The following is a 62,567-nucleotide window of genomic DNA, read 5'->3' on the forward strand; positions in this document are numbered from 1 at the left end:
GACTCACTTGCCTCAAATCTTCCTTAGGTGTTGAAGTGTTTTTAATCTGATTTATACCCAGTGAGGAATATCAGACCCAGCGTGACTGGTAACGAGAGAGACTTCACTGGTATGCAATGTTCGTATCTTCTAGGTCATAAATGGAATAGTGAGTGCTGCGTTATTCTCTGGAAAGAATATATAGAAAAGTATTATTAAAAAACCAACGCCTACTACCTTTCATGTATTGTTTCTTTTGCTAGAAAGGTACCTCAGGATTAACAGATTATCAGTACATTAGCATTCATGGTTCTGAATAAAGTGTCTCTGGTCATTTTTTTGTGTGTGCATGGGCTGGTAACTTAAAGGCTATGTGAAATTGCTTTGGATGTTAAATAATATGCAGAGGAAATTGCATTAGATGGCAGGGAAGAGAAATGTGACTTTGTCATTAAGTCTCTAAAGTACACTCCTGTTTTATCCCCCTCCTCCCCCTGAGAATAATATGGCATTCAATTTTCCAATTATATAAATACATGAACACTGGATTACTAGAGGCAGATAATTGAATATTTTTGACTATTCTACAAGGGACCCTTCATGTTTGAAGCGGGAGATAAACAGAGCATGCTGCATCAGCTTCTGTATGCACAGGCTATAAAAATCTGAATTAGATCCAGAGAATATAAAGATCTCTAAAACAGAGAGAGATCTTACCAGTGTTCATTATATACAATAGTTAATTTATTCCACTGATAGCTGGGTAACTTATACAATAGCAAAACCTGGATATTTTAGGCCATAGATTGTACCGCTTTAAAGCTGTAAGGAAAAGCATTCGCAGTTGTAGCATTTCAAATCCGACTCTTCTGTAGCTCTGTCTTTACAGGACATCAATCACAAGATGAGAGAAACTGTAAGCTATTTTCTAGTAACACACTGCCAATCGCAAGACAAATGTCAGATGTCACAAAATGAGAAGTAACCATTTTTCAACTTGTGAATGTCTTCAAATATATTACAATGAAACTGTGAAAAAAATGACCCTTTCAGCTTCATTTGTTCTGACAGATGCCAGACCTTGGAGTTTGGCATTTTATCTTCATACTGCAATAATCTTTATGAAACTTAAACAAGGCTGAGGGCAGCGGCATTAGTCTACAATTGTCCTCTTACGTACAATACATAAAATTTCAAACATTCTAACCGTTGAACTAAAAAAGATCATCTACTACTACTCTTATTGGTGTTACAGAACAAGACAAAAAGAAGAAGGGATGCCCACATCCAATATTAACACATGCTAGGTATTAGTTTCTTGTGGGCTCAGCTTGACTTCTGCATTGTATTGCCATGCTGCTGATTGCCACTTAGGAAAAATGCATGCTGCTTAAAACTAACATCAGAAAAGAAACTCTAAACTTTTCCTGAAGTGAGAACTCACTCAATACCATACGTGCATTTTGTCCATGACTTTAAATGAGTGGAGTCCCTCTGCACTGACAATGTGCGTCCAAGGTCACGTTTCTGACACACGAGCCATTGGAACATTTTGACATGGAGCTCAGGTAATTTTCTCCAATCCAAAGCTAAATGCCCAGACCCCGTCCCATCTTACAGCTTTGCGATTTTTGACAGTATGAGGAACACTAGAACATCAGCAGACTCATTAACATTACAGAATAGAACAAAGGAGGAAAAATCAAACTCGGATGTAGACATACATTATTGTAATAAAATATCAGACCAAAAAGAATTTGACTCAACAGCCCTGAAGTTCCAAGTTATTCCTGTCCTTTCAGCCAGTCTCATGTTCTGCTTAGCCACCCCCCAGAAAGAGTGTGATTATGGAAGTCATCGTTCATTTCTTGAAAAATAAAACTACTCTGTACAACTCCAGTGGTATAGCCCAGCATTCTTGACAAAATATCCTGTTAAATAATATAGATCTAATTTGTACAGAGTTATACTGTTATTTAAGGGAAAAAAAACGAAGAATGTGTGCAAAGACAAAAAAAAAAATCTGCTCTAGGTGTTACTGCAGGTCCAAACAGGGTAACAAACATGCAAAAGGCAAAAAATAAGCAAACCTAGAAGTTAGCCTGAAGTCAGTGACAGGATTGGTTTCACTGGAATTTAAATGAATTCTTAGGCCTTTACAGTGTAAAGCTTTTTGCAGAAGCAGTGCTTAGTACCTGAAGACAAAACCACCACTTGATTCACCAAATTTGACTTAATGAAGTAAATTTTTTCTGTGAATAAGTGTGAGCTTATTGGTTCTGTGGAAGCAAAGGGATAAACATTTTTAGTTTTTCTTTAAAAAATTAACAGTACTTGTCATGGCAAAGACGTGTACAAAGCAGTAGAAGCCAAAATGTGATTTCAGTGTTTTAAGACTGACTTAAAAAAAATAAGTACATAGACAATGACCAAATCTGCATTGATTCCAACACATGCAGTCCAAGCCACCGAAAGGAGAGGGTCAAAACCTGAAGTCTGACCACAAACATAATTCCAGGTTTCAGTTTTCCAAAGTCCACAACTGGTATTTGAGACTGCAGCTCCTTACTTGGTTTCCATGATACCTCCAGTGCATACAAAGCAACATAATTCCTTTGATATGAGTGTGCCTCTCGATCAGTGCAACTAATCCCATGATGCTGGTTATCATCCCACTGTATTTTGGTCCCTGCCTTCACACGTGGTTTTCTATGTGCTTGGGATGAAAGCACAGTTTGTCACGCGAGGTGTACTGTAGGTCCAACAGAGAGGTAAAATAAATAGCCATTACCAGGATCATTATTTGAGAATGGGCTCTTACAGTAGACTTTTTGAAGAGTGTAAATAAAAAAAGCTGAAATAAATAATCGCGACTATCAGATGAAGGAATTCAAGAGTCTGTCTCTCCTCCTGTCTCTCCCAGGTACACGCATGTACCTGGGAATTAATTCTCAGTTCTGTCCTGGTGAATTAGCACCATTAACAGCGATGACTTCTATAATCTGCAAATTTACTAGCCGTGGCCGTGCGATTCAGGAGGGGTGTATATGCAGCTGGTGGAAGGTGAAGTCCATCTGCCTGACAAGGAACTACTGCACTTCGGCGGTCCACAATTGCACGGCCACAAACCAAGCGCTTTTCATCCAGGGCAGCCAGATGATACTCACAAAAATGAATTAGCGATGCCACTTGCTCGTGAAGTGGGAGGGACTTGTATTTTTTCTGAGCCAGACAGAAGAAAGCTTCGACAAAGGCTTGCAAACACATTCCTGCAAGGAAAAGGTGTTTATAGGAGATTCATAGCACAGTGTTCTCTAGCAAACTACATTCTTTAAGCATAATACTATCTCTTGCTTCTTTTGGCAGCAAGGCCAAATGTATATGTGCTGGGTATGGACACATACAATCGTGTTAGTTAACATCTTTTAATTTAAACAGCAGCCATCTAGAATCCTCACCAAGAAAAGAAATTGTCTGTCCTTCAAAGACCAAATGACAACGTTTTATTTGTATGTAACACACACGCTCATTTAGTTTTTCAGTACAGGGCATACCCAAGCTGGGTTACAGACGGGCGATACTCTCTGTCACTGAGGCTATTTCTGGTGTTGCAGACATCAGCCCAACCAGCACCCTGGCATCCAGAGGCAAACTGGTACAGCAACAACCAATTTTAAGATATTGTACGATTAAATTGATGTGATATCAGCCTTGATTTCTTCTGCCTCAAATATTAAATTGAAACCAAATCAGACACAAAGTAACATATTGAGCTTCAAGGAAGACAATCTACCTGGAGAAAAGAAGTTTATATCGGCAACTGAATTGGGTCATTGAAACCTTGTATTTTTAGAGATGGATTCAAAAAGTTCAAATGTGCAACTACTGAAACAGTATGTAATTTCAGTCTGCAGCACTATAAAGATAACCCCATTACCAAGTACCACCTTATCACAGAAGTGAGTTTATTCGAAGCATTACTTTCCTTCTGCAAAGACTGTACTAGGTATGAATCCTTAGCCTTCCTTTTGAAGGCAAAGAGGCCATTTTTTTCAGCCACACCCAGTAACTCTACAATAGTAGTTTTGTTTCAATTGAATTAAAAACAGTTGAAGTGTGTGTGAAGGGAAAGTAGTGTAGTGCCAAAAAATTTCTCTGCTATAATAAAACTCTCTGCTCTGCCCCTTCACAAACAAAAGTCCCCTGCAGAAGCCACGTGCTGCAGTACAGACTCTTCAGGTGTTGCTCAATCACATCTTACTAATAACATATTACCACAGCCAATGGAAAGAGGGGCTGCATATTAACACTAATTATTGCATTTATAACCTTGAAGTAATACCTACTTTAATTCTTAATTAAGAAGCCAGACCACAATTGGTTTTGCAGAATGCCAGCAACAAGGAACAGTTATAGCTGCTTTGTGCTTTAACTGGCTTCCCAGTTTGAACATACACTTAAGATTATTTTAGGATGTGATATTGAAAAGTTTGGGTTTTTTAACTTACTGTTGGCTTATTTATGCTGCAGGAAAGGCACCTTTTCAAAATATTACAATTACCTTCTGAAGTATAATTTCTCTCAACTAAGGCTGCAGCTGGGGTCGCTTACGATCTTGCCTGTAAAATAGCTTGCAAAGGAATTGGTGAGTTATCTGAAAGCAGCAGCTGCCAGCTCAGTAAATTATTTTATCAGTCATGGTGAGCTGCAGGCAGGGAAAGCACCTTTGGTAGCATACACACTTTCTCCCCCATAAGTGACACTCATGTGAAGCATTTAATAAAAAAGTTAGAAGCTGCTGTTTTATGACAACAGCAATAGTTACTGTATTGATTACAGCTGGAACTGGGCCAAACGCAAAGCCAACAGAAATGCTTGGGTATTTTGTGTTGTAACACCTAGAAAACATCTGGTTCATTGAGATTGTCAACAAATAAATCTCTTCGTTTCTGAAAGCCTGAATATTCACTTGCATTTCTATTATTTTTGCTAGTGAAATTCTATCAGCTAACCACATAAATGACTTATACCCACACTGAAATGCTAAATGCAAATGCTCAAATTTTACATACCTGTGAAACTAAGGTGACCCTAACCTACCTAAACGAGTACAGGAGTTCACGCATAATAAACCATACTATCTCCTCTGCACTATACTTCCCTTTTCTCCCTTCTAATCTTAGATCTGGATTCATTCTTTTCATCACCCATATGAACAGTCTATTTTACTTATTCTCCTTTTCCCTTATCTGTCTTCATATTATTCTCCTTTTCCCTTATCTGACTTCATATACACAGACTCTACAGGTTATTATAGGATACCTATGTTCAAGCAAGACAAAATAATACTTCTCTATTTCATACAAATATAAGCTTCATTAACATTTCTGAAGCATGTTCAAATACTCAAAAAAAGGTTATATATAAATAATTTTACTGCTGTCATACCTGACCATGGTCTTTTATGTGTGTCACTAATTCTTGATGTTTATGCAGGAGGGAACTACAGACGTATTTTAGGGAGGTGGGATAACAAATACACAAGTCAGTCTCAACTTGGAGACTTTTGTGTCTTCTGCTATTTTAGCATTCAAAAAAAAAAAAGATTCAGGAGTATATGCATTGATGTCCATGTTCAGCTTCTTACATAAAAATATATTTTGAACCGATTTCTGGGAAGATGCCAGCTTGCAGCTCTGTGACCAGCATGCTAGTTTATGCCAGCAGCATCAATGCGGATTTCTTTATCCCACACGGATTCAAATGGAACCTTGACAATCCTCCTTGATGGCCACAAGAAACACTGGCATAAAACCTTCCAGAATGCTCCAACTGCTGTTTCCCTGCTATAAATGGCTCAAAAAATGTCATCAGAAACATTTAATGGTTTTTTGGGGTTTTGGGTTGTTTTTGGTGTTGGGGTTTTTTTTGGGGGTTTTTTTTTTTGAGATAGGAGCATTAACACAATTGAAATTATTCAACACTTTACAAAAGCAATATGGAAAAGTTGACAAATTTATGGACTCAACTTCATATAGAAATGTAATAGCAATTCTAGAAATTAAGCTATATATTAAATGTAACATAACAAGAAAATAATCCCTGAACTCTGCTATTTGATAGATTACTGTTTCAGATCTAAAAATGTGACCAAAGCAGATGGGGAGGTAATTCACTACTGAAGGCTATGTTGGCTGTTTGACCCAGCTCCTGCATGAACAATTTACAGCAAGGGGTGCTTGTAGCAAAAACGCACTGCTACTTGTCCTTAATAGGAGCCTATTTAATAGCTAAGCACTGTGCAAGTTTGTGCAGAAATCTATTGTCCTTCCCTCGCCCATCACAATGACAATGAAAATGAAAAAAGGGAGTGTACTGTTGGGCATGTCACACACACACACTCCCTGGGAAAGGAAAAGCAACACTGGTAGTTTTGTTTGCCCCCAAAGTAACCTTTTTGGGGAACACAAATCAAAAAGAGAAGTTAAGCATATTTATTTCTAGCTCCTGCATAGCTTTTGGGTTGGTTGGGTTTTGCTAGGCCATGTAAGCTACTCTAATATGGACATACCTTCTTACACTGTAATTAAATTGAAGGTTCTACTGGAAATGGTTTTAAATGCTTCTCTGCAAACAGCAACAAGTTTTACAAATGCAAAATTGCAAGCATAAAAAGGGGCTTGCAGAAGAATTTTTCCAATAAATAAATTGAAAACTAAGAGTGATCTGTTCTGTAGATAAAGGGAAACTGCCACAGACCTAAACAGAAGAATTTGCTGTACACGTACATGCCTCATATGCCTTGGTCCCTTTTTTTTTTAATGGAATGTTTGAAGTGTGCTTGAGCTACCAAAATTGCAAAAAAAAAAAAAAAAACAAACCACCCAGCTTCCATAGTCTGCAAACACAAAATAGTGTTACCCGATTCTTTGTGGTCGATTCCCATGCTGTTCCACCTTCTTGTGATATCAATATATAAGATATCTACAGAAGCCATTGAAAAATTGCTGTTACTCAATTTGCAGTTTCTGTTAAAAACAGACAAAATAAAGAAGAAATTCTGATTATGTCCAAACTTCCAAGTTAGGAAAAATTCTGCAAGGGCAACTGAAAGAACACTGGGAGAAAAGTTTACCCATATCATATGTACACACTCACCGTAACACGCTTAGTCTAATAAAACACATACAGCAGACAGCAAACAAACCAGTGTTCATTAGGTTTGCATATCTGAAATGGTACAAGCCCTGAATTTTTCACATGCAGAGCATCTCCTGTATGTACCTAGTCCTGCTGCCAGTTCAGATCACGTAGGCACCACCTCTGCCAGAAATGGCCCTGGGCAGGAGGAGCGGCCCACTTCCAGGTGTGCACCTAAAAAATCCAATTTGCACGTGGTGCAATCTCACATCATTCTCTAGCCAGAAGAAGGCAGCAGGTCATATTACAGATGAACTGGCTTATTTTGATTTTGCAACAAAGTGGGGGGGGGGGGGGGGGGGGGGGGGGGGTTGAAAAACCCTGAGTACTTCAATTAAAAATATGACTTGACTGTTACACACAGCTTTCTCCCAGGCTATTGCCAGTACAATTTCCAAGGCTGTAACAGAATGGAATTAATTGGTACATTGCAAAACCCAACACAAATCTGCACAGACTATCTACATGAGGCAGAGTTTACACAGAGAATACTTTCATTTGACTGACTGATCCTGTTTTAAAAGGGCTGGAGAAAAGCTTTCAGGCACAGAATTACTTCTTCATGCCTGAACACTGAACAGATTTACCCTGTGCGTTACTGAACACCGCATGGAAAACAGCAGCATCTCTGGATACATCTCCAGCATTTGGTGATAAGCACATGCAGGAGATCCGACACTTGTGTGGTCTGAGCCTGCAGTGTAGTGTTGATCAATATATGAGAATTAGCCATCTGTCCAGTATTTCCAGATGTCTGGCAGCCTGGCTGGAACTAGTGGACATGCCAAAGAGCTGGCCAAAATTTTTAGCCAGAAAAAGAAAAAAACAAAAACAACCCAAACCCCAAACACTGGATAATTTAAAAGAATCTTACTCTTTAGTAGCCTAAGCAGAGCTCCCTTAAAACAGAGAGTTAAGGTCTGGCCTAAATAGTCCCCCAAAAATCTTAGGCAGCATCCAAGCAAGGACTAGAGCCACTAGAGCTGGTGTTTCCCTTTTAGTTATTTTTTAGAACAAAGAAATTATTGAAGGGGAACAGATTTCGATTAGCTAAAATTTGAGTCGATAGTCTCTGCAACCACTTGCCCACACATGCATGCACACACATATACACAAAGTCACACTTGTGTACCATTTTATTCTTGAAAAGTGATACAGCACACATCTTAGAAACATGGCCTTATTTCTGAAATGAGTAGTAATGACAGCATTTCAGAAAAGGGCCATGTAGTTGGTATAGATACTCTGGGGAAAAATAAACAAAATATTTGCCAATATTAAAAAGTTTAATTTAACATGCATTAGGAAACTGCAAACACTACTTCACTGAGATATGACAATTTATTTTAATATTCTTAAAAGAATATATTGGCATTTATTCTGTGTTCATCTGAAAAGCGTCGAATTAAGGCTGGACTAAACAATAGAAAATACAGACCTTGAAACAATCCTGTACTGGTCTGTGGATAGAGCAGATGCCTTCAGTCATTTTCTATATATCATAATTTGTATAAATCAAATTGTTTATATTCATTCCTGAATGCTAAATGCATCTGCACAGAAACAGGACCTGTATTTTAAGAGTACATCTGCTGCTGCTGCTGATTTCTTTTGTCATTGTCAATGAAAGAAAATGAGATATTTGTACCATGACTAGAACAGATATATCCGTAAAAAACAATGAAAAAAACCCTCACAAATAAAAAGTACGTGAAAAAATAAATTGAGTTCCTTGCCATTGCAAGTTGCAATTTCACAATGCAAATCCTTGGTGCACAATGCATCAGCAACTGGCATTTGGAAATCCTTTCCTGTGGTCTGGGGCAGATGGCTGTGCCCCCACAGCCAACAGAATCAGATCAAGTGAGCTCATTTCGGTTGTCACTTTCTCACAATGGTATTCTGATGATTTACTAGGAACGTGACATGTTGACTAAGACTGCAAATAGTATCTCCCAAAGTATTGCTGATCTGCTGTAGAATAAAGATGCAGGTTCCTACTAGACACAGTTTCATAGGTCAGGTATTTTGGGAGCTTGGAATGATAAAAATATATCTGTTTTATTAAAAAATATGCAATGGTTCAATAGATCTTATGGGGAGAAGTTTCTTTAGAAGGCATTACTAAACCTACAAGCAAAAAAATGTACCACTGTTAGGGCCCGCTTTTATTCAACAAAACCCAAGATAAGCACTAGGACAACAGTACCACCCCACAGGATCAGGAGTTTCTAAGTTCTCGACTATGGTTTAAGCAATTACTAAAGAAACCTTCACTTTACTAACCTTATAAATGTTCGGAAACCTGTTGGCCCCAACTTTGTTGTCCCTTTTACACCAAGAAATCGGATAAACAGTGCAGCCACTCTGTCCACAAGTCGCAGATAGTTGAACTGCTTCGCGTACTTGGGAAACACTTGCTTGAGACAAAGGGAGGGGAGGCCAGCCTCTGGGCTTTTGGTGGTATCGTATTCCGGTCTGTCTGCCGGTCCCGCGTCCAACAGCTCTTCGTTTGCTTCTGACACATGCTCCAAAGTCTGACACCTGTAGCACATAAAATAATTGTATCTTATGTTAACCTTATTCTTAGAAGATGCTGTCTTTCTGGACGTTTTTAAATTATAAAACATTATTTTCTGAGATTTTTACAATAATGAAGAATCAAGAACAAATACTAAGGTTCTCAAAAACAGACACCATGTTATAGGAATATTTAAATGGATAACGAGCAGACCATTCTCTGATGCCAAAGATAACGCCTATAAATATGACTGACAAACAGATGCTGCACCATTACCAGGTTAATTGTGGGAGCTACCATTAACTCGTAACTCCCCTTGAAATGACTAGGAGCTGGGCACAATCATACCATTTTTCTGTAAATTTTGAAATTTTGTTTTATACTAAACCACTCCTTTATCAAAATCTTGGGTTTACCACCCCAAGAAGGTAAGAGTGGGTGCCTGGTCACCCTAACACCGCACGGTCGCCCGGACCCCGTGCCCTTCCTCTTACATGGCCCTTTGGCTATTGTGTCCTAGGAAGAGGTCAGCAATTTGCTATGCAGGTATTAAATTGCAACGACTTCTAGCTGTGTACCGTCTGGGCACTGCCCAAGCTGCAGAAACAGATGGAAAACATTACCAGTGTTCAGAAGTTCAGGGGGATGGCTATCAATCCAGCTACAAAATTATAAAAATGAGTATTTTTTTAAAAGATGAGTGATTTTAGGACCTCACAATTTTGACAATTTAAGGCATTACATTTTCCATAGGACTTCAGCATTTTCTGAAAATCATTTTCCCTTAAATTTATTTCATATAAAACATGCCAAAATTGAAACACTGACAATAAGTAGTTACGTCTGAAAATCTTGATCAAGGTATGCCTGCACGATTCCCTTACAATGCTTCAAAAATATTAATAGTGCATACATTGATAAAGACATCTTAGTTTAGTAACAGAAAGCCTGGATGGACATCAGATTGCATTGCTCCTTTCTGCATCCCTGATCTGGAACAATATTTTTCTTTCATAACCTTTTTTAAAAAAAAAAAAAAAAAAAAAAAAAAAATTAAAGGTTTTTTTTTTTTCCTTCCCTTCTTGCTTTTCCTTGTCATAACCAGTAATGGTCCTTAGATCACTTAATAAAGCTGAGGTAACAACAGGTTCTCAACAAATTGGGCCCCACTGAGTTCATTTTTTCTAAAATGGCAGGTTTTGGGTTTTTTTTTAATCCACATAGTTAAACGTTAAAAGCCAAACATTTCAACCTTTCCCCCCCCAAAACACACAAATTATTTTTCTCAATGTAGATTCATTGTGAAGCTGCAGACTATCCATATTCCTTTCAAAAGGTCTTTACAACCTCATGAAAGGTAACAGGCTAACTTCTTCCACATAGACAAGGAAACAGCACATAGCAACTGCACGTTGGTGTTATCAGCATCGAACAAATATAGGTATGCAGAAAACAGATGACTTTCATGGAATTTCGTGGACTATTTCATGGAAAATGCTTAGAGATTGCAATAATCTAATTATATTTAAACGTATTTTCCAATAATGATTAGAAGCTTTTACTTTCCCTGGTAAGTAAGGTACAAAAAGTACAGTAAGATACATTCGCAAAGAAGAAATTCTAACAATACATTCAGAAGCAATACGGTTCATGTAAATGCATACTTGCACTACTCTGAAGACAACTTCTGGGCAATCCCATTATTTTTTCTTCAACTCTTCTGTGCCTACTGTAAAAATACATTATTTCATCTTCATTGTCATTGCCAAATTCCCTGAATAAAGCTGATTGAGATAATGATGTTCCAAAATAAATGTTACGCGTTTATTCAGCATGACATATTTTTAATTTTTTTCTGCATTTGACATGTCAAAAGAAAATTAAAGATTGCTATCCTCATAAGGTCAGAAACTCTGATAGCTGTTGGTAATTATTTGACACCCACTAAACATATGCAGGTTTTAATTTTCTTTCCAGCCACTTTTGTAAGTACCTATCATCAAGAGTAAGAGTAATTCACACTAGGTACTAAAAAAATTAGTGCTTTTACTACATTGATCTTTTGTGTTCCTGAGCAGATTTAGTGTCCTTCAGAAACTTCTGTTCCAGCAGAAGATAACAATCAACAGAATTATTATTCACCCACAGCACTGCAAATGTTATTGTCAGATCTACAGTAAATCTGTACCTTCCAACTTCAACTGCAAAAGGCAGCAGATTTCCTTAGCCCTTGTACAACCATCCTGTAGTCAGTCATCCATAACAAATATCCCCATGGGATTTTCAGCCTCTCTCTTCTACTTCTAAATTTCCCTGAAAGACATTAATTCATTGCCATGCTGTGTCCGCTTTCAGTAGAGAATACTTCAAATTAATACTTTTTAACTTCTAGTGAGAGATATGATGAAAATAAATGTATGGCAACTGTAAGACAAAGGGCACTTACAGGGAAAAAAAAAAAAAGAATTGCAAAAAAAAGTTTTAATTAGTATTAACTAAATTGCAATATCTAATTTCTAAAAGACTTGTCTGGGGCCAAGTTTTCAACCCTGCTTGAATGTGGGCTCTGAACTCATTCACACCTCCAGATGTTACCTTCAAACAGCAGCAGCTCACCATCCACTGCAGCATCTGCCCAAACTATAACCACAGATGTGACTGCTCAGTGCAGAACCGAGACTGGAAGCTTCTCCCTGCACCAAATGCCAGCTCCAAGTTCATTTAGATGAACTTTGAACATTAGCAGAGGTTCCAACAGTTCTTTGTAAAAAGCATCCGTGTTCAGCCTCTTTTGGTGTTTAAGTACTCGTAACTGCCAAGGCATTGCTGCTCGGATGGGACTGTCACGCTGCGATTCACAAAGCATCTGTTCTTCTAAGACAACTATTGTTACAAACTTCTAAAATAACAGTACTTCTTTTGTATCCACACTTATATTCCTCGCTTTTGAGTATCTGTAAATGTGATCATTTTTTGAGATAAAAGACTCTAAAAAAAACTTTAAAAAATAAATAAAAATCTTAGGTAGTGCTTGGGTAATGTTCCTGTCTGCCGCAGACAGGAAAGTAGAAAAATAATGTTATTTTTGTCTTTAGTTAAGTAAAGCTTAAAGTAATAAATTATTAGCTTTGTTCTTTCTCATGTAAGATTGGATGGTAGTTCCACCGCCATGGAGTACCCTCTGGATGCCAAAAGAGCGAGAGTATGTACAGCCAAGAAACAATAAGCATGCAGGCTTCTATTTTTAATCTTAAAAGGTCTGTTCATGAATTTAAAAATTCAAATACTCAGCCAGGTGAACTAGACCTTGACCAAATGTGAAACCTTGTACTCAGTGGGAGAGAGGTTGTGTTGTTTGTAACATAACTCTTGTTTTAATGATGCCTGGAAGCCCCGAACCCTTTCTCATTCTAAATTCTTGAGTGTTTTGGATTGTACATTATTCATCCATCATTAATGTTTTCAGTTAGGAAAATACAAAGCTTTACTTTAAAAGATGCAAGCGAAGCTGAGGAAATTTCATTAGGTTTCATTTTTTACAGAAAATCCTGAAGAGACTGTTACAGGGAGCAGCTTCAGAGAGATTAATTACAGCCCCAGCACTCTTTGGTGCCTGTGCTGCCCAGCGTCAGAAGGGAGGCTGGAGGGCTGTCCATCCACTACACTACTGAGACAGAGGTTTGACTTGTAGAACAGTGGCTCTCAGCATAGTCGTCTTCTGCAAATCTGTACTTCCTTCACAAATCTGTACCTCTTTCCTGCTGAAGGAACAGTCCCTGGAACTTCTGAGGAAGTACAGCAGTTTAAAAGAGGGTTTTTTCAGCCTTTTCATTTTTCAACCCCCATCCTCAAAGGAAATGCGAAATGGTCACGAGGAGAATACCCAAACCATAATCGTAAACAGATACTCTGGACACATTACTGCTGGGAGCCACAGAAGACTGTTTCTCTAACTGAGGGGGAAGGGACACAGTCAAATTATTAAATGGGACTATGTTTGGTTTGTATTAGGGTCATAGAAAATTGTGCTTGTAGAAAAAAAACCTCTATTATGGTCAACGAAAAACTATTGTTGAATGTAATAAAGCAGAGGCTCTAAACTACCATCTAGAATTTCCTTCTTCCCCGCCTTTCTTTGGAAAAAAGCCTACAATTGCCTTTGAGGTCATGGATAAAAACTCAAAACCAGCTTTCCATTTCAAACTTTTACTGAAATAGCTCTTAAACCCATATTTCTTATTAGAAAAGTATTTTTTAAATAAAACCAGCTTTTTTTGTATGTTACTGCACGTCTCAGTCCTTTCCTCTTACACATTGGGAAAGTCTATAAAATATTTAAATCAGAACAAGAAAACTTAATTCTAATCTTTATTGCCAAATCTCGTACTTCCATTAAATAAAAAACAGAGAATCTACTTCTTAATTTGCTTTTACAGGTTATTGCTTTTACAAGTTTAATGATTTGGTTTGATTCTTTAGCTTCCTCCTTCCCCCAAGATTTCCTGAAGTTTCCTTTTCTAATGCACTAGAGCTTAATTAATTTGATCATATAATTTGGATTAAAGCTATAGTTTTATTAAAAGTGAAAACTAAGACTTTCCAAAACAAACCTGCACAAGAGCTTGTCTGTATCTGCAAAACTGAGTTGATACATAGACTTGCCTATTCTTCACGCTCACCTTAACTGCAAGCATTTACACAGACTATATTTGGAGTATAATTCTCCACTGCTACCACAGACAACATTTCAATAAAAGTTTATTTTCTGTAGATCTATTCTACACACTTATATGCACCCAATCTCAATGTGGTCTCAACATGACTAATTAAGAAAAAACTGCCTAGCTAGGTCTATTACAGCCAGACTCGGTATCTATAAAAACAGAATTTTACTGTGATCTGCACGTTTTTGCAAGGAAACAGTGCACAACATATTTTTTGCCCTAGCGCTAGATAAATTACACTCACTTGCAATGCACCGTTACATTTTCTTCTGTGTTTCGCTACCATCTGCCATCGCCACACCATAAGGGTGAGCGGATGACATAACTCCCCAAGGGTCGTGCAATCAAAGACTGGTATAAGCACTGGCAGTACAGCTACAAAAAGCAGAAATACAGCTCAAAGGCCAGCAACAATGAAAAAGTACTTTCACCTCCATTTCTACCATTAATTTATCAGTCAATTGGAAAACACAGAAGTACACATTTTTGTAACGTTACCCGTCAGATTCAAAGTGTTACTAAAAACTCCTATGTATATTTATCATCCAGTTCTTTCTTACTCCAGAAAGTGACTTCCAAGAAATACCTTAAATGCTGTCTCATTCAGGACTTCACCTTGGGAGGCTGGGTACAACACACAGCATTCTCACACTTGGCCCTAGTCTCCCTGAAAACCTTGCAAAATGGCTGTGGACAAGTGCTGCAGTGGAGTTGCGGGGAAGGGATCAGAAACTCCAAAATGCTGAGACAAATCTCCAGAAAGAGAATCTTGCACAGGTTCCTTCCATTAGCTCATTTCTCAGGGGACTTCCAACAGGCAAGGGGAGGAGTAGAAAGCTGAGCCCCACACTTTAAAGCTGCTCCTTAGAATTAATTGTTTTGACTGACACAGCTGAGTCAGGCTAAATGAATGAAAGGTCAAATATAAGGTAATGCTTCTGTTGCTATACAGAATAAAAGCAAAGCTTAATTTACATACTAATGTCTGACCTCAATACATTAATTTCTCTAATTCTGCAGCTCATGACAGATCTTTCTTTAGAAATAATCAACTATGGAGAAAATATTAACTGCATCTTTAAAAAAGAATTTTAATAAAGCTTACGGAAACGACATCTAAGACTACTTATCTTTTATACATGATTACTAATTTATTAATGTTTCCTCCATCTACGCTTTATCCCTTTCATTCTGACCAGCCTTAATCTTTATGCAAATATAAGTTGCTAAGGGACAAACAAATTTGCAACTACTAATTAAAGACTTCAAAATTTGCAGCATTTTGTATACTTGTATATGAAATTTAGCTGTCAAGTTCAGAGTAAAATTGGGTAAGCATTGCAATATTAATATTTCTAAGAATGCTGACTTGGTATTTTTAACATTTAGGGCATTGCTAGAAGTATAAATTAAGCAATTTTGGTATCAGCTGACAACTGCTTACCTAATAAAAGAAAATATTATGTTCTGGATTCTGAAGCTATAATTATTCCCTCAGCTGAGCCTCTATTCTCAAAGCAAAGACTATGTTAACATAGTTAAAAGTAGAGAATATTTTGCATGACAAATCTATCTATCCACCCATTTATGACCATAGTATATGGACCTCCCAAGAAACAGATAGATGTTTGTTACTGGAATGTGTAGGTATGAAATACATTTGTGTGCTCATTCACAGAAATAAATCCATTAGGAAACAGTAAGTCAAAGCCAAAGCAGTGTCTCTGCATTATCAACCATTCATGAATTTTCTTTTATGAACTAATCCCATTACTTTTATTAACACACAGAGACTTCCAGCACTCACAGTATGGGATAGCAAGAAATTTCATAGGTTGACTGCACATTGTGTGAATAATCAGCATCTTTTGTTTTGTACCGGCCACTTGTGAGTTTCATTTGAAAAAACTGAATATTCATCTCCCCTTCACCCTCTGGCAAAGCAAAAAATGTCAATAGCACTCGCATTTCCTCCTTTCAAAAATAATAATAAAGTTGCACAAAGATAAAAGTATTAAAAGAATATTAAACCCCACAGAGTAAGAGATTTTTGAAGTTTTGTTAGAAACTTTATAAACTTATAGTTTATTCAACACTTCAAGAATGCTTTGCGGCAGTCAAAGAAACCACAGTAAACAGTCCATATTTCAAAGAGCTGAATCAATCACATTAAAAATCAGGATTGATAATCACCATGTTGTTGGCAGACAACTAACTTCACATCATACAAAATACATTTTGAAAATGCAGCAGCTGTCCTGTCTCCTGGAAGCAGAAAGTGCTGAAAGCAGTTAGAATTTCCAGGTCTAAGAAAAAAGAATCCATATCACAGAGAAATAAAGCAGTTAAATCACCTCACTTACATTTTAACCTTATTGTGAGCATGACCATGCCTAACTTTGCCTGCACCTTCAAGGCCTAACATTGCATTCATGCTGGAAGGATGAAAGAAATGGAGCACCCTAAGTTTGTTTCTGAGAGTTGGCAAACACACTTTAGGTGAATCCAAGGACAAATTAAAAACGTACTCCAAAGCCTTGCCATTTGTTTAACAAAAACAAAATAATTTATCATATTCTTGAAAAAGTTAAATCAAAGCCCCTGCAGTCTGTCATCAACAATCACAGCAACTCTAACGCACAGCATCTGCTAGTTGCAGGCTTTCCATTTTCTGTCCCATGAGTGTTATTTGTTTACCATGTATCATACTCTAAGCTCCACAGACATCAGTCCCCTTTCTGAGACGGATGGTTCACTGCCTCTTCAGATTGGATGGATTTATTATAAAAATAAACGCTTCTCATTAAAGATTAAATAGCTTTTGAAAGAAAACAGAAGACTCTGAAAGTTTGCCGCCTTAACACATTGTTAATGAGTGTTTCCAAGATGTAGAAACAGCGTGGATCCTGACTTGCTCCACACCAAGGACACAAAGTGATGGATGAGAATATATTACTGACATTTTCATATCATATGCAGGGAAGCCTAGAGCCTCCACTTCAAAATCGAAACCCAAGACAAGCTGGTGAGCTGTCCTACGCATTTTGTCTAGGAAGAAATGCAGTTTGTTTTAGGAAACACGTCTGCTAGCCACACAAGAAATTACATACTTACTGGAGTTACCAACAAGTATTATTCAAAGATTAACACTTCCCTTTCAAAGGAGTTGTACAGAGCCTTTCTTGTCTGAATTGTGCATTGATCAGAGGAATTTCTGAAACAGGAGACGGTACAGAGGCACACTGTGCTCAACCTTCCAGTTTTAGCCTACACAAATGTGGTAATTTCTGTTCACTCCTAGATGACACCATTCAAGATGCTGTTGTCTACTTTTATATGGAGAATGCTACAGAAATAATAGCTTCTGATATTCCATAATACAAATAAACTTTCAGATTCCATTAAAAAAACCAAAACATACAAACCACAATATGGGCAACAGCTAACACCACTGCAGTCATCCACAAAATACCAGAGCATAGGGAACAAGAGAGATCTACATCCTTCCCTTGAAAACACAGCCGTGGAAGCATTTCAGAAGATGACCCAGCCAGAGAAACCACTGGTTCAGAGACACCCGAGAAGCCCAAAAGTCAAGTTGCTCAGTTATTTGAAGAAGAATTCTCCATAGTTTGGAATGGATCTTATCTGCCCTGATTCATAAGTGAGGATTTGTCCCACTATGCTTTGAAAATTTTTTTTCTCCTAGACAATTTAGGTGCTTGTGATCTTACCATCTTCCACATCAGAAAGGGCTTAATTTTAGGGTGTTTTAAAAAAAAAAACATGTATGAAAAGAGGTGTTTAGGTTTTCAACAAGCCTATTACACAAATCAGAAGTCAGAAAGGCTATGTTAATTCCCTTGTATTTTAAACTAAAGCTCAATCCAATAAACCATTTCAAACCTGATATCAAACACTGTAAGTGTTCACCAGTGATACTGCGATTAAATCCAGTTTCATTGAACTCCTACCTTACTAGGTGATGACAGGAATAAGTACAGCAGCACACGAGAGAGCGACAAGACATCCTTTAGAGATACAAAGCAGATACTGCACACCTGGGATAAACATCCAACTGGATGTAATAGTTGCACTTGAGCTCTGTTTTTATTTCTATAGCATTCCCTAATACATAGTTTAAATCATTAAAATGAAGAAATGCATTTGAGGAGTCTCAGGTGCAATGTGCTGGAAAACATAGTTATTTCCTAATTATTAATTGAGATTCTTTATTTCCAACTTTCTCTTTTTAAGAATAATGGTAAAATCAGTCTGCGTCAGCTAAAGATTTATTACTTTTAATGTAACAGAAGCAGTGAATGCTTATGCTATTACCTGTCATCTATTTGAGTGCTGCAGAAAATATGGCATTACTATAATGAAATAATGTATAAGCAATGCAAAACCTGCATCGGAAGACTTTGTTCCACTGTAGCAAAAAATTATTATAGAACAAAGATCATTAAATATGGTCCCCCATACTTTATTTTTTTGTGGAGGTAGCTTTTATTATTCCTAGTAGATTTATTTGTTTTCACTATTTGCTTTTAAGGTACTTATGAGCCTCATTATTTCTCCAGAGTTTCCTTTGTTTCCTTTAGAAAAGCGTGCCTTAAAAATAGTAATACAGGATACTGCAAAGGCAAACCAGTTGTAAAGCCTGATAATGTACTGAAACCAACATTAAATTAGACCACCAAGTGTCTTACAGTAGAACAGAAAAAACCTAAGCCCCATGATATTTTTTCCCATGTGGAAATTATTCTTAGAAAGCAGTCGTGATTATGCTAGGGTAGAAAAGGAGCTTTACCCTGTCATCCAATGGAGTAGAAAGCAGCAGTGCAACTGCATTTTACCAGCAGTAATCCTCCTATTAAAGCAGGTGAATTCTACATACACAAATAACACTACTGATGATTACACTGCTGTTAAGTCATGTGGCTTTATACTTTCATTTTGTGGCAACTGGGTGCTAGGCAGTTTTATTGCTTTCTAATTTTTTCAGAGACTAGAGACCAATTATTACTTAAAAATAAGCCAATCATCTCTCCTGCTAAAAGACGACTAGCAGCAGAAGTTAAATTATAGAGAACATCACTGCCCCCAATACATTAATTTCTGTCACTCTGTCACTGTAAAAATTTACAGCAGATATAATCTCTTTGAAGGGGGATCAAGTCATAGAAAATACAAGCCTAGTTTTAAACAGAATTTTAATTTTAATGAAAGCTTCAGGGAATGATGTTTATGCTGCTTATCTTTCATACCTGGTGATTAAGTTAATTTATACTTAATGGAAGAGGATATTTCTAATCCCCAGACAGGCTCAACATCTGTCTGTGACTATGTTTTTGGAAGCCTTAAGCTGCTTGTGATTGATGTAATAAAACCAGGATCCTGCAAAATTGACACCTGAAGGATATCTGTAAGAGGGAAAATGTTATTTTTCTGCTCAATGTCTGTGCTTAAGTCAAGCCAAAATCCCAAGCACTTAATTTTGCTGTCCCTTAAAAACCTGCTTTGCACTCCCTTGCCATTATTATGCGAGTATAAACAGGGGAATAAGAAAACAGTTCTCAGATATGGTTATGATCTAATATTCATACTCATTATGTGCACTATCTGAGAACACGTAACTTTCTGACGGCCTGAAGCTGATGAGAATAATAAAGCTCCTGCAAAAAATAAGAGAAATAATCTTCATTTTTTCTTCACTTCTCATTCCATGTCTATTTAAGACCCCATGCTAGCAAAATAAATGCTTGCATTTTACCCTACAGTTACAACAGAAAAAAAAAATCTTGAAAAGTAAATGTCTTGCCAGGAAAAGATAAAATTTTCAACTTTGTCCCAACAAATCACAGTATTCCTGCAGAAGGAAAGAAAACAAACAAACAAAAAAATAGGTATTTCCAGCTGTCATGTATATCCATGTTATTTTAAAGTAATGCTCTTCTAGAGAGGAAAGCAGCTACCAGATATTATTACAAAGCAGTCCGCTAATACTATCACACACTGGAAAAATCTACAGAAGTTCAAAGCAACACAGAATAGAGGAAGGAAGACCTAGAAGGTGAATGGAAGTCAAATAGCAAAAGAAAAACAAAAAAAACCCCAAAACTGCAGGTTTGAGTGCTTCATCTGAAACTGCTTCTAAAAAGGGATAAGATAGTGCCCACAGTTGCCCAAGTAAGTCTGCCTGGAACAACCAGCATTTACACGTTAACCAATAACGCTGGGAACATGTTAAAGGAGTGCAGCAATATTTGAACTCCAGTACTCTATCAAGTGTCTTCTAAGAATGTCTGACGTGCATTGCTGTAATTTCCTCAGGCCTAAAACCCCCTTGTTATATTAAACATACCCTCAAAAATCTTATTATTTATATATCTTTATATTAAACTGTTAGTATAAATTATAGATTTTTCTCTCCAGTAAAGTAGTGGAACACTTTTAAAATATTAGCAGTACAAGCTGGACCCATTTCGTAGCTCTGTTCTCTGACATACTTGTTCCACAGCCGTTGTCTGGGTCCATCCTGGTACAGATGACTGCCCTGATGGTTGGGGAAAAGGCAGCGCAGAGGGAGTTGCTCACTTAAAGCAAGGCTCGAGATCTAGAACTGTGAACACACATGTAATATAGCACCATACCAACTGACGTACAAAGCACGAACAGTGAATACACTTAAACACGTCCCAAGAAAGCACAGTGAAGTTTGCTTTCACAAATTAGGAACCTGCATTTAAACTCTGGCACTTTCTAGCCACTGAATTAATCTACGGAACACTTTCCAGTTAAGTGTCCATGTGTAAAAGACTAGTTAACAGGAAATTCTTAACATTTCCCTATTCTATCGGGTTTTATCTCAGAGAATCTCTATCTTACACTCATGTCTCCCTGTCTTCTACTTCTGTGGTCCCTTAGGTTGATTTTGCTTCTCCCTCCTCCTCGTTCTCCTCTGAGGATTATCACACAACTTATATTTCACAGGACACACTTGTTCAGAAACTACCAAGTCTCCAGTCCCTCTGGTTTTGGTATTTTCTTGGGAAAGAAAAAGACCCTACATCACATTTTGACATCCCATTTCAGAGGTTATTTGGGTAAACAAAACCAAAGTGATTCTTTATTTTATTTTAAAGGATGAAAAAGAATTAAGATCTCAGCAACTGCAGTTGAAAAAATTAATGACTGCATGTGAAAATCAGCAACATTAAATTTGCAGTGAAAAACTGTATCCTATCTCACTTACTCCAAGTATCTTAACAGGTTTACTCAAAATCCTTTAAAAGTAAGAGGGCTTTTTCAAAACAAAGAAACTCTTCAGACTGAAAAGAATATGACAACCTCATTCAAAAAATAGTCTCATTTTTAATATTTAGAAATATCTAAAAATAATGCAGAAAAAAATTGCTTCCATTAAAATTCCAAATAATTTTAGAATTGAGCTGACTTTTTTCAGTGCTTTCCCCAAACCATGCATCTGAGTCAGTGAAACCTGCCAGCTAAGATACACTTTGCAGTCAATGAAAAGTACTATCAGTTACTTCAGTCCATCATAAAAAAAAAAGAGTGGAGTGTATTTTGTTCAAACTAACAGTACCAAACTTGGGCTTTTGTGCTACATTACAGTGAATTAATGGTTTGCATCACATGAAAATACATAAATGGTGTTATTTCTTACAACTGCATGGGGTAATTAGATCATTAAATCTGCTCCATAATTCACAGCTGCACTAAGATTGACAACTACTTGCTACAAGTTCTCCCGTTCTTAACCCTGACATCTAGATACATTGCAAATAAATAATTCTTGGAAGGCATGTGCACGTAAGAACTTTCAACTGGTATTCAGGGATATAATTCATGCATATGCATTCATTTATTCCATTTTACTGTTACCTTAATAAAACACTTATGTGGCCCAGGAGCCCTATTCCAAAGAACTGATTTGCTTCTTTTATGAGTAAGGCGATGTACCTTAGTATGCCCTTGGCTGATCGATTTGTTATCACATGTTCTAGGTTGCACGAATTCTTATTTTTTTTTTAAATCAATTTGTTCGTAGGTTGTGCCATTCCTGAGAGAACATAAAGTACATACTGCAACTTAGCAATCACATTAAGAACTTAAAGGTATAACTGGAAACTAAGACAAAGTATTCAAGGCTCATCCCACAGATTTCATGCAATCAAAACTACCACAGTTGGTCATAGTTTTAGGTTCACATTACATACAGGTTGTAACGATGGCAAGGTTGACAGGTAAGAAATAAGACATTTTTATACTATATACAAATATACACATAGGCATGCTATACATACAGACATATATACACAAATACTCACTATATACATTACAATTTATCTTTACAGTAAATATTTGTACACTTATTTTATGAAAACTATCTGGTGGGAAGCAATTTAGTATCAGAAAGATTACAGAAAATTGGAAGTTACTGGAGTTTCCATTATAGATCAACTGGAAAAATTAATTTAAAAGCAGAGTTGCTGCTGTGCAGCACAAACATACATTCAAGAAGGTAAAAGGCTAATGTTCAGAAAATCAAATTTCATTCAAGAAGTATTTAACTGCAGGTTAATAATGGAAATTGTACCATATACAAAAGCCATAAAAAAGCTATATACTGAAGAGTGCAGCTGATCACTAGTCCTGCAGTAAGTCAAGATACCACCCAAAAACTACATTATGTTAGCAAGCTACAGGGTAAGTAGAGGTGACAATTATTTTGCTGAGAGCAGAAACTCAGCTCAAATGATTAGCATATTAAAGTGTCAGGAAAAAAAACAATATGCACTCAAGCCTAACTACTAATCAACTTCCCTGTATGAACATGCAAATTCAGTGAACCCACTTGGACAGACAAGCCATGCAGATGCTGCCTCTGCCCCATACTTTTAAGACGGAGAGAAAAAAAAAAAATGTTTTTAACTTCAAAACACAACAGCTTTCTTGTATTGAAAACTAAAGAGGAAATTATAGCAAATACACAGAAGATATAGTACTATCTCTTAATAATGTACTTCAAAAAGTTAAGCAGTTTCCTTAAAGGAAACAACTGCTCATTTTCTTCCTCTTCTTTGCATTAGACAGGCTGTGACTAACAGTCTAGCAGAAGAGAGGAGATGGTATTTGTGGAATGTGTACAGAAGACAGAGAATAAATTTACTTTCTTTACCTACATGAGGAACAAATTAGTTTTCATTTAAATTAATTTTATAAGCAGAAAGTTACTTCCTTATGCAGAGTGCTGCTGAACAGCCTGTTTTCTGGTTAGACAGCACGCTAAGCCATGTCCTCCTCTGCCCGGGTACTCTCTTCAGTGGATTCACTAGGCACAAATATATTTGTTTAGCTTCTACTACACGACAGTTTTTCAACTTAAGAGTTAGTCCAGATTAACACACTTTGACAAAATGTATTGCACTTTCAGAGCTGGATGGGTGCCTAGATACCGAGGCAGAGAAGCCCAAAACAACCTGAGCCAAGTACTGAAAATTAGTTGGAAATTAAGCCCTTGTTGTACACAAAACCACTAACCCTTTTCAGGCTGAAGAGATGTCAACCTTGAAGGCTACATATGAGAGGCCCTGAATGGTGGAAATAACATCTAAGAACATCAAGGACTTCTCTACCATATTATTTTTGCAAACCAGTCTACCTCTGAGGTAAAAGGAAAAGCTGAATGCCTTAACAACTACACTCATTCCACCCTCTCAAAGGTACAGTGAGCTAACTCCACAAAACACTTAAGTATGTGCTTAAGTACTTCATGTATGAGGTCAAAATATCCAATGTAACCTGAGCAAATTTCTGACCATGCTTAATCTGAATTTTCACCGTTTTCAGCTGAAGCTTGCCATCAGCAATGGCTGGATACAGCAAACATCCGTACATAACAAAGCTCCCAGGGACGCTTTGAAGTATTGCTGAGTTTATGTTTTAAAAACACCAAAACAAAACAAAACAACACAAAAGCAGCTTGCTTTGTTCGAACTCAGTCAAAGCAGGAGCAGGCACCAAAGGAGCTCCAACATCTATACTGTCAGTTACGGAACAAGGCTTCAACAGCCGCCAAGCGCCGCAAAGCCTTGCCATCAGGGTTTTGGTACAGTTTGGTGAAGTCAATGGGACTCCTCTTGCCCCAGCCATTACTGCTGGTTATGAGGGATACAAAATACAGCATGCCTTGAGCCGGATTTTATTACCATTAAGACTCACTTATAATCTCTAATCCAATAACTGAATTCAAAGATGTGTTTAGACCCACTGCCCCCACATTCATTTTTATGCCATTTGGAAGGAGACTACGCACCCATCCCACTTTATTCCTACCTCCCTTCTTTTTGGGCAAACCCTGAAGATTACAGCAACTTTTGTGGCTGCACTATAAAGACTAGAGGAAAGTGACATTGTGATAAAACCTTCCTTTTCTCTGTATTTTACAAAGGTTTTCTTTCCATTTAAGAATCATCGTAAGGGGGGGGGGGGGGGGGGGGGCAAAAAGACTTCTTAATGATAAACTTAAAATGTAATCCTGTGTGAATATCTAAGAGATGTAATTGCTAAGGCATGTTTTGATAGATCACAATGTTTAGAAAGTTCAGATTTGATGGAAACACTCTTGACAGGTCACACTCCTCACTTTATTTCCAATCCTTCCTCTACTGCTCACTGGAAATTTTAGAGAGCAAAAAGAAAGAAGAGAGATGTCAATAAAATTGTAATTTGATTACCTGCATCTCAAAACATTGTGATTCAAATCTAATTGGACAAACTAGTCTCCATTTGCAATTTAATAACATAAAACCAGACTTCAGTTCACACCGGAGCTAGGGGCTCTGCAGCACGCCAATTACTATGAAAGCATACTATGGTTTCAGACCAATTAATTTCACAATGCTGAAAATGAAACCTTTCAAAATTCTGCAACCCAATATCAATTCTTGTCCATTAAGATTTTTAAATGAACTGGGCCTGTCATCAGCTTGCTTGCTTAGTACATTCTAAGCATTTCCAGCTGTCCCTCAATATGGGGTCATTTCAAGAGATTCAAAATAAGACTGAATTCACTCTTTATGTGGAAGTTAAAATACAGTCTTTACATTCAAGACGTTAGTGCTTAGAATACAATATATGAGCAAACACAGACCAACTTGCAAAACTGGACTATGAATAACAGCATTTTTTGCAGTGATGAAGGTTAAAATGGGAATAATTGTAAATTAATCTGTTGTCAAGCATAGGGTTATTTAGTGCTGTGTTTGTGTGCATTCCAATGATACTCCATAAGTTCTCCATTTTATTAGCAAAGGACTGTAAAAAATAAGAAAGATGAAAATAAAACCATCAAAGAATGACATTGAGAAAACCCCTTTTTAAAATCCCAATATCCTGAATATTCAAATAGCACACCATCCACCAAGTTATGATATTGTATAGAAAATGCAATGACTCTAAGCACTCTGTATGAGAAAGTAAAAGATAAAAGAGATCACTAATGATGATCAGGTTGGCAAAATGCGAAGACTGCTCTGCAAACCTTAGTAAGCACCAGGGATATTTACTGAAGAGTGTACAATTGGATCTAGAGTCTTCCAGAGAAAAAAACTGAAGCTTTTCTGTAATATTTTTATGTAATGACAATACATAAACTGACCTCATATACTACTAAGCATAGTAACAGGCCATATCCTGAACACTATTAATTCAAAAGACTGGCAATACATGGCAGAAGCAAGGCATCATCCTCTTTTCACAGAATGAAGATGGTAGCAGGAAGAAAATGTTTTGTTTAAAGGTCACTGAGTAAATCAGTAAAGGAAATTGCATCTTTTATGTCCTAGTCCAGAGTTATTTTCACAGAACCAACTTTTCCTGTAATGGTTTGATAGATAAAAACATTCAAGTGAATTACTGAATTCCTACTGTATCTATGCTAGCAATATGGTTTTAGCTATTTTTGAAAAAACATTATTATTGCTTATGTATTTATGCATTTTCAGCCAATTAAAACCTTTCAGATTACATGTGAAATAGAGCCACTTATAAACTAAAATATCTGACCTAATTTTTATCAGCAGATTTTCTTTTCTTTTCTATGTTAGTACTGCTGCCACGGCACATTCTAATTATTTGACACTGTTCTGCACTCAGTATTGTATTTTCTGTTGTTGTAGTAGTAAACACTCTTGTGGTGCTTTCCTCGAAGTGGCTCTTAAAACCAATGTAGAACTATTCTGTGAGTCAAACACTACCAGATCCTTCCCTTCCCATTGTGGAAGGATGTCTCATTGTAGTTAACAGAATTTCCAACAGGGCCTGTCCTAATCAATAGGAGAAAGGTTAAAAGCTCTTAAGGATGAAGCAGATAAATAATTGCAAAAACAAGAACAGCAAGATCAAGGCACCTATAACATTTGCTTCACAAAACCAAACAGAGTAGTTGAGGCTAGGTCTTCTTGAGCAGGATGAGAAATAGCAGTAGAAATAAATACTTTCCAACTACAGAAAAACAAAGTTAATGTTTCACTAATCTGCACTGAAGTAACATTGACAAACATCGCATTTAAAAGTCTCCCTCACATGTCTAACTCATCAAAAGCCGCATGGGCTAATGTAACAGACAACAATTGATACTGAAGTTGGCAGATTGCCTAATGAAGGAATAAACCAAAAAGCCCTCTAGGAAAGAGAAAGGGTCTAATTCAATGTGCTTTCAAAGGGCTTTGGCAGAATGATACTGAATATGAATGCTGGGTCATTTTGACTGATGGAGAAAAAAATTGTGTCAGCCTCCAAAATGAACCAGAGTAGAAAGATCAATCTCAAGAAAGCCACACATATGAGTTTATACGCTCTCGGGCAGAAATAAGGCTTGGAATGAAGAGGTGGTGCTTGAGAAGCATTTGAATAGCTGAAAACCTGACCAGACTTCCAAGTGATAGCAAAGGGATACAGGAATCAACTGAAAGCTCTAGCAATCAGCTCATAAAGTCAATTAGCAAATGGAAGCCAAAATACTGATACTACCACAGCTAGGTTTATTATGTGCTTATTTTTATAAGCACTAAACTCACCCCATATAATGCAAAAGGCACTGACAACCCTGAGTAATGAATCCCTGTGGAACATAATACAGTTACTCACAGAAGCGGAAACTAAGATACATTGCAACAAGACTGCAGAACAGTCATTATTTTCTGATCAGTGATAGCAGCAACACCAGTATTCTCCCATTCAGTCTCTCCATATGTTTGTGTACTGAGTTTCTGACCCTCTTAAACCACCCCTGTCACACAATCATAACCTTAGAATATATATAGTTAGATAAACACAGTAATCAATGGCAAGAATGACTTTATCATCATCAAAATCTAGGATAATCATACTCTCGAGACATCTTTGCACAGTATATTTTCATATTTCCATTAAACATGACACAAACATCAGGGGAGGTTAGGAAACTGAATAGAAAATATCTGGAAAATAAATGGAATACAGCTGCACAGGTGATTTCATGACTTTTTTTTCCCTTCTTTAAGGAAGTACAAAATTGCTCCTCAATATCAAGAAATGAAGAATAGCATTAGGATTTGGAAAATGCCTTTGAAACGTACAAAAGAGAAACATTACTGAAAGGCCTGTGTAAGAAAAGAGCCACACTCCTCTCGCAGTTTAGTAGACAAGGTTAGACCCATCAGTCACTGGCACAGCAGAAGACATCTCCTAAAGAAGCTGCCACTTTAACGTAAGTTACATTTAAGGCGGAATTTAAGTAGAATGTCCAGAAATTAATTCATGTTTTCATTTAATACAGATCATATATTCTGCTAGAAACTATTAATTTTGTCCTGTATCAGAGAAAGAAATAATTTAAAGTGAGAAAGATGTGTAATCCACACAGTAGAAAAAATGAGCCACCTCGTTTTATGCAAGAAAAGAGTAACATCTTTTGTGTAGCAAGTTCTACAAAACCTTGACTGGAATGTCTTCCTAACTACATAACACTCAGAGATAAAAAGTCAAACTGACATACATTAATATTTACAGGGTGCTCTCTGAACAGAGTGACATTAGCCAGTGTTTGCACGCTGATCTTGCAAAAATTTGAGAGAGACCACATTGGGGTTCCTCCTGCTCAGGAAATTAGTTAATCATATTTGACATTTGCTAGAGCCACAGAATACAGAGAAAAGAATCCTACCTGACATATTTTAAAAAGAAGAAAAAAATAATCAGAACATCACAAATAAATTTCAAGGCTGAATTCAAACAAAAAAATGCTGAAGTGGTATATACAGAGAACAGTACTGAAGAAAAGATAAACAGGCAATGAAACAGCAATACCATAATAGGTAATAAACCAAACCCACTCATTTTTGTGGATACAATGAATTGATTGTTTTTACAACAGCCATAGATTAAATTACATTTTGTTTCCGAAGTGTTTCAATTCTTTCTTCTGTCAATGGCTATTTCAGTGCTGAATAAAAGTCATTATATTACTTAGGGGGCTGCACCTTCATCATCTCTAGCAAGCAAAAAGCAGATTTTATTCCATGAGCAACTCTTATTTCTAATGACACATGTCATAATACTATGCTTTCTTTGTCAAAAGAATAAAATGCTTATTTTCTGTCTGGAAATATGTAAGAAATTAGGCATGTAAATGCAAGAGATCATACTGGGACACAGAATAAACAGCAGCAACAAAAATATAAAGAAGTCTCTTATTATCTCTGGGTTAATTAGCATTAATAAACTAGGGCACAAATATTTTTGACAGGACAAGAAAAGCAGGTCATTAGCATTGATGAGATGATATAAATGATCTTCTTAAGACATTTAGAGCACACCAGCTCCAAATGATACTCACGGCTTGCAATTATACCACCAGTCAAATAGTTTACTTCTAACATCCACTGAAGAATATACAATATTTGCATACAAGACTGAGACTCCTTTTTGCTCCTCAAATCTAATGCAATTTTTAAAAGAATAAATATCTGATAATTAAACAAACAGTGAAACTAAAACATTTTACTGCTATAAAGATTCAAAATTAGGCACAAAAAAGTAGAAGTTTGCAAAGCCTTTTAAAATGGATCTTCTGTTGGAGTCACAATATAAACAATGATTTGCATCAGTGATTATCTAATTAAACTGCTGTTTACATAAGTAACGTTGATTTACTTTAAACGTTGTTCGGTGTCATTAGACCATTCATTTAACTGTGCAAATTTCCTTTAGCTGAAGTCTTCTCCCACCTTGAGTAGGCTGTGAACAGCACCTCTGCTGCAAGAAGTAAATCCAGAGCAAATTTAATACTACACAAGCTTTATACAAGTTTCTTTGTAGAAACGTTATGGACCATAGTCAAACCCCTTAACTTACACTACTACATGACAAGGATTTCACTCTAAGTTGGGCATAGCCAAGCTTTCCGACCACGTTGCCTATTACAGACTTGGATAAAAATGCATAGTGTGATCGCTTCCCAGTCCTACAGAGAGACATATACCACTCCTGCTCTACACGGTGCTTTGAATATGTTAAGTAAAAACCCCTACACTTCCCCATCTTTTTTTACATTGCATTTCTCACTCAAGGAGGAAAGATCCCTCCCGATGATACGATGACCAGCTGGCTAATCTAGTACTGAAGGTCTTCAGTAGATCATAAACTCAAAAGAGCTACCACTGCTGAAAAACAATGTAAGCTGGAAAACCCACCACGATGATTCTGAAATTAGCAGTGACAGATGTTCGGAACAGAAATCAAGATTACTGGCCATCACTACCCCCCAAATTCACTCTGTAGTAATGCTAGAAGAAAGTAAGCTTTGTTTAATAATATTTAACAGATTTACAGACGAGTTAAAAATTCCATCTCTCCAAGAAAACAGCTCAGCCACAAATGATTGTGTTTGTTCCAGCATGTCATCAGCCTGGATGATTGCAATGATCTACTCAAGCCTTAAAATCCATGAGAACAGTACTGCCACACAAACAAAATCAGAGAGTTAGTATCTTCCATAGTATTTTATTAAATGTTTTAATTTCTTAATTATGAGTGAAACTTGAGTTCAAAAGAGAACCAGTCTAGGAACCAAAGCTAGGGCAAAAAAGGCTCTAAAATTTCATTAGGAAAAATAAAATTTAAAAAAAAAAAAAAAAACACAAAAAAACCCCACCCACAAATCCTTTTATAACCACGCAGTTTTAGCTGGATTTTTCTTTTTTTAAAGAAGAGGAGCAAGGAAGTAAACCACAACACGTAGTTGATTAGCTGCCTTCTTTCATTTCAGAAAGTGCTACTCAGGCTCTGTTTGGTCAGGCAAAGCCAGACACCACTCACCCTCTGGGTTACAGAATGGCTTGAAAACAGCCTAACAAAGTAACCCGCAGAGCCACTTTCAGATTCTCCTCTTGAGAGGCTCCGAGCCGCTAACATACATCTTCACCCTGCAGAGCAGTACGTGGCTCCAAATCTCTTTGTTAGTAGTTACTTGGAAACTCCGCTGTCATCAGACTTTGACTACAACTGTGCCAACGTAGAGGATTCAGATGCAGCAAGGAAATTAAGGCAGCAAAGCAGGACATTAATCTCTATAGGGATACCTACTGCCTTCAGGATCTTGATGTGTAGAATAGGTCTTCTGTGTATGAGGTATACAGGATTTGTCTGGTAGGGCTTGCATAACATCACAGGGAAAAGCAGGCACTGTGCAGTACCCACCCTGTGCATCCCTCCCAAAAGCCTCACATGTGCTTGTGTCACTTTTTATTCTATTTTAATTCCTTATGTTCTTTGCATCAGAGTAACACAAAGCCTTCCCTCAAAATGATATCTTCCACAACAGTGGTTAAAAAAAAAAAAAAAATCTTTGCATGCATTTAAAGTTTCTGTTTAAAACATGTTATATACACAAAATATTAAGCACATACCTCAGTACTTAAATGGCCAGGACAAATTCTTAAAATTAAGAAAAGATCAGTCATACTGTGCAACAACAGCCACTAAGTATATTTAAGTATGTTCATTTGAACTTGTATCACTGTATAGTGATTGGTGCATGTAAAGACTGGAATTGTGTTGGAAAAGAGATATGTATGACATGATAAACTGATCTTATTCAACTTAACTTTTATTTCAGTATTATAAGTCACATGAAAGGAAGGAGGAAAAAATAATTGAAACTCCATAAAGATGAGGAAAAATTAAACTAAAAAAATTTCTGAGCTATTAATCTTTCCTGATAATGAAGTACTTCAGGATGACTTCTAAAACTCACTTTCATTTAGATGCTTCATTTATTTTAATCTGGGAGATAATTAGAGCAAAATCAAATCCATATCCACAGCAGAATATTTACCTGAGATGCAGCTCAGGCTTCGCAGTATTTCCCCTGTGTGTTCAAACTCAGTGTTATATATATCATTAAAACTTTACTTGGATTAATGTCCATTACTTAATTAGCATGAAAACCAGAGTCTGTAATGTTTGCTGCTGGTTAGCTGTCAGAAAATTAATTCTTTCAGATTTTTTTTTCTTTTAATAGGCCAAATTTTGCTTTCCCTGCTGCCACACACAATCAGACTAGCAAAACTATTACAACGGCTAGGTAAACTACTATCCAGCTTTCTATCTCCAGTCAATTATTTAGTTAATACCTTTGTCCTGCAAACAGAGGTATTTCTCTGCAGTTACTGGTAGGAGGGTTTGGAGAAGGAACGTGGGAGCACACGTCAGAACTGGTTGAGATGCACTGAAATGAGTGAGAGGAATGACACAAAGGGAAAGCATTGTAAAACCTTTGCTAGTGAAGACAAGGCAAAAGCAACTGGTGCTCAGTTCCTCTCTCAAATGCTTTTACTTTGATGTAAATCTCCATAGGTGACTAGGGTGAGGTCCTTTACTTGACGCTTACAGTAAGATCATGTGTCTCAAGAGGTTCCACACACCGTGCCCAGTTTAATAAAAAGTACTTGGAAGTAGAAGAGGTAAATCTCAGCTGAACAGGTGGGCAGTTGTCACACAGGAGTTCCTGTACATCCACGCAAAAAGTTATCAGAATATTCCCTTTGCAGCAAGAAATAGGATTGACTTATGGTGAAGACATACAGATATTCATCAACAAGATGCTCTTTTAACCAGATTATTCTGAAAAAAAGCTGCATCACTGAAGAATTCTTGCTGTGAAGAGCCAATGGTTTATCTCATCACCAACTAATCCTGTTAAAAATTATTTAGTACTCAAAATGTATCAGAGAAGAATCCTCAGTTGAATGAGAGTTCCACACACACCAGCGTTCTCCGTGAATTTATTCCTAATTATCATTTGCCTTTTTTCCATATCTAATACGTAGTTAATGAATGCCTGACATAACTTCAGTATAAAAAAAGAGAGACATGACTAGTTACATAATTACAGGTTAAAAAAAGATCTTTTTTCAGCTCCATGCACTGAACGTTCACCCTTAAGACTACTTAAGTACAGGCAACACACAGTACAGGTTGCTTTGCAAGACATTCTGTATACTGACCACAGCAACTTCTATGTGTGGCACTACCTCTGAAAGAATAGCTTGATCTTATAATAATATTACAATAATACAGAACTTGTAAGTATTATCAGTCATGTCTCGTTCATGGGACTGTCTACAAAAGGACAGCAAATTTGCACTTGAAGTCATTATAGAACATGAATAACATATTTAAGGTTGCCACTAAGTGCCAAGAGAAGAACAAAATCGATATTCTAGTATGAAGGCAGGCCTACAAGCAAGGATACCTAGGGACACACACAAAAAAATCTCCCTTTCATGCCTCCAAGGAACTGCTTAAAACAAAGTGTTTCATCAGAAAAGAAGATATTTCTCTCAGCCTGATCCCACCACAAGCATTTCTGTGCAAGCTGCTTCAGGCAGTTCCTCTCGTTTCTAGATCATAGATTTAACTATGTTTATTATCACAGATCAAGGAAGCAATTTCTAAATACAATATTCATATTTTTCAGCTCCAATGGGGCAAATCATTCAGAGTAATTTGTGACTTTCAAGCAAATTAATACACAAATTTACATCTCATGACTGCTTTCAATAATAAAAAAAAAGAGGCCTCAAGTCAAACTACAAATAAATAAATCTGAGCTACTAAACTGTTTGCACCAGTTCTGAATCAAAGGTAAGATATTTCAGGGGAACTGATAAAGCCTGATTTACTATCAGTTTGTGGACCTTTTCAATTCCTTGAGCTAGAGCACCTGCATGGCTCCTTCCACACTTCCACCATTCCTGTAAGAAAGCAGCGCATGAAGTAGTCAGTGCTGAGCTGTGAGAATACCATTTAGTGGACTTGCTGCTACTGAACTTGAAGTATAACCTTCCCCTGGCAGATCTACAAATCTGAGTACTCTTTGTACCATGCCATCAATTAATATCCTACAAGCTTTTTTGAAAGAGTTAACACTGTGGATGCAAAAGGAGTCACACAGACAGTTGGGAACTCATTGTCCTGGATAAACTAGCCATTGGGTAAAAATATTTCACTTTTATAATTATTGCAAGGCACTGATGCAAAAAAAACAAAGAAAGTCAACACACTTACTGGATATCTTTTCTCTTTTTTTTCTGAGGGTCCACTAGACGAAGAGTGTCTCTGATAACAGCTACTTTCACTTCTTCATCAACAGGGCTTGGGACATTTTCAAATACTCCAGGAGAAAGCTTTAAATTACAAAGGGACACAATTATTCAGTATAGAAGTAATGATTATTTATTCCACATTTGCTTAAATTTCATGCATGTTTCAAATACACAATGATAGATTACAAAATAGTTCTTAAAGGATACACAAATACCTTAACATTTTCAGTATGGTATTACAACAATTTTTGGCAAGTTTCTCTAGTAAATTGAAATATTAAAAAAGGACTGTTGCCAATGTTACCATTCATATTATGTATGCAAACATGAAAAAAATTATTAGCAATCCCCCAAACACAAGTAAATCAACTGCAGGGGATGATGAATAAATGTATTTATGACAAAGATGATGGAGAGCTTTCACAATTCCAATAAGTCATATTTCCAGTGTATACGATTAGCAATGATTTCAAAGAAGAAAATTACAGAGAACCTTGGAGGTTTCATATTAGCAGACAGCTTTCATCTTTCAAACAAGGAAAAAAGACCAGAAAACCAAACCTAAGCAATTCTATTCCAGTATCATGATCATGTTGAGAGGTCTTACCTCTTGCTCATGTTCTATCCTCATGCTGGGGTTTGCATTTACTTCTAGTAACATGGGCTTCAAGTTTTTCATCAGGAGAATGTCAAACCCTAAAATCTGTGCATAATAAGCAATGCATTACTTCAGTTCCACTCACAGTGTTCTTCTACAGAATGCAATGGTCATCCATATGTCAACATTCAGGAGGAGGAAACATTTGAGGGACAAAAGAGAAATAACTGAGAAACATGCTATATTGCTTAATAATTACTGAAACCATTTGCCCTCAATACTAATGGCTACTTTCACACTACACCCATCTCTAAATGCTGCCATCTGTCAACATGTAATCTTAGCACCTATGACAAGCAGGTCTTAAAACTGTCACCATTATAGCAGCATTAGGAAGCTGCAAAGCTTCGTAGTTATAACATCTAGATGATGGAAACTGGAGTGAATACTGCTGCTAACGATTGATACCCATTGAAAATTCTCCATATATGTTTATGGCTAGTAGTGACATACACAGGTCAAGAGACTGAGATTTGTAAGGTAAAACTTGGGTGAGGAGAACCCAAGCTCTGAGCTCACACAATGCTATTCAGTGTATGCACTACACCCAACCAGTGATCAGAACCATAACTATGGAAAGCTTTTAGAAAAGGAATTAAACACCCAGAAGATGAATCCACGCATAGAAATAACTGCATTCCTAGCAGAAATTCCAACCTACCTGGAAGCAAGTTGGCCCAGGCTTTCCTGCTGGTATGTCAGACTGATAGTAAACTTTCAGTTCTGGTGTCAGTGCAATAATTGTTTTAATCACCAGTGAAATTATATCTGACCACAGCTTTTTGACATCAGCTCCTCTGGAAGACAGTCTGCACAGAATGCTTGAAAAAGTCCTCTTGCTGCCAGTGTTTACATTGTCAGAATGGATGAAATTCCCGCTATGGATATTTAGTGAATAGTTGGTTAAGTGCATAAAAACCTGGTGCAAATTTTTTAAAGTGGGTTCTTGATAGGGCTCTGTACAAAATCTAGAAAGTCCATCTTTGGCTATATAAATCTCTAAGGGTTCTAAAGATTTCAGTAAGACATAAAGACGAATATCAAATTTCAGTTTGTCGACAAGCAGTGGTTTGCAAATATATTCTTGGACCACAGCTGGCCGGCTCTGGATGCTTCCCGTCAGTCTGATGTCACTTGGGTCTTTAATGAGGTAGATTCCATCCCCCTGGCACCCTCCATCAGGTTTTACAATAAAAGTGGGCTTCCAGGATGGATCACTGTCTCTCATCATACGAACCTAAAAGGAAAAGAATTACATTGAAAGACACTAATTGCAGGGGGAAGAAGGGCTAATACTATGAAAGCCAACAAATTCCATTCATAAGCAAAAATAAATAAAAATAACATGATCACATCACGATAGTAGTAAACACCATGCAAAAATGTAGAAGATAACAGTGCTGACAAGCACAAAGACAAACAGAAAAGCATGAGTAGGGAATTACTAGTACAGATAAAAGGTCATTTTATTTAACAGGCTATTGTATAAATGATTTCAGGAACTTCTTTATAATGTTATGTACCAATTTACAGAATGAAATGCTGTATATCTCATGACATCCATTTTATTAGTCACTAATATATATGAAACAGCAAAGTTAAACTTGCATGCTCAATTTTGAACAACTACTGACAAAGATAAACATTAACCTAAGGAAAGGCACCTTATTTATTGAGGTATGAATGCAGACAAACAGTATGGGAAGAAGGAAAGTTAAAGTAAAAATGTGGCACTGGTAATACCTCTTCCCACCACTGAATATCCTCACAATCAGATACCCAGTGTTAGTAAAACTAGGGAATATTGAGCCATGTACAGGTATAAGCAAATACCACAAATTTACTAAAAAAAGCATAGAGTTTATGCCTTAGTTGCTACCTACCACCATTCCCCAAAATGAAGGGTTTTCTAAATTATACCAGAATTCACCTCACTGACGTGCAATTAGTACCTTTCTATCGAATGCAAGATAAAGCAAATTCTATCATGATTTCAACAACTCTTCTCAGTGGCTTTGCTTTGTATTAGGAAGATCTGTTTATAGCACATGACAATTCAGATGCTTTCTTTAGAGGTACCTAGTGTGAAATCAGGAAAGGGAAGGAAGTTGGTGGAGAATTTGATGGTGTTTTGTATCAAATCATTTGGACAAATCTACAAAGCACTCCATGCCTGGCCTGTTGTTTCCCCAAGCTAGTGCAGATGTTCAGTCTGTGTTCAGACGTTCACTGCTGCTATGCTGGTTCAGTGTGAAACACAGTGCGCTCTAGTGTATGAGCTTGCAAACAGCTAACACCAACATCTGCCAGCATAATGTATTTTAACATGCAAAAATGCTTAGAAAAGTCACTACACAAGATACATTTCACTTTTTTCACAGAGAGATACTTTCAGTTTGCAGATTTCTTAAAAAGCTATGTCAAATACTCTTTACTGCTAACAAGTTAAATTAATAGAATTATTCCAGAAAACATTTTTTCCAAAAGACAGACATTGACAATTGAACTTACTATGTATGGGGTGATGGGAGATGCCCCCACTAGAAAGGAAATAGCAGGTAAGAAGTTTTGACAGCTACTAACACACTGTGAGCATGTGTATAAAGATCATCAAGACATAGAAACAGCAAAAAAAAGGAGAAAGGGGGCAGGGGAAAAGGTTAGCAAATCAGTGCCTTTTAGTATCAGTTTCTTTCCATTGTAGTGCCTTGCCATGAAAAATCTCTGTTTGTTAAAGTCAACTTCAATAATTTGTAAGAATGTCATTGGAGGACTATATGACCTATTTCTGTATTGTTTACAGCAGCTTGGACCTTGATACTCATGTATCCAGTTCTCTCACTGCTTTGTAGATATCCATGAGTACAGTATAAGCCATACCGTGAGGTTTTTTCCACACTGTGCCCTAGATTCTTGGGGTGTATAAGGGAAATGGCTTACCACAAACAGAAATTATGATAACAGTGATGGGGAAGTACCCATGATTTGTCAGAACCTAACTGTCCTACAGAATCACTGATGTGGCCTTAGTAAGATGAAGCACAAAACTCAATTATAGAGAATTATAGGATTAGAGAGAGGGGTCTGCATCCTCACACACCAAGTGAGAAGAATAAAAAGGAAAAAAAGAAAAAGTTCTACAACTCAGATCTAGATCCAAATGTCTCAAATTCAAAAGGCAGTTGAATCTGAACTTTTTGCTCAATCCCACTGTCATTTCTTCATACTGACCCCACTGTCATTTCTTCATACTGACATCAGCAGCTTGATTTCTGGGGGATAAACAGGGCTTGGCAATATAACAGACAACAGCCTTTTATAGAAACTAGCTTCTTGGAAGCAACTATAAATATCTTTGAATTTTTTGGCTTTAACAAACTAATGGGAGTTAGATAAGAAGTAAAACTAAAAAAAAATTTTGGGAAAAAGAAGAGGGAAATGGCCATTTTTCTTTCCTAAAGAATCAATTATCTTATCTGTGAGAAACTTAAATAATCCCACCTGGAACAGCATGTTAATAGTTGGCAATCCAAAACATGATTATTGTAATAAGGTTGTTTTGGCCTTTGAACATGTTAAACTGATACATTCATTTAGTAGGGAATGTTTGGAGGCTAATGTCATTCCCAGCTGGATACAGTGAGTCAGAATTAAACATGGCACCAATAACTAACCTCTGGATTCAAATCTGCACTTTTGTAAACAGCATATATTCACTCAAAACTCTCTCACACACACACACAAAAAATCAATATAATTAGGGTATCTTTTTACATCAGAGAAAAGAGCAATTACACCATCTAAATTGCCTACAAAGTTCACATTCCCAAGAAGCAAACCTAAACTTTGCAAGCTTCAATGCATTTTATTTGAGGACAAAAAAAATCATGAAGACAGTAACTAGGTCACTGTAAGGGCCTGACACATCTGCTGAATATCAGATCTTTCATGTTACATGCATATCTCCCACTGCCTAAATAAATTTTAGTTATTTTATTACTTGTACAGCAAAAATAAGAACTGCAGAGATTTGGATGCCTCAATTAGTAGAAGTGAAATTGAGAAAGAAAGAAAGAAAGAAAGAAAGAAAGGAAGTCAGAAAGGATTTAGAGTCATCTTAGATGAATTTTAAAAACTATTCATAAAATATGGCAAGTTTTACAACATGCAGCAAGGAAAGAATATGAGCATGTTTAAGCCAGTGAGTTAATGTGTCTCAGCTTTCAGAACCATCGGAGGAAAAAAGCAGCTACCTGAGGTACAGGATGACTGAAGACCTGTCTGCCATCTCTCCGAATCCCATCAGCACCAGTGGTGCTCACTGCTATCGGAAGCTGTCTGGCAAGTGGAATGTGAATGTAGGGATGCAACTGGCACACACCAAGAACAGAAAGAGAACCGAAGGGAACTGGTATTAATTGGCAACTGGTTTGGAGGTCAAGGACTGAGCAAGCAGTGGAACATGAACTGACGCATTACCTTCTTGGGTAGCCCTTTAAGTTCATGGTAAAGCAACAGGACCCTAGTAAGGAAGCCTCTGAAGCTCCCCCAGCTCTATCACTGTTCTCTGCGTGTAGATGAAGTCCCTACAGGTGTAAATATAGTAGCACTACATTCACAAATATTTAGGAAGAAATCAAATGTTAGAGCACAAATTGTAGTTTATCAAAATGCAACTATAAAATCCAGGTTTCAATGAATAGATGCTGAAGGACTGTAGCTCATGAAAACTCCTAACAGCACTGGCCCAGGGAGTCCTAACAAAGAATGCAGCTAAAGAAAATGCAGGATGAAGACTAGCACGTTTATCAGCTACTCACGGGATTCGGAAGAATAAAGCACTTAAAATCTCTTCTTTTCAAAACGGAGGGATGTCACAGTACAAACCACTCTTTCCTTGCATTCACATGTCTTATGGCACCAGACCTGCAGCTGCTATTCTCTCCATTCAGCCAGCACCATGCTGACCAATGTCAGCGATCTGGTTTTACACAGGCCTGCAGCTCACCAGCAACAACTGAAGATTGACTTTAAGGTGCCTGAGGATACAAGCTAACAAAGAAAAAACAATCAATTGCCACCATCAGCCATGGCACTCTAGAATGAAAGAGGAAAAAATTAACGCACAGGAAAAGGCTGAGCGCCAGTCAGATCATCGTGATTTTTGGACAACACCCTCTCCTGCAACTACATTAGGCTGCTGATCCAGATGGGAAGCGCAGCTCTGCTAGCAGCAATGTTCCCAAGGCCTGAAGGACTTCTGGCTCCATCCTGTCCAGTCGTTTACTTCATTGAGAACCACATTGCTAAAAGCCGTCCTACTAGCTACTGCAGAAATTCAGGATTAATTATTCAGACTAGGATTTTTCTCGTGGACAAGTGTCACCCTAACTCAATGAAAGATCCTTCTTCAAAATAGGTCACTTTGAGGGATAAAACGCCACAATGGAGATCAGGCTTACATAAACAGCATGTGGATAAATAGGTCCAAGTAGATCAGCAGGCCTAGATGTACAAAGAAGGAAGGCAGGATTTATGCCTTAGTCTTTCTACCACTAATGAATAATCTTCCCCTGACGTGACATTACTCTGCATACTAAAGGAGTTTCTCTGGTTCACCATTGTTAAACTTAGCGTCCCAGAAAGCTACTCGGTTAATCTTAAAAGTCTATGACTAAACATAACCTACTATGACTCTACTTGTACATACGAAGCAACAATCATGGTCTACTAGGGCAGAAAGTAATAAAGAACCTCTATGAAACCAGGTGGGGCAATCTGCCTCCCATTCCCATGCCTGTTGTTCACGCCTCAGGCTACTTCTGCTCTGCTACAGCAGCACCTTTTCAAAAAAGGTAATGCTTTCTGGGGACTACTGTTAAAGATGCAACAGCAACCTGCTTTTGAAGTACTGCATTTTAACAATCATTACTCTCACAGATCTCATACTTAACTCTTTCCATTTATCTGGGGGAAAAAAAAAAAATTCTCCATCATTTTCTAGTCCATTTTTTTATGGACTAGAAGACCTGGATATTATTCAGGCCTTCTAGTCCTTCAAAACTTATATATGGCAGGATGGTGGGGAAAGGGGGAACAGTAATCCAGAGTCAGTCTGTTTTTCAGCAGATTGACTACCTTGAAGCAGATGGTTTCATGATCTTCAAGGAAATTCCTGACAGTCATCTTCAAATTCTCCACAATCCCCTCAACTATATTCTTTCAAATTCTCATTATGAGGAAGCTTGTCCAGACTTAGAAGATTCAGTCATGTAGGAAAATTAGTTCATATGAAATGAAGTATTTCTGTGCACTTAGCTTGACAGAAGGAAATAATCTTTAAAAACATGTTAACTGTTTACAGTCAACAGCAAGAGGAGAGTATGATGTCTAAAGGCATGAAAATCTGATCCAGTTGCAGGTTTGCCTTTCATGAGGAAACACAGGCTGAATTAATATAGTGTTCTGAAAAAAAAGCATGTAATGGGCTATACAGTTTGACAGCACAAAGACTACAAAATTCATGTCTATGCCTAAGAGGTATTCAAACGCTGAAAACCTGATTAAACCACCAAAAATATGCTGTGCTAGAAATGAGACTGTCCAAATTAGATTCTTATTAAAAATTAATCATACTAGGCCTATTCATCATCCTCACAGACAACACAAAAAAGGTAGTATGAGAGCAATCAAGGTCCTGGTTTGAATCCTAAGCTAGTTATTTTTTAGAAATTTGAATTTCCTATTAGAAATAAGTTCTTAGCACACAGATTCCAACAGATTCTTCTCTGTTAGTGAAGGGGTGATTACCATAGCACCTGTGAGATTTGCTTATCTGTAATTAATCTTCTGTTACAGTGATATGTTAGTACAAAATGTTTTAGAAGGCAAAAAAAGTGAATTCTGAAAGTAGCTAAGCATACATTTACTTAGTAAAATGAATTTTTAAGCCCTTGTTAAAAATACCTATCACCATTTTATTTCAATACAAATGACACTAAGGGAACTACCATCTTGTTGGCATTTCCCAATATGAAGCTCACCCACAACAAACGCAAGAGTGCAGCTTTCTCATCAATTACCAGCTTTTAAAGCCAGAAGATTAATATTTGATTAGCTGTAGTGTTTTCTACCTGGATTTAGGTATAGGGGAAAGTAGGAAAAGCTGACAGCATTTGATTTAGTTATTGATACAAATATATAATAAAAGTTCACAATCATGTCTAGATAAGTGAGGCAGAGTAAGAGTATTTGAGAGAGAAACTATTTTGAAATGTTGTAGTACTTCAAGAGGAGGCAGCGAGATTTACATTCTCAAGAAGTTTCTTCTTTCAATAGTCATTTCTATTACAGGCAAAATCTCATAGCTGTTCATTTCTCAGTCCAGCCCTTTGCAACAAAATTTTATACTACAGACAGCACCAAACCATCTTCTCATGTCTAACGTATATACACTGACACTGGATTTGTGACTTTTGGTAATTAACTATGCTCTAAAGGACTTGAATACTAGTAATAGTGAAGGTACAGCAAAATGAGTTTCAGCATGACACACCTAGAGCTACATACTTAGGAGCTGCAGCCCATGACAATACAGCTTTACTTCCAGAAATACCAGAGATGGCTAAATCATCTTTTGCTCAGATAAATGTACACATGGCATTCATATACTGAAGTGTATGCCAGTTCCTATAGGGTACGTCTAACATGCAGGCACAGCCAATGCTGTATTGCACTTGTTTGTGAATAGGCTGAATATTGAGTCTCAGAGAATTAACATCTTCAGCAGCATTAGGTTCCCTTGGTTGTAAAGCAAACAAAACCACATATAAAGAAAAACAACAGAAAAGGCTGGAGAGCTCCTACTCAGAACTCATGAAACTGCAACTGAAAAGTGTTCTGAACCATTTATGGTTCACAGTGGATGTGGAATTTTTTGGTTTGTATTTTTTCTTGTTTTGGAGGGGTTACATTACAAACTTGTGTTAAGTAGAACATAAACTCTTACAACATAAAATATAATGTTTGATAACAAGAACTATGCTATTCTCAAACACAGATGGAAGAACATATGCGAAGGAAACTCCTAGGAGTGTGTTACCGGACATCTGTTATTCTTGGAACAAAAAACATACCGTTTTTACTCCAGTAACCGTTCAACCAGAGAAAAGTATTTATTTGCAGTGCCACCTGCTGACAGCGTGCGGGTGTGTGCATTTAACCTGATGTACAGACCACATTGGCTACGCGCTGCTCAGTTATCAGTGCCTTGTAACCGAGATGGGCACGATTCCCGAAAGAGTCATCACTAGAACTCCAGTGCACCATTTTGAAAGTTTACTTCCAAGTTATTTGCACTTATCTACCTGTCATTGCTAAATCGACTGGATAATTTACACTCCCTTTACAAACTGGTCTTGCAACTAAAGCAATAAGGATGAAGTACTGTTGGGATTTTACTCATTTTTACTGTTACTAGCAGTGCCATGGCAGTGACCCAGCACACGTGAAGAGTGTATTTTAAAAGATTTAACTGGATTGTGGATATGGTAATTATCCAAAAAGTAACACACAGTATAGCAGTCTCTTAAAGTCCATACTTTGTCTGTCACTTTTCCAAGCAGAGGATGCTGTAGAATACAAGAATGTACTGGGCAAGTCAGAGTTAAAACACACACATACAATATTTGTAATAACAGAAGCAAACATCAACACACAGCATCACTTTTTCCAAGAAAGCTAAAAAAGAATGGTATTTTATTACACTCTGAATATTTAAACAAAGCAACAGTCTGACAAGAGATTCAATCAAACAATTATTCAGGAAGATGTGATTATATTTAACAACACACAGTACAAACTGCTGTTTTGAAAGATTTGGATAAACAGGCAGAATGGACTAAAAAGACTTCAGTGACAATGAACCTAGTGAAGTACCACACTCCACACACTACTGTACTGGAACCTCCTCAGCCCTTTCAAACTCAGTAGAATATGCAGCAAAAGGGCTTATGGTTCTACCATGTTTAATTTTCAGATATCTCTTCTGGCATTGCAGAGAAGCATAACTGTTTTTAAGCTTTTTCTAGAACATAACAAACAAAAGTCTGGTCTCAGGCAAATTGAAAAAGATGTCATCCACAGCACCCAAGCGTTATTTTAAATAATCTGGTAGGTATAAAAAAAACTTAAGAATGACACGGCAACAATATCCAAGAAGTTACACTATTCTGAGAGAAAAAGTAATCTACCTCAGCCACAAAGAGGGGAAATTCTTCTGGCAGAATCCAGGATCGAGGATAGAAGTTATATTCAAGGGGAAATAGATCTTGCATTGTTCGCACTGCCCGACTCAGTGTAATTTTACGTACCATCTCTGTCATGCCTGTGAAAAGAACAGACAGTGTCTAAAAGTGATGAAAAATCCGCACTGAAGGCTCAACCTAAAAGTAAATTGTTATATCACTACTCACTCTACTGGTAGGCTCTCTAGTCATTGCTTTCAATAAAGCTGAAAACCTTTTAAAATTTAAAATCTGACAAAATATTTGTAGCATTCCCCTGCCATATTTCATATGGTATGTACTGCTGTATCATATTAGAATAAAAAAATTATAAAAATACAGCTCAGAATAGCAGAGGGAAAACATTAGTTGAATAGTAACTACTGTCTTTGCTATAATCCAAAATTATTGCCCTAGCCTGCCATTGTTCCAGAAATAGGTAAAAATGTCATTATGTAATCAACCACTTTGTGTTTACTTTGTATTCATTTAAGTAACTACGTCAGAAAGAATAGGTTATTTTGTGAGAAGCCAAACTTAGCTGCTTTCCTGCAGCTGTGAATCTCATGCTTGGATCATGCCATTTCCAGATCTGTGTGAGCTCTGATAGAAGCTTTTCCCAAGGTCGGGGCATTCAGGGTTACTCCCCTCTTGTTTATATGCTTTAAAGTATTACGGCTTAGTTCATGCTGCAGTTTCTTTCTTGGGGAGAACATCATCTGTGGGCTTCCTTGCTACATGGTCAGCAAACTTCCACAAAACCTATGGGAACTCAGTAGTCTGTGACTACAAACCGCTGTCAAGCTCAGTTGATTTTGGCCAGGAGATTCCAAAGATACAAGGAGGACAGAAAGTGACAGGGAACACACACACACACATTTTCTGAAGTCTTATTTCCATCAGGAACATGACTAAAAATCTATTTTTATGGAAAAGTTTCTAAGTCTTTCTGAGGACTAACCCTTTCAGATTCTTTGAATCTCTCACAAGTAACTAAGAGAAGCATCAAGACCTCTTCTTCAAGAGGAAGAATTTAGTAATACCCAGCATCAAGTTAGTGCAATGTTCCTGGAAATCAGGCCTAGTTCTGAAGGACTCTCTGGCTTTGATTATTGTGCAGGCCACTTGCTTACCACCTAGAAGCCAGAATACAGAGAGAGTAACATTCATCTAACACAGATTTAAAACACCAGAAAACTATACCATCTAATACTTGAACGTGAACTTCCCACAGACAGGAGAAATTCAGGGTAAATAAAGCATGAAGTTCGATATCTGAGGGTTCTTACTCTCACAGCATACTAACAGCAGCAATAAATCTGAAGTAAAGGGCTTAGATAAGTCAATACCTAAGCTCTTAGCTCTTATTTAGAGAGATCTCAACAGGGATTAAACGAGAAAAAAAGGGAGCTTAAAAAAGTAGAAGAGTCATCATAAGATGAGGGCTGACACAAACTCTTCAATATTAAAAAAATCCATTTGAGGAACTTCGCTTTGAGCTTTTCCCTGAGAAAGGCCACAGTATGAAAAAAAAAACAAAAAACCCACAAAACAGATACTTTCCACTTTGAATCAAAACCAAAACCAAAGACACAGCACTGTTACCGATACTAGATAACACACAATAATTGCACACTTCACTTAAATTATAGCCTAACACTCTTATTTTTCTTAAATTCATACATATGAAGTATTCTTTTCATCAAAAACACTTCCTCTCCAAAACAAATTTCGGTTCAGAAATTGAGACACCCATTCTGATATTCTTACTCCCTAAGCAGAAATCACCTACCAAAAACGGTAATATGCTAAAAATACCATCAGCTGATTAGGCAGATAATTCACATCAAAAAACAGAAACAGTTAAAATAATCATGTTCTTAAAGCATTTGTTTAAACTAGAAACAGAAGTAAGGTACCTGGAAACTTGTTGACTTGACCTGAGAATATATCATTATCATGAAATGATACCCCATGCCAATAGATATCGCACGGCAAGCGTCTGCCAAAAGGAAACTGGAAAAAAGATAGAAGGCAAGTTTTAAAGCAAACTGGCAATATCCATTCACTCCTTACTTTTCTAAAAGCTCATATTAAGCATAAACCATTCAAGAACAGTCTTCTGACTATCAAAAAAACCCATGCTCTATATTTTGATTGCAGAACTAAGAATATTTTGATCAGTTCAAGACATTAACAAACCGTGAAAGGTTTCTAGAAACTAAAAACAAATGACTGAGAGGCATGATCTGTACTGAGAAACTCCAAGCTTGTTATCAACCACAATTAAGGCATGACTCATTTGTAATTTAAAATACTATTACAGGGAATAAAATTTCATTAAGAAGCACTTAATTCCGGCACATGAAGGCACAGCAATAGCAAGTGCTACAGCTGGGAAGTAAATAAATGCTGACAATGTTTTGGTTTGGGTTTTTTTCCCTCCCCAGTTTAAGGGGTGGTAAGCAACCATCAAGGGAAAAAAAGCACTAGAGGTCATGGATGAATTGTCTTTACTGGCAGTTACTAAATCAACTCCTTTTCTTAAAAAGATCACCACTTAACGCCAACAGTCTCATGGCTTATATTTGTGCTCCCCCTCCACAGTTTGATAACCCAAATCCCTTTCCCAGATTGCATCGATACACACAGTGGCCCTTTACCCCCAACCATGTGGCATCTCCATGTGCTCCCAGTCTAGCACGAGCAGGAAACATTTCTACTCCCTAGAACTTTATTTTAGGGAATACATGTAGTTAGTAATATTGTTGTAAATTAATAGTAAGGTGTAACTGCAAAGCACTTTCTGAGCAAGCTGATTTACATTGGTGTCCAAACTGCAATAAATTTAAAATTAATTTTTTTTATATATTCAGTTATGTGTACTAATTTATACAGTATTAATTCCTTTCTGGTACCAACAGCCTGGATTTAAAAGACAAGCTTATAATTTAATTAATCATTTGTTGAGCATATATGTTTCAACTATTAAGGACCAAGGCAATTATTTCAACAATATTAAGTATTCCAACAACTTAAGAGCTTCTTTTCCCATTCACACAAGATTTCACCATAAATTGGACGACTGTATAGTTATCTATTACCAAAAAGATCAACCTTTTTTGAACAGTCTGAAGAGCTCTGAAACAGTGCTGCCAATTACTGATAGCAACAGTTTCTAACAGTAGTAAAATGGTTTAAAAAAAGCAAGCCTCCAGCAGTAAGAACAAAAGCCCCATTAATTAGCAGTAGCAACCATCCAAAGCAAAAAAAAAAAAACCTGTTAAAAATCAAACATTTGTAATCCATATAATAATAATAGTTTTGTGTAAAAGAGGTACTCTTATTTTCCACACTTGTTCTCTTAGACCTAGTCCCTTTCATCAATTAAAAGAAAAAAAAAAAAAATTTATCTGCAGCTCCATGTAGGTGCCATTAATTAAATACCATATGGAATACATTCATGGGAATCTCTTCTACTATTAGGTTACATCTTTTTCAAATAAATATGCTATATTTCTGACCACAGCATTTTTAGGACACACTTTTATGAAATATCTACCACCCTCATAACCCATTGACTTCAATATCATTTACTTATTGAAAGAACCACAGTATTTTGCAGAAACTACTTGTTCTTTACTCCAAATATATTTTTTCCTGCTTTAAAACATTTCTTTAAGCACTGGATTTTTTTTTCAATATGACACAAAAAAGAATCTCATAAAGCTTTTGAGTGAATTACTTTATTTGCTACTTTAATTAAAATTTCAGTTTCCTCAGTAAATAGCCTTGAAAAATTAATTTAAAATGCTAATTGAGCAATGCATCCTTTCTGTTTCCTTACTCATAGGGATGAGATACCCAATTTAACAGAGCCAGTGGATTCTTCACTTATTTAATTATTATTCAGCCTGCAAAAATCTGTTTTTGTACAAGTGAAAATTAATTCTGTTAGGCTCTGAAAGACAATCTGTGGCCTTAACCTCTCTCCACAGGTATATCCAGAATACAGATGCAGTAGTAGGTCTCAGAACGCCCTTCCCACTAAAACCTGAACAATTTATTTATTTATTAAATGAAATTGAAGTGAAAGGAATGAAATTTGCATTTATATAACACCTTTCATCTAGAGAGGATATCAAAGCACTTTACAAACACTGCACAGAAATCATTTCACAACAGATGAAGAGTGAGCACCTCTGGACTGGAAAATGGAAGCATTGCACCCCTGCATGAGCAATCCAGATAGCATGGCAACCTCCCTACTCCTGACAAATCAAGATTATTGGGATTTATCCAACAACGGGATCAAACTCACCTCCTGAATGAGCTGGGAAGGATACTTTGCTTTTACATAAGAATAGTGTTTGGAAAAGAACAAACAAGTTCAATTACTTGGCTCTCTCTGGCAGTGCCAGGCAGGTATGAATTAATCTTATTCTGGTAAAAGAGGCCTTTCTGCCAGCTCCTGGTGCAGGGGACTAGCTGAGAAGAAAGGTGGATGCTTGAAGCAGTACTCTGTTCTCATAATAAATTCTGTCTACGGCTACCTGGCATCCGCTGGAATAGCCTCAGATCTGCACTAACCCATGCCAAAGCCAAGGTGCTCACAGCCCGGGGACTTGGGGAGGTCGCAGCCCCAGGGGGACCAAGGTTGTAAGCTTGGCTGGAGCCGTCCTTGCTGCTGTGCGTCCATCCTGTGCAGAAAACCCGAGAGTCTGGTCCTAGGATCAGTCATGGCAAACAACTTTCAGGTTGCAAGCAATTCACTAACTGTTTGAACAATTTATTTTAAATCTTTTTTTTTTTTTATTCAGAGTTGGGGGCATTTGTCAGAACAAATAAACAAGGAGCCACAAAGAGAATAGAATTGTTTCCATAACTTTGACACAATTAATAACCCATCATAGTCAAATTTGTCTGACAGGTCATTTCAACCTTTTGATTAGAAGCCAATAATATAAATTGTCTCACGGGTCACATCAGTCAGTTCCATCATGTTTAATGACAAGTTAAATGACTCTTGTCTTCTAGTCAGCTTTTCCCAGCGTAAAATTTCAAACTATTTCTACGCCTCCATGCAGCTACTGAACAGCGAGACAAATGAAACGCTTAATGCTGGGATATTTGATGCCCAAGACATCTGCTTCTTCCATTTTCCTGGTAATTGAAAGCTAGCCAAAGAAATAATTTATTAAGTGATGAATAAACTCAGGATGCAAGCTCAATTTGTGCCCATTATTTCATTTGGCATATCATGTTCATTTAAAGAACCTGACACACTAAATCAGATAGTCCAATCTAGTGATGGGACTAGTAATTGTTTCACTGGCATGCACATTAAAATTCTGCCATGCTTTTTAAAAAGTCCACCCCTGTGCGTTACCCCAGATAGGGCTATCATGGTTGATAATTTAATTTACTCAAACTTCCCACAGCTGAAAAAAAAAGGGGGTGGGGGTGGGGGGGGGGGGGTGGATGGTGTGTCTGTCATTTGCTTCCAATAACAGAATCTCAATAGACAAATTGGTTTCTCTTGGACTCTTTCACCTCTTTCTCATGTATCAGTGCCATAGAATAAACTGCTCACCAATATTAGCCATGTTTAGAGTATTCTTTTTTTTTTTTTTCTTATAATGGCATTTACCATATGTTAGTCTACTAACATGAACTACTACCATGTGGACAACTCTGTAATCACACGATGCATTATGTCTTTCTTCTACAAATTATCAGGGAGCACATTGCAATAATCAACTATTACTGAAACAAAGCTCTTCAGAAAGTCAGGGTAACTACAGCAAGGAGATTTCAGAATGCACAACTTAAAGCAAAACACAAACCAAAACAAAAGCCTATATGACACTGTAATAATGCTATCCATTGGACAGAAAAAGTTACCTATAAAAAGGAGCCCACTTTAAAAAGCCTTTTATAATGTCTCCTGCCCAACAAAATACTCAAGCCGACACATCCAGCACCAGACACAGAGAAGAATAGAAACAACACAAAAGCAGAAATGGGAAAAAATGTAAAATAAGTGGTGAGGAAGAAGGATCAAGTATACTATATCACAGCTGAAGATTCAATCACCTTGAAAAGTATTATACAAGGGATGAGAGTAGAATACTAGCCCCTGAAACATCAGCATTTAAAATATATGCATTTCATTACTACTTCTAAGATTTTTTCCTCATTATTTTTATGGATCCTACAAGAAACAACGTCTGTGTTCCCTCTGCTGGTCCTGCTGTAACAGTGCAACTATTTCCAAGGCTCTTTGGCCATCAATGATAGTTGTTTGATCAAATACGTTAGTGCTATTTTTCTAAACATTTGAAAGGGAGACCTTTCAAAATTATATGTAACTTGAATAAAAGAGTTTTCCTTGGATTTCTCTTCTTAATGTTGCTTATATTTCTCTTCAATTCTAGACAAGATCTTGCCTACTGATTCCCTGTGTCTACTGAAGTCTGCTAGCTTGAAGGCAACAGTTTGTCTTGCTCCCATCCTGGAAGACTTTCACCTTCCTATTTTCCACAGTGTAAACAGTACAAGTTAAGAGTCATAGCTAATATTGGTTCCCCTTTGACTACTCTTTCCACCTTTGGGGCAGGGCGGGGTGGGTGAGAGGGAAATAAAGAAAAACAAAAAAAGAAAACTGATTTGATACATATACATTGATAGGAGAAAGCACTTTCTTGACAAAAGGTAGCATCACCTTCATACTTATTAACCTGTTTATAAGCTGAAAAATATACAGAAATACATTACAGTGACTTGTTTACAGAGAATGAATTATTGGCCACCTAGATGATACAGTCAAGCATCACAAAATTCCTTATTAAGTCTCCACTTTATTGAGAGTACAAAGCAGCCAGAAGAGGAAGCAACAGACTAAATGAAAAATATTGACTGAACTAATGGATGGAGGAGAAAGGATATTGAGGGAGACAGTAAACAAAGAAAGATGAAGCAAAGGCAAAAGCAGTTGCTGTTGGGGAATGCAGAGCAGGAAGGAGAATGCTGATTAATACAGTGTAGATATTCAAGAGAGGAAGAAGAGCATATGAAACAAGTCAATTTGTAGGACAGAATACCAAGTGCAAGACAGATATGCAAAACAGTAAAATCTCAGGAAACAGAAAAGAAAAAATTAACCAATAAGTATGGCTCATTACCAACATGATCTGTGAGGCTAACTTAAATCAGTAATTCAGAAACACTCACTGGAATGGCACTGGGCACTCTGAACATAAAACTTAACCTTAAGAACAATGAAATTAAGTGTGAAGTCCCCCTTGCTCTCCGTTACTGAGTAAAACATAGAGCATGGCTGCTGACAGACACTCCACAGATGCACTGAAGGGTAAGAGAAGTATACGTAAGAGGTTTTAATTTCATGCCTCTGGTGATCCGTTGCTATTTTGCTGTAAGAGCAGGAGTTGAGAACTGGAGTATTTGTGCAATGAGATTTTGAAATTCTCCCACTGGATTTAAATAACAAAAATCTTGAAATAAAATTTTATGAAAACTAGAGAATGAGAAAGCATTACTCTTCCTGACGAGGAGCATATGTCTGTGGTATTAGGTATTTAGGACATTATGAATAAACACAGGTAACATTTACTGCCACTCAATCATCCAGAAAATAAATTTGTAGCGTTTAACTCTGAAGTTAGGAACAACAGAGAATATACTGCCTACCCCAAGTCCGAAAAAAATTTGTTAAAAAAGTATCAGGTGCACAGAAATATTAGTATCTTGTGAGTGGGCAGCCCAAAACCAGCTTTGTGAAGTGAAGCAGGTGCCACAGATCACGCTGCTGCACCCTAGCTCTGCACACAAACAAACAGTTCATCCTCAGGTTTTATCTTTCCACTTTATGTCCTCTCCAGCTTCTCTCTTCCAAATGGATTACAAGTACCCTTTTTCTTACAGAAGTTCCTCAAAAAGCTCCTAGAAGCCATTTCAACTTCTATAAAGCCATTTATAAAGTTATTATGGAAAGAAAATCTTTACAGTTTGAGAACAATTTAGCACCTATAATAAAATATATAATAGAAATCTCTTCAGGATTTAAATAAGGAGTTCCAAAGCATCAGTTTTGTGCCAGCTCCCATATTGTCATGACTCCAGTTCAGCAGACACAGGCTGACACTGAACTCCTCACACAGCACAGAGAGAACATATGACTCAAGCTGTAGGGGGGAAAAAAAAAAAAAGCCATGCCTTCTCTACACACAATTTAGAGGGCTAAAGCCTGTTACGTATGCTTTAATAGGTGGCTTAATATAATTTCATTCATACACAATGCTCTTGGACACGCCTTCAAGATAATCTGCGACACAGAGGCTTTGCCATCGGATCAGACGACTGATCTATCAGGTCATACTTTTTTGTTCATGGTCATGAGCCTTATTTCACGTACGCATACTATGAGGGAAGGGTGAAAGGAAAGAAACGCAAATTGACACAACGCACCAAACATTTCTACGTAGGGATGGGTTTCTTTCTTGCCCCTTCCAGTGATGTGTTTAAGCTCTGAACCATAATATCCGATTACCCATATTCTGGCTTGCATAACTGGTGATAGCACTCTTGGTCATGAATCAAATCAGCCTCCAGACTTGACATCTAATTAGAAATAACCCCAGCATCAAGATGACACCAGCCTGGATGAGCCCCCCAGAGTCCAGGAGCCTGCCAGGGCGCACGTTCAGGGAGACAGGGGAAGAAGGAGGAGGAGGAGGAGGAAGGGGAAACCCTTTGCCAGAGGCAGACCCCAAGGCAACGGAGGGGAGGTTTCCCCAGATCCCGGCAGAGCAGGCCGGGCAGCAGAGGGAAAGGCCGGAGCTGGGACCACCGCTAGGCCGGGCCGGGGCCCTGCCGGAGCCGGGGCCAGGCAGGGAAGGGGAAGAAGGCCCCGGGCAGAGCCCCAGGAGCCCCCTGAGGGCCGGTTCGATGGGCCGGGGAGGGCTGCCGGGCGCTCACCTCCTTCCAGCGGAGCTGCCGTAGGCTGATCTTCAGCGCCTCCAGCGAGGTCTTGGCCTTGGAGCTGTCCACCGTGACGCGAGGCCGCCGGCCGGCGCGGCCCCCCTCCTCCCCTCCGCGCCGGCCCTGGGCCCGCCGCCCCCTGCCCCGCGCCGTCCGCCCGGGCGGGCCCTGCGGGCCGGCACCGCGGCGGCACCGCTCCCGCTCCCGGCCGGCCGCGGCGGACGGCTCCCCTTCCCCCGGGTGCGCCCCGGCGGGCTGGCGGCTCTCCGGCTCCTCGGCGGGGAGGGCCGGGGACCCCGGGGGCTCCTCCGCCTCCTGGGCCGGGCCGCAGCCCTGCGGCGGGGCCCCGGCCGGCTCCATCCCGCCGCTCGCTGCCTCGGCCCGGCCGCCGCCCCCGCTCCCGCTCCCCGCCCGTTGCCATGAGAGCGGAGCGGCGGACGGGGAGCGCGAAGGGCCAATCGCCGTGAGGCGGTGACCCCCCCCCCGCTCGCTCCGCCCCGCCGGCAATGACGTCGTGAGGCCGCCTCGGCCATTTTGGGAGCGGGCAGAGCCGCCGGCGTCTTCCCAGGAGGCCATTTCGGAAAGGCGCGGGGCGGCCATCTTGGAAGCGGGCGGTGTCCGGGCGGGAAATCACCCCCGTAGGTGGCGGCTGTCCCGTTGCGGCGGTCAGCGCCTCAGGCCGGTCAGGGCCGGGGGGAAGTCTGGCTGCGTCCGACAGCCGTGGCCTTTGCCACCGTATACCCCTGCCCGCGTGGCTTAGAGATTAAATCCGTTCCTTAACGTGTGGTGGGGTGTTTTTCACGGGAGCCGGGGTCCCCGGTGCCGTTACTCTGAGACAAAAGCCCTGCTTCCCTGCTTCGGACCGGCGCCGCGGCTCAGCTCTCGAGTTTCCTCAGCCTTGTCCAATAATGACCAACTTCATGCCCAGGACTACCGTCCACTGTATGGCTTGATCAGTTTCTGTACCTTCTTGAATTATTTTTAATCAAAACCCACCTGGAAAGCCCAAGCCAGGGTTTGCAACTGGCAGAGCAGTGCTGGGCTCTGAGGAGGAGAGTGGGGCACGTTGGCTGAAGGGCCCTTCGGCCCTAAACCCTCTGGGTGTGCTGGAGATTTATCCCAAGATGGGTGTTACCATGGTCTATTTAGTGTTGCACAGTTTCAGCTGACTACCATGCTGGTAGAGGCACTTTAATCTCTGGATTTTAAACACGCTCTTAGGTTGCCCGAGTCAAACGTACAGCAAGAAAATACGAAAACCACTTTTACAATGTCAATAACGGAATGAACAGTCTCACCAGCAGTTGCATGAATCCCTCACAATATTAAGAGGTAACGAAACTGAGAATGTGTGAAGCAGCCGTTGTCTGAAGGGCAGCAAAACCAGAGATTTAGGGAATTTAGAACGTGCAGGCGGTGGCGCTGCGCCCTGGGAAATCCAGCGTGGCTACCAGGGATTCAGGGTTCAGATGCAAGACTTGGGAAGGGGGGGGAATAAAAGGCAGGAATAATCAGGATTCTGCTTGAAGAAGCTGTCACTAGAGTCGTGCTCCTGATACGGAGCTGGACTGAAACGGTATCGGAAGAAATCATTTAAATGAAAGCAAAATTTAAATAAATGCAGCAAAAGATTGGGATTTCCAGTTAGCTGCGAGTTACAATACAAAGGTCAAGACAAAGCTCCTGACTGCAGAACTCCTCAGACCAGGAGGAGATGTGAATGAAACCTGCTAGATCAGGTTTTAGGAACATCTGGGTTAATGTCTCATTCCCACTTCACATGCTCCCTGGTATTTTATAGAAACCAAGACGTGAGACACAATGTGCCAGTAACCATGATTCCATACATGTGGACCCTTTCCACAAGTCAGCAGTAGTTTATAAAGAAGAAAGCTTAATCACCAAGATACTGTCTTATTTCAACAGCAAACTAGAGCTTCACCTGCAATCCTAACTCTACCCACATTTTTTCAGGGCATACCTATCTTCTGCCTTTTAGCCTTGCAGGTGATGAAGAAACTAATTAATTAATTAATTAATTAAAAAGTGTTGTGTCACACAGTATGACGTGACCAGGAAGGCTGGGGTCATGTAGCTTGCTCTTGGTTGCTCTCAGGTTATATTAAATGATGTGCATTATTTTTTTATAGCTGTGACAATTCTTAATTAAAAACTTGGGAGCATTTCCCTGTGCCAGCAGGAGCTCAGAGGGGCCTGTAACTTCGGCAAGGCTGATCTGTCCAGGTGGTGCCTTTTCTGTGTCCATCATTGAAGGGCACATCCTGGTTGTCTCATCAACCACCACCAGATGTTGGTGTGTGCCAGCTGGAGTGTGATTTAAAATGGTGACCTGACTCTGACTGTCTTACTGCCAGGTCCCAGGATGAACATTTTTTAACATGTATTAGTAATCTATCCTCACCAATGTCAGCAGCGCTGAAGGAAAGCTAGGGAAATAGTTAAGATGGGCCAAGGCATTAAGAGGCTTTGGAACATGGGAAATACCAAACAAAATTATTGCAAAGGAGAAGTATTTTTTATATCTAATTATGCTATATCCACATTTCTTACAGGCTAATACTGTACTAGTTGTTTCTCTACCAGAGAAGCTGTAATATATCAGATACCTGGTTTGCACTGTATTGTATGGATAAAACCTTCATTTCATGTTGAGATAAATAGAGATGGTCTGTAGTGTGCAGCATGAAGTCAGACTGTACACGGTATTCAGATACTGCAAGGTAGGGGAGTAAAGTATAGGTTCAGTAGTAATAAAGTAGCAAGGTAAAGCAGAAGGAGAATGACTCCCACTGAATACTGCAAGCTGGATCTAGCAGCAGGAGAGAAAATACATAAAACTTTAGATCATCTGTCCCCTGTGAGGAGAGGGGAAATTTAAAGTTACTGTGTGGTTTTAAACACAAGCTTATTTCCCGAGAGCCTTGCTCAGAGGGAGTTGTTAAGAACAAATTTTTACTATCTTGTGATAACAAGTGAACAAGAATGTGTATTCTATCTAGGAGAACTGTACATCTGTTGGACTGTGCTGGGAAAAATATCAATGAATTTTTTTTCTGAATAATTTTTCAGTATCACAGTGGCAGTGGTATTTGTAGGCTGGGCAGAACAAAGTGTGCTCTCCTACACAGGAGGGAATTTGGCAGAGTATTGGTATACGTGTACATTTATTGGCACAGTATCACGTACCTTCAAGAGATGTTTCAATTCTGACATCACAGTATTTTGGCCTTGTAAGGGCCCTGATCTGACTCCTAATGTAATGTCCCTGTACTTTTATTAGTTAAATTCAGGATATCAAATATAACAGAGGTGCTAGTCTAATTTTATGGGAATGGGGAAGGACACTGTTTGTACAGTATTTTACTCATCTCTTAGGCCAACAACTTCACTCTCATTTATGCTAAATCATAACTTACTGGGTCATTATATCATGACATGGTTAACCTGATGTTTGTGTGTGCAAATACACGCCTTCCCGTGATGTGCACAGGTAACCATCAGATCCAAGGATGAGTCTGGCAATAAAGCAATTTTACAGATGCAGACCACTGATGGGTAACATACTGGAGTATTACTCCAGAGGTCGGCCTGTTTCCCTGATCTGTGCTAGCAGGTACTCTGCATGTATGTGCAGGAATATTCTCACTGAAAACTTAATTCTAAGAATTATACTTTCCCAGAGAGTAAATTGAACAGTATGAGTTTCACATCATGATAATGTGCTGGTCCAAGCAACTCATACTGAAGGTGAACTGTACTGCCAACTCGTGGTGTACAGAATGCATGAGTTTGACATGCAGACACATCAAGCTTAGGAGTTTAATAAGTAACATTTTTTCTTAAATAATAAACTTGACTTCTTCTAGTAAGCTTTTTGGTTACTGAGTCTGGATCAAAATTTCTAGTTTTTATCTAGCATCATAAGGACAATAAATGTATTCTTTTCTATATTTTTCTTTTTTAAAGATAGCCAAGACAAGGAGAACATTAAGGAGCAAGTAATTTGCAAAAAGAACATAAAATCTTTTTAAAATAGCGTATAAAACTGGCCTCCTGCCAGCAGCAAAATAAGAATTATTTGCAGAAATACTTTAATGTACCATTTTGAAAAAGAACACATTCCTCAAGCTATTATAAAAAAAAAAAAAGTTACTCATTAAGAACTATCCATCCATGTCTGAAGTTAATAGTTCCTTTTGCAATGACGGTGAGTATCTTCTGTCAGTTGTACATTCACAAATCAGTAAGAAAGCAATGCTTTATAAAATGAAAAGTCAGAAGAAAACTTATCCAGTAAACAGACTCCACTTGGAAAATGTCAGTGGTGTTACACTTCAGACTGGGTTTAAATCTGTATACATCAACCTATGCTTCCAATGTTTATGTTAGGCCACTGAAGATTTGTGGCTGACCTACATATGCAAACAAAACATTTGCTGCATACTTGGGGTGGGGGGATTTGCATGACAGAAGATGATGAAAATACGCATAATTGTAGATGACATTTTTCATTCCCGAGTCCTGCTGCACAGAACTTTGGAACTGGCCATGCATGAAAGAGGCTTGCAATTCTGATGGGCAGATTGCCTGGCCATGCTGCGAAGCTGAAACTTCAAGACATTAAGCTTCTGTTTCTTCTTGAGCAACACAAATCTGGTATAATCATCTAACCAAGCAGACCCTGTACTTGCAGATGACACGTATGACACTAACTGAGGGGGCTGAAACTATATAAGTTCCACATGTCACGTCCAAGTTCATGTCGTGGCAGGCTCAGAGACTCAAGGATTTTACTTGCGAGTTTTCTCTCTTTTCTTCAAATCCCCAATACAACAGAGGGTAACATCACACAATTTCAGTTAGCAGTAGCTAATTTATCTATTCTTGCCTCGGTATTTTATCACATAGCAGCCTTTATAGGACATGGTTGGTGCCCTCAGGCCTACCTGGTTAAACAAAGATTTTTGTTTATCACCTCGTGATCATGAATGATAGAGTTATCTGATGTAAAGCAAACAAGAGGAACTGCAGGTCAAAACACATTTCTGAACTACTTCATCCGTCTTTATTTTGATAATTCACCTATACAGAAAAGTTCAGATTTGGCAATGGTTGGGGTTTCTGATTTGTTCCCATTTTTTCTGTTAAATTGAAGTTCAAGAACAATTAATTTAAATGAAGGTTGGGCAGTTGCATAGTGGGGAATATAAATCTTTACCTCCCTTTGCTTCCAGATCTTTTTTTCACTAGAGGAGAGCACAGCTTCCTAGAACAACAGAGGGAAAAACACATAAATAACACACTGACCTTGCAGTAGCTTTGTATGACAACGTTTCATGGTTGTGGAGAACTCCTGACATGCTGTTACCCTTAAGTCTGCGTCTTAAATTTTGATCACTGACTGTCTTAGGGTGTCAAGAAAAACCAACAGATTTTGCTGTCTAGTAATACTGCTTAATTTTGCTTTCTTGAGTAAAGAAAGCAATTGTAAGGGAAGTAGAATATGTCTGAAATTTTGGAAATCCAACTGCAGTATACAGTTTTTTGCCTCCGCTAGCAGAGCATGTTATTCCCACAATATGCTGTCCTCCCCTTTCCCCACATCAGGTCATCCTGCTCTGTAGGAGGAAGGGACAGAAGCTGGTTGTTAGTATTATGCATAAAAACAACTCCCAAACTCTTAAATGACTATCATATACAACTGAGATAAAATCCAAAGTCATTGAAATTAGTGAAAGGTTTTATTGCTTTGATGCATACCTCAGGTGATTCACCGGTATTCATCTTTCTGTCCTATAAAGCCATCAGTAAGTCAGTTAAGTCCCTTTGGTCTTAATTGATGAAACTTTACAGCAGTTAACTGCTGTTTCTCAGTAACTATGAATTAGGCATACTTTGCTTCACTCTGCCACTTTATTAAATGTGTACAGAAAAAAGCTGCTTTCAATCAAATACACATCTCCTGAAGAACAAGTGAATTCAGCTGCTAAATCTCAAAGGAATGTCCATGGGCACACTGCAACTCTGCTAGCATGATAGTACACCAGAGACTTTGCTCTAAAAATTGCACTAGCACAAATAAGTATAAATAATGTTGATAAAGTTGCATGACAAAACCAGATTTGCTAAGATAGTAAGCATGCACAGATCTCTCAGATCTTACAAGTATGATATGGAAGTGATTTCCTGTAACAGAGGTTTTGTCTGCCATTACTGGGTGTCTGTCTGGTTGTTCTTGCTCTGTCACATCTTATTTATCATTTAAAATCTTTGTAGCTCCGCTGTGCAGAAATAAGTGCTTAAAACGGTTAACAGAAGGGAGGAAAATTCCTTGGCATCAAGATCAGATCTCCTCTGGAAAACATGAAGTGCCTCTGCAACTCCTTTATCTGAGTTGTGCAGGTGGGTTTGGAAGAAACCTGACATGATCAGACGGGAGCAACAGCTACCTTTCCTGCAAACCAACTGACAAAACGATTAAAGAACACCCTGTGTACATAATACCCACTACCCGATTTATACCACATCCAAGGTCTCTTAAAAAAATGCAGCTGAATAGGCAGAGGGATTGCCATGAAGAGTAAATGTCAATGCAGGCAGAAATGTGCATCCATGTGAGAGAAAGAGAACGAAAGAAATCTTGGTAGCCTGTGCCTGAAAAAAAAAAAAGCTGATACAAACCTGTTCTCTGCAAAAACACTTGAAGCTGTGAGCCAAGAAGCTGTCTTTGGTGCTTCACTCCTACTGTGTTCAGAGAAATGGGACTTTCTATGTGCGCTTTGCACATCAAAGGAATAACTAGCTCAGTACCTCCATCTGATGCAAACACCCACTATGAAGTTTAGCTAACTGCTCACATCAAGAAGGGGTAATGCTAGTAGGGGTTTGTTCACACTAAATCCATGACAACATACTGTGTAACTGTTTAATTCCACATATTTGCCCAGTTTTATTATCCAGAAGAAAAGGCGTACAGCTTTCTTACCTGCAATGGAGTAAAAGAATTTTCTTTGTCCAACAAACAAACTCGAAAGTTAACAGCTTTTTAAGTTTAGCAGCCTTCAAACTCAATTCTCAAACACAGATCCAAACCATTAACCTTAGAAGAGCTAAGCCTTACAAAAAGTTCACAGACGTTAATGAACATGGATTATTAAACATCTCCATTCAGTTGTGATCTAACACAGCCTGGCACTGCAAGCTTTATTAAATAAGTTGCCTTATTTATCCCAGGATTCCCATGAGATGTTTCTTTCCCCCTACCCAAAGGATTTTATAATCTGCAGCATACTAGAGAGCACCAGAATGGAAATAAAAAGACCATTCCTGTTATTTCATCCTGTTCTTTCAATCAGACTAAAAAATGTAACTATCCCAAGTGAAGTCCATATGCTCCAACTTATATAGGAATGCTCTTGTGGCAATGGGAGGGTAATGAGGAGGAACTTTCAGCAGCTCAGCACCATGACAGGTTCATGCATGCCTCAGTTAAAATGCAGTATTGCAGAATCAATGTAGACACTCACCAGTAGTGGCTGTGTTAGTTTTTTCCCCCTTACTAGTTGAGCTTTGCTGGCGTTAGCATCAAAGGAAGCACAAGCATAGGCTGACTGGGTGGCATCTCCTCCTCTTCGGACTTAGGAGACCCAAAAGACAGAATCTTGCTCAATCAGTCCAAGGACGTTTGCACACAAAATCTAGGTTATTCATTCAGGTCAACAGACATTTTTTTAAATCAAGATTCGTACAAGATAAAAAAAGTGCCGTGAAATGTTCTAAGTACACACTAGATAACAGCATAAAGATCACACAAAAAAATCACCAACAAAGAACGAAACTGATGAATCTGCAGGTGAGACGTATATCTAAACTAGCATATTGGATAGAAAACAATTCATGTACTTGCATACCTGAAACAAAACCCATTTTGAGTTACACTGTATAAAAGATGGATTAGCATAAACATGTGAATATTTAAATGGGAAGGTAATGCAACATTATCACTTGGGGAAAAAAAAAAAGCAGCAGACTGTCTGGAAACAGAAAAACTTAGCAAAGACAGGAGGCTGACCACAGGACCCATTTCAGCACAAGTGTCAGAATGAGCTGCTAATACCACAAAATACTTGAACACGTAGGGTCACAGTCAGTGAACCAATATTAATTCTTTGGGCTTTTTCTCCCTCTCTTAATTGTAGGTTTCTGGATTTTGGCTCTTGCCCATCTCCCACTGACTTACAAATACTCAGAGATGCCAAGAAACTCAGGATGATTACGCTCCTGAGATGGAGACAGGGAGTTGTGCACCGTCTGCCTGTGGCCAAAAATTTTCTCTCTTGCTGATGTGAAAGCTACATAAAAGGTGGTGTCCAACAATATTCAAGCATCCGGCTGGGGAGTTATTTGTATGACAAAAAGTTGTAACTGATCACGCAAAAATTAAGTCTGGGGAACCCAGATGAGATCAGTTGGAGCACATATAAGCCTCCACCCCTTGGATTCTATAATTCACATTTCTGATCATTCCTGTAAAGGGCAAAGAGCACAGCTTGTACTAACAGTCAGAGGACAAGGCTTGAGTCCTGCCATCGCAGCTGCGCCTGTGCCTCTGCACCCATCCCTTACCCGCGCTGGTGCCTGCTGACAGCTCAGGCACGCTGGGCATCCCAGAGCGGCATCTGCAAGGGCTCGCCTGCGCGCCTGTGGTGCGTCACCACCGAGACGAAGCTGGAAGGAAAGAACACCCTGAGCGCGCAGGTACAGCAGTAACACCCCGTGCCCGCAGCAAAAATCCTGACAGTGTATTGAGTCAGTCAGTGGACACCAGCTGTGTGACAGGCTGCTGACTGAGGGCACGTACTAATTACTAACAGAGCTGTAAGTCACATCAACATTGGACATACATAATGGTTTTAGTTAACAGTTCTTGTGCAGGAGCTGCAGGGAGATCCTAGATCATTGTGTACATCGTCTTTTCAGAATTTCTGACAGAGGAAATGGAGCAGGTGCTGCTGACATGATACAGTGTGACTTACACTCTCCAAAAAAGCAAACAATTCAATTAAGATGAGGCTCCATCCGCAACCCCTGCCGTCAGGAGCACAGTGCTGCAGCTCACAGCCGAGGCAATGCTGCCTACTCCTCCAATGCGTGCTCGGACACTTCCTCGCTATGCATGTACACCCGCGAACCGGGGTTTGGTATTTTTGTGTCCTCAGAGGTTACGACACGGAATTGCTCCTCTGTACTCAAAAGGCACCATCAGGCCGGCGTAGCCCCAGAGACGCAGAAAGACAAAACCTCCGTAAGCCAAACCTCAACACGACGCTTCGCGTGTTGACGGTCAACCCTAGCGAGAAGGCTTCGCGAGCCGAAACCTCCCGTCCAGATTCACGGAGCCCCGCTCCTTCCAAAGGGCCAAAGCCAATACTGAAACCGGGATTACCGGAACGAAGGCGCCGCAAGGCCCCGCACTGCCGGCTGGGGGTGGCTGCTCTTCGGCAG

At 38.5% G+C, this 62,567-nt stretch overlaps 1 protein-coding gene across 6 annotated transcripts; it reads right to left on the reverse strand.

Annotated features, from left to right (window-relative positions):
- Nucleotides 1-729: 729 nt before the first annotated feature.
- Nucleotides 730-53,580, reverse strand: TTLL11 (tubulin tyrosine ligase like 11). 6 transcript variants are annotated; one of them, XM_049832456.1, is made up of 9 exons: nucleotides 53,040-53,575; nucleotides 45,962-46,058; nucleotides 44,010-44,143; nucleotides 35,420-35,995; nucleotides 34,708-34,803; nucleotides 34,063-34,181; nucleotides 9,466-9,723; nucleotides 6,901-7,007; nucleotides 730-3,248 (listed from the first exon to the last, which is right to left on the reverse strand). In XM_049832456.1, exons 1-9 carry the CDS (start codon nucleotides 53,400-53,402, stop codon nucleotides 2,959-2,961), a joined length of 2,040 nt encoding a protein of 679 aa, XP_049688413.1. In that variant the 5' UTR covers nucleotides 53,403-53,575; the 3' UTR covers nucleotides 730-2,958. The 6 variants fall into 6 exon arrangements, with proteins under 6 accessions (XP_049688413.1, XP_049688419.1, XP_049688418.1 ...); XM_049832460.1 differs by lacking the exon at nucleotides 730-3,248 and adding an exon at nucleotides 3,260-3,768 and having other exon boundaries at nucleotides 53,040-53,580; XM_049832458.1 differs by lacking the exon at nucleotides 730-3,248 and adding an exon at nucleotides 3,260-3,772 and having other exon boundaries at nucleotides 53,040-53,580.
- Between the last annotated feature and the right edge of the window lie 8,987 nt (nucleotides 53,581-62,567).

This window comes from Accipiter gentilis, chromosome 29 (genome assembly GCF_929443795.1).
Source record: "Accipiter gentilis chromosome 29, bAccGen1.1, whole genome shotgun sequence".
Lineage (NCBI taxonomy): Eukaryota > Metazoa > Chordata > Aves > Accipitriformes > Accipitridae > Astur > Astur gentilis.

Excerpts from the sequence above, each read along its gene's own strand:
- TTLL11 (XM_049832456.1), bottom strand. The coding sequence starts at position 53,402 with ATGGAGCCGGCCGGGGCCCCGCCGCAGGGCTGCGGCCCGGCCCAGGAG. Across the intron at positions 44,144-45,961 it reads TCAAGTCAACAAGTTTCCAG|GCATGACAGAGATGGTACGT; the intron begins GTACCTTACTTC and ends TTCTTTTCACAG. Across the intron at positions 7,008-9,465 it reads GGTTTCCGAACATTTATAAG|AAACTGCAAATTGAGTAACA; the intron begins GTTAGTAAAGTG and ends TGTTTTTAACAG.